This window comes from Rhamphochromis longiceps, linkage group LG5 (genome assembly GCF_057381845.1).
Source record: "Rhamphochromis longiceps isolate RC_006_pf linkage group LG5, R_longiceps_female_GT1.1, whole genome shotgun sequence".
Lineage (NCBI taxonomy): Eukaryota > Metazoa > Chordata > Actinopteri > Cichliformes > Cichlidae > Rhamphochromis > Rhamphochromis longiceps.
Genome location: NC_140561.1, coordinates 1420917 through 1490784, shown reverse-complemented (window position 1 = coordinate 1490784; position 69868 = coordinate 1420917). Strand labels below are relative to the sequence as shown.

Genomic DNA, 69868 nt, shown 5'->3' with positions numbered 1-69868 from the left:
CTGCTGTGTGTGTGTCTGCTGTGTGTCTCCTGTGTGTGTGTCTGCTGTGTGTGTGTCTCCCGTGTGTGTGTCTGCTGTGTGTGTGTCTGCTGTGTGTGTGTCTGCTGTGTGTCTGCTGTGTGTGTGTGTGTCTCCTGTGTGTGTGTCTCCTGTGTGTGTGTCTCCTGTGTGTGTGTCTGCTGTGTGTGTGTCTGCTGTGTGTCTCCTGTGTGTGTGTCTGCTGTGTGTGTGTCTGCTGTGTGTCTCCTGTGTGTGTGTCTGCTGTGTGTGCGTCTGCTGTGTGTCTCCTGTGTGTGTGTCTGCTGTGTGTGTCTCCTGTGTGTGTGTCTCCTGTGTGTGTGTCTCCTGTGTGTGTGTCTCCTGTGTGTGTGTCTGCTGTGTGTGTGTCTGCTGTGTGTCTCCTGTGTGTGTGTCTGCTGTGTGTGCGTCTGCTGTGTGTCTCCTGTGTGTGTGTCTCCTGTGTGCATCTGCTGTGTGTGCGTCTGCTGTGTGTGCGTCTCCTGTGTGTGCGTCTGCTGTGTGTGTGTCTGCTGTGTGTGTGTCTGCTGTGTGTGTGTCTGCTGTGTGTGTGTCTGCTGTGTGTCTCCTGTGTGTGTGTCTGCTGTGTGTGCGTCTGCTGTGTGTCTCCTGTGTGTGTGTCTCCTGTGTGTGCGTCTGCTGTGTGTCTCCTGTGTGTGTGTCTGCTGTGTGTGTGTCTCCTGTGTGTGTGTCTGCCGTGTGTGTGTCTGCCGTGTGTGCGTCTGCCGTGTGTGTGTCTGCTGTGTGTGTGTCTGCTGTGTGTGCGTCTCCTGTGTGTGTGTCTGCTGTGTGTCTCCTGTGTGTGCGTCTGCTGTGTGTCTCCTGTGTGTGTGTCTGCTGTGTGTGTGTCTCCTGTGTGTGTGTCTGCCGTGTGTGTGTCTGCCGTGTGTGCGTCTGCCGTGTGTGTGTCTGCTGTGTGTGTGTCTGCTGTGTGTGTGTCTCCTGTGTGCATCTGCTGTGTGTGCGTCTGCTGTGTGTGCGTCTGCTGTGTGTGCGTCTCCCGTGTGTGCGTCTGCTGTGTGTGCGTCTCCCGTGTGTCTCCTGTGTGTGCGTCTGCTGTGTGTCTCCTGTGTGTGCGTCTGCTGTGTGTCTCCTGTGTGTGCGTCTGCTGTGTGTGTGTCTCCTGTGTGTGCGTCTGCTGTGTGTGTGTCTCCTGTGTGTGCGTCTGCTGTGTGTGTGTCTGCTGTGTGTGTGTCTGCTGTGTGTGTGTCTCCTGTGTGTGCGTCTGCTGTGTGTCTCCTGTGTGTGCGTCTGCTGTGTGTGTGTCTCCTGTGTGTGCATCTGCTGTGTGTGCGTCTGCCGTGTGTGTGTCTGCTGTGTGTGTGTCTGCTGTGTGTGCGTCTCCTGTGTGTGCGTCTGCTGTGTGTGCGTCTCCTGTGTGTGCGTCTGCTGTGCGTCTCCCGTGTGTGCGTCTGCTGTGTGTGTGTCTCCCGTGTGTGCGTCTGCTGTGTGTGTGTCTCCCGTGTGTGCGTCTGCTGTGTGTGCGTCTCCCGTGTGTGTGTCTGCTGTGTGTGTGTCTGCTGTGTGTGTGTCTGCTGTGTGTCTCCTGTGTGTGTGTCTGCTGTGTGTGCGTCTGCTGTGTGTCTCCTGTGTGTGTGTCTGCTGTGTGTCTCCTGTGTGTGCGTCTGCTGTGTGTCTCCTGTGTGTGTGTCTCCTGTGTGTGTGTCTCCTGTGTGTGTGTCTCCTGTGTGTGCGTCTGCTGTGTGTGCGTCTGCTGTGTGTCTCCTGTGTGTGCGTCTGCTGTGTGTCTCCTGTGTGTGTGTCTCCTGTGTGCATCTGCTGTGTGTGCGTCTGCTGTGTGTGCGTCTGCTGTGTGTGCGTCTGCTGTGCGTCTCCCGTGTGTGCGTCTGCTGTGTGTGTGTCTCCCGTGTGTGCGTCTGCTGTGTGTGTGTCTCCCGTGTGTGCGTCTCCCGTGTGTGCGTCTGCCGTGTGTGTGTCTGCTGTGTGTGTGTCTGCTGTGTGTGTGTCTGCTGTGTGTCTCCTGTGTGTGTGTCTGCTGTGTGTGCGTCTGCTGTGTCTCCTGTGTGTGTGTCTGCTGTGTGTCTCCTGTGTGTGCGTCTGCTGTGTGTCTCCTGTGTGTGTGTCTCCTGTGTGTGTGTCTCCTGTGTGTGTGTCTCCTGTGTGTGCGTCTGCTGTGTGTGCGTCTGCTGTGTGTCTCCTGTGTGTGCGTCTGCTGTGTGTCTCCTGTGTGTGTGTCTCCTGTGTGCATCTGCTGTGTGTGCGTCTGCTGTGTGTGCGTCTGCTGTGTGTGCGTCTGCTGTGTGTGTGTCTGCTGTGTGTCTCCTGTGTGTGTGTCTGCTGTGTGTGCGTCTGCTGTGTGTCTCCTGTGTGTGTGTCTGCTGTGTGTCTCCTGTGTGTGCGTCTGCTGTGTGTCTCCTGTGTGTGTGTCTCCTGTGTGTGTGTCTGCTGTGTGTGTGTCTCCTGTGTGTGTGTCTGCTGTGTGTGTGTCTCCTGTGTGTGTGTCTGCCGTGTGTGCGTCTGCCGTGTGTGTGTCTCCTGTGTGCATCTGCTGTGTGTGCGTCTGCTGTGTGTGCGTCTCCCGTGTGTGCGTCTGCCGTGTGTGCGTCTGCCGTGTGTGCGTCTGCCGTGTGTGTGTCTGCTGTGTGTGTGTCTGCTGTGTGTCTCCTGTGTGTGCGTCTCCTGTGTGTGCGTCTGCTGTGTGTGTGTCTCCCGTGTGTGCATCTGCTGTGTGTGCGTCTGCTGTGTGTGCGTCTCCCGTGTGTGCGTCTGCCGTGTGTGCGTCTGCCGTGTGTGCGTCTGCCGTGTGTGTGTCTGCCGTGTGTGTGTCTGCTGTGTGTCTCCTGTGTGTGCGTCTCCCGTGTGTGCGTCTGCTGTGTGTGTGTCTCCCGTGTGTGTGTCTCCCGTGTGTGTGTCTGCTGTGTGTGTGTCTGCTGTGTGTGTGTCTGCTGTGTGTGTGTCTGCTGTGTGTCTGCTGTGTGTCTCCTGTGTGTGCGTCTCCTGTGTGTGCGTCTGCTGTGTGTGCGTCTGCTGTGTGTCTCCTGTGTGTGCGTCTGCTGTGTGTCTCCTGTGTGTGTGTCTCCTGTGTGCGTCTGCTGTGTGTGTGTCTGCTGTGTGTGTGTCTCCCGTGTGTGCGTCTGCTGTGTGTGTGTCTGCTGTGTGTCTGCTGTGTGTGTGTCTCCCGTGTGTGCGTCTCCTGTGTGTGTGTCTGCTGTGTGTGCGTCTGCTGTGTGTGCGTCTGCTGTGTGTGCGTCTGCTGTGTGTCTCCTGTGTGTGTGTGCGCGTCTGCTGTGTGTCTCCTGTGTGTGTGTGCGCGTCTGCTGTGTGTCTCCTGTGTGTGTGTGCGTCTGCTGTGTGTGCGTCTGCTGTGTGTCTGCCGTGTGTGCGTCTGCTGTGTGTGCGTCTCCCGTGTGTGTGTCTGCTGTGTGTGCGTCTCCCGTGTGTGTGTCTGCCGTGTGTGCGTCTCCCGTGTGTGTGTCTGCTGTGTGTGCGTCTCCCGTGTGTGTGTCTGCCGTGTGTGCGTCTCCCGTGTGTGCGTCTGCTGTGTGTGCGTCTCCCGTGTGTGTGTCTGCCGTGTGTGTGTCTCCTGTGTGTGTGTCTGCTGTGTGTGCGTCTCCCGTGTGTGTGTCTCCCGTGTGTCTGCTGTGTGTCTGCTGTGTGTGCGTCTGCTGTGTGTGTCTCCCGTGTGTGCGTCTGCTGTGTGTGCGTCTCCCGTGTGTGCGTCTCCCGTGCGTGTGTCTGCCGTGCGTGTGTCTGCCGTGCGTGTGTCTGCCGTGTGTGTGTCTGCCGTGTGTGTGTCTCCTGTGTGTGCGTCTGCTGTGTGTGTGTCTCCCGTGTGTGCGTCTGCTGTGTGTGTGTCTCCCGTGTGTGTGTCTGCCGTGTGTGTGTCTCCTGTGTGTGCGTCTGCTGTGTGTGTGTCTGCCGTGTGTGTGTCTCCTGTGTGTGTGTCTGCCGTGTGTGTGTCTCCTGTGTGTGTGTCTGCTGTGTGTGTGTCTCCCGTGTGTGCGTCTGCTGTGTGTGTGTCTCCCGTGTGTGTGTCTGCCGTGTGTGTGTCTGCCGTGTGTGCGTCTGCTGTGTGTGTGTCTGCCGTGTGTGTGTCTGCCGTGTGTGTGTCTCCTGTGTGTGTGTCTGCTGTGCGTGCGTCTGCTGTGTGTGTGTGTGTCTGCTGTGTGTGTGTGTGTCTGCTGTGTGTGCGTCTGCTGTGCGCGCGTCTGCTGTGTGTGCGTCTGTTGTGTGCGCGTCTGTTGTGTGTGCGTCTGTTGTGTGTGCGTCTGCTGTGTGTGCGTCTGTTGTGTGTGCGTCTGTTGTGTGTGTGTGTGCGTCTGCTGTGCGCGCGTCTGCTGTGTGTGCGTCTGCTGTGTGCGCGTCTGTTGTGTGCGCGTCTGCTGTGCGTGCGTCTGCCGTGTGTGCGTCTGCCGTGTGTGCGTCTGCCGTGTGTGCGTCTGCTGTGCGTGCGTCTGCTGTGCGTCTCCCGTGTGTGTGTCTCCCGTGTGTGTGTCTCCCGTGTGTGCGTCTCCCGTGTGTGCGTCTGCTGTGTGTGTGTCTGCTGTTCGTCTGCTGTGTGTGTGTCTGCTGTGTGCGTGTCTGCTGTGCGCGCGTCTGCTGTGTGCGTGTCGCTGTGTGTGTGTCTCCCGTGTGTGCGTCTGCTGTGTGTGTGTCTGCTGTTCGTCTGCTGTGTGTGTGTCTGCTGTGCGCGCGTCTGCTGTGTGCGTGTCGCTGTGTGTGTGTCTCCTGTGTGTGCGTCTGCTGTGTGTGTGTCTCCCGTGTGTGCGTCTCCCGTGTGTGCGTCTGCCGTGTGTGTGTCTGCTGTGCGTGTGTCTGCTGTGTGTCTCCTGTGTGTGCGTCTGCTGTGTGTGTGTGCGTCTGCTGTGTGTGCGTCTGCTGTGTGTGTGTGTCTGCTGTTCGTCTCCTGTGTGTGCGTCTCCTGTGTGTGCGCGTCTCCTGTGTGTGCGTCTCCTGTGTGCGCGTCTCCTGTGTGCGCGTCTGCTGTGTGTGTGTCTGCTGTTCGTCTCCTGTGTGTGCGTCTCCTGTGTGTGCGCGTCTCCTGTGTGTGCGTCTCCCGTGTGTGCGTCTCCCGTGTGTGCGTCTCCCCTGTGTCCTTGGGGACATGAGGACACAGCATGGGCGTCCTCCTGTCCCTGTGTAACGTCTCAGCCTGTGGTGATCAGAGGCTGGGCTCTGTGGCTGCTGAGCCCCAGTAAGTCTCACCGCCGCTGGTCTGGGATGCGCAGCCGAAGATGGAAACTCAGCTCGCTCGTCGTTTCCTTCGGCCTCGCTTTCATCGCTCGAGATTCGTCCGTGGACCAGAGGCGAGGGGACTCTGGGATTACCCTCATCCGACCGCTGGCTCTCCTCCTCTGGGGCACTCTCTACCACAGCCGTAGGCCAACTAGAACACACACAGGACCATCCAGATCCAGTTACACCCTCAGCAGCACCACATCAGCTCCTTCCCTACACTTGATGCACACGCTGTACTGAGCCGCGAACTGGTGGACTCATCTGAGAAGCCTTTAAACTTGCTCTGTTTGGGGATTATGTAACAGAACGAACACCTGGGTGTTAGTTTAGCAGACCATCAGTCCAGCACGTCTATGTTACAGCAGCAGCTGTTAGCTGCTTGATAAAACAGTTGCCCAGCAGCTGACTACACATGAATCCTGCAAGCCAAACCATGTTTGAGCCACTATAATCAGTAAAAAGATGGTTATTTATCTCTAGAAGAGTCCTAACTTCTTCTATAAGCATCCTTAGCTTCAGCATTCTTCACAACCTGAAGGCAGGGAGGGTGACCAAAGGTCTCCTGCAGTGTGGAGTACCAGCTTGCTCCCTGGGGGCCTCTGGGCTGAGGGACTGTCCCGTCGAGGAGCCTCCCTCCAGGGCTGGGCTCCCTTTCTCTCGAACCCTGGTCTTGAGTTCTGCCACTAGCTGGTCAAAGTTCTTGCTGCGGCCCACCACCTTCCTCCTCTGGTGGATGGAGTGAATCTGAGGGAAGGACAGATCAGATTGTGTGTTTGCTGTGGATCTGAGCAGGCCTGTGTGATGGGACTGACTGGATACTGTGGAGTTTCAGAATCGATTCAGTATAACAGTGCTTTTGAAAGATGACATCATCCCCCACCTATAGAGTCCACATTAAACTCCTCCCACAGTCGAGGACATTTTCATCTGAACACAGCACAAGTTGTCCCCCATTAATGAAGCGCCCGTACGAACCCCCCAGTGTTCCCAGCAGAAGCACCATTTCTCCCACAGAGCTGTTTTGGTGTACACATGTTTACTTCCTGTATGTGCAGTGGATCAACACTAAAGACTTGACAGCGTTTCACACACAGCTCAGAAGAATAACTGCAGTCGGTCACCTCTCTCATCAACAAGCTGCACGTCTGGCCTGCGATGGTCGACCGCTCTCCTTTTGCAAACTGCCATCTGAAGGGCGCAGTTCTGAAACGTCTCCATGCGTGATCAGTGGGATTCAGATTAGCGTGTCGTCTTCACACAAACAGAGGCGTGTCGGGGTCCTGGTCCTGCTGGTCCCGTGACCTCTGACCCAGCTGTCTCACACTGACCCTACACTGGTAGTCTTCAGATCTCATGATGCCTCGCACACCGTCAGGCCAGAGGCAGCAATGGTGTCTGACTGTAGCTACTGTGTCGTCTCCTTGGTAGGCCTCGCTCTGTTCTCTGATGGTCTCGTCGTGCACTGTGGTAAACGCCAAGGCGGCTTTTTCCTGTCCCAGCAGTGGGCGGTCCTGGCTCTCCTGCCTTTCGTTTCCTTCACATGTCGATGGACAGCTTGGAGTTGTTCCTGCACTGCAGTCTTTTATCAGCTGTTGTCTTCAGTGCAGGGAGCTCAGCCACAGCGTGTTGTGAACCTCCCTCCAGTGTGACTGACGTATGGCCACCACCTGTTTCAGGATGCTCCGTGGCAGGTTGGAGCCGTGTGTGAATCACTGTCAGAGCGTGTTGTGTTGATGCACTGCACGTGTCCTGTTCACTGCCCGTTCCAATCCTGCATTGTTACTCTATACTGCGACGTTTCAGCCACACCTATGGTGACGTGTAAGGAGCACAGGAGATGTTTCTGGAAATATTATGAAGAATAGGCTTTATTGGTGCTTCCAGAGCTCAACACGAGATGGAAAGACACCGAGTTTGGGACAGACTGGACCTCACACCAGTTTGAAAGTGGGAGAGCTGTGGTGAAGACCACGATGGGATTCTCCACTGTGGAAAACTGTCACATATTTGATATCACATTGTTGAGGAGATCGATCCAGTGGAAAACAAAAAGGACTCACGGCTGTGCAGGACAACTTCAATGACAGAATGACATGTGACACACAGGTTTACACAAACGTTCAGTGATAACAGCATGATGAGTGTGCGTGAGGGCTGAACATGGCGGACAGGCTCGAAGCCCACACGCTGCCCTGTCACTGGGTCACAGCCTGACAGCACGCCTCACCCTGTACTTACCCACACTGAGGCACTAACATGGGACAGCACGCGTGTGTGTGTGTGTGTGTGTTGCTTACATTGCATGTCAGGAGGCGGGTGCACACTTTCTTCCTGTCGGGGTCAAGGACGCCGCAGTGTTTGTCCAAGTCGCACTTCCTCTCTGAGGACACACAGAAGCCACGTGAGCCACAGTGTGACAGCACAAGCTCACGTCTGTTGTCCACACGTGTGGACACACGGTTTCATTCTATTTGAAAGCAAACGGCCGTCTGCAGCGCGGCCGGAGCGCGGCTGCAGATGGCCGCAGCTGCGCTCTCTGCACTCGGCAGGCTGATCCTTCATGATGCATCACAGCGCGTCACGCTGTGTGTCAGCAGACGCCGGCTGCAGACTCAAACAGAACAAAGACATCGCACAGACACATGAACGCAGCGTTCCAGAATAGCTCGGAGTGACGCTCGGCTTGTTTTAACAGTGCCGCCATCTTGGATTGCTACCTCGGGTCACATTGGTTGGCTCGGACTTTCCGAGTGGGAAACAAAAACCTTTAAAACTTGGCATCGACTTCCGACTTATTCGGGAACGCACCACACTTCTACTGACATCTACTTTCTCTATTGCCTGCACGTCTGAACTTGTACTCACTGGAAGCCACTTTGTTGTAGGGTCTGGGGATGCGGTGGCGTGTGGCAGCGGAGGTTTGAGTGGAATCCTTTCTCACTGTGGGGTGCCTGTCACTGGGTGAAGATCTACCAGGCGGAGTAGCTCCGTGTGGCCAAGGGGGATCTCTGAGAGACGGAGGTGGGGAGCTCATGGGAGGCTCGAGAGGTGGTGGCTGCTTGAATACCGAAGAGTCAAAGTGACTGCTGTGGGACTTCTCCAGTGGGGAGTGTCTTGGTGACGAGAGAAGAAGTTCACAGTTTGTCATTGTAGCCAATGAAAAACAACCATGTGTGAATAAGAGGGCTCTAATGTTTCAGTCCTGCGCTCTACATTAGCTGTGCTCGCTCAGATCACGTGTTCGTCTCTCTAACACAGCTCTGTGCTGATTGGTCGCAAACACAAGGTTTGGATAGAAAGGTGTGTGAGGCTTTTGTACTGAGCTGTGATTAATAACTTTAACATGATAATCCACCACGCTCCACCAAGTATGTCAGGAACTGAAGAAGATGCCCACTTTCATGCCGGCTTCTCTCCAAACACCAATCCTTTCCTACCAGCTGGAACGATGACACGGGTGCTGCCACGAGCAGGTTACGCGTAGCACACATCAGGACACGCCAAAGGGCTTCAACTCACCAAAACTCCAAAATAAAAAAGTCAAATGTGTATTTGAGAGAAAACTCGAGTGGCGATGAGCTGAGACAGATTCTACCACAGACAAGTCCCACCTCATTTCTGGGTGCAACCCTGTCTGTGGTCCCCAGACTCCAGCAAGCACCGAGTTCAAAAACAGCCAACAGCCTTTCATCCCCAAGAAAAGGTTTAGCTTGGCTGTTATGACAGGTGTTATTCTACAGTCAGCATCCATGGAGGATCCATGGTGCTAGCTTCCATCTAGACATGATGCACCAGAACATACGGTTCTGCTGTTACCTGATCAAAGATTATGACTATGGCTCACTGGAGCTTCAGCTAGCTACAGAGCTAGGGTAATAATGCAAACACATTAGCACAGTGACAAAGAGCATCAGGTTTAAAGGTTAGTCATTAATGTGCTGCTGTGTGGTTTGGATGACTCGCTACAAAGAGAGGCCAACACTCGCTGTTTGTCATTTCAATTAGATATAAGAACACATTACAACATTTGTACAGAGGATTTAGACGAACAAAATCATTGCACGTCCAATCCAAGCTAGCCACTACACTCTGAACAGCTGACATCATCTATTATTGCTTTAATCAAGCTCGGACATTTTGACTGGACTGTGTTCTTACCGCACTCCGTCCTTGGAAGTTTTCGAGTATCTGTACTGTGGTGGTGTGACGGGTGAAGGTGGAGCCGCCCGGAGCTGCCCGACTCCCTGGTTTCGACCCTCCCACGAAGCAGCGTTGGTCCCATGAGGAGGAGAGGGGCCGTGATGGCTTCTCTGTTGGGGTTGCGGTGCCGGGGTGGGAGAGCGTAAGCGGGCGTACAGCTTGGCCACAGGCCCGTGTCTCCGCTCGCAGTGCTTTTCAAAGGCCTGTGGCTTCACGACCTGCCCGCAATGGCTGCAAACCACCAGGTAGAAGTCGTCATGGCCAGGGTAGAGGCCAAAGATGGACATGTCTTGAAGAAGAGTGGAGAACACAGAAAGACGTACGCTCACTTAGAGGAACCTACGGTTTCAAACATCCTAAATCTGCACGTGCTTCTTGTGACTGACATGCTCGTAGCCTGCTGTGCTGCTGGATCTGCTTCTACTGTGTAGCCTGTTCCATGGAGAAGCTGTAAGTCGGGGCTTACTTACCCGACTAAGTATTTGCAGACTCAGTTGAATGTGATGACATTTTCAGGCTTTGTTTCACTCACTAACAAGGTATGGGTGTGCGATATATCGAATATACTCAACGTATCGCGGGTTTTTCCACGTGCAATGGTTAAAGTGGCTTTATGGGAACCATTGAGTACAGGTTGCCATGGAAATATTAAGCTGTCTGCATGTAACCCATGCTGCAGATGCATGTCGTTCGGATTTCACGAGGAGGATGTCGAACAAAATGCAGTCTTTGCAAAACATGCCGTGAAACTATCGCTGCAAAATGTAGCAGCAGCACAAATGTATCCACCAGCTGAAAAGGTGTTTGAACGTCTGCCCGTGAACGTCTGCACGTGAACGTCTGCCCGCACACCGAACAGTAAACCAGCTCCAACACACCGTCGTCACAGACGCGTGTTACAATGCACAGCATTACAAAGCATGTGGCTTGTGTAGTGTTATAAGCTGTTAATATAACTACAAAAGAAAAATAGAAATTTAAGCCTATTTCCAACAAAAGCTGTGTTCATGATAAGCGACCTGAAACTCAGCGTGAGCTCTGTGAAGACTCTTCATTGTTAAACTTTGACGAAACATTCTGAGTCTGGCCAAAGTTTTTTAACCAAACCTGCACAGCAGATTCAAACTAAGAACAGTGGGGGCTTCAGATCAGCCTTGTCTGGCTCTTATGGCCGTGTGATCCTCACACGCACTGTCAGGTACCCCCGAGTTGTGGTGTCATGTTCTCATAAACAGCATCCAGCATGTGTATGTGCAAAGGTGTGTTTGTTAGAAAAGCTGAGATCCATAAGTATGAGGCATGTTTCCAACCTGCACACTTACCCTCTTTACTGAGTGACATTGCCTCTGCAGCCTTTTTGCCATTCTTATTGCAGTCATCCACATCAGGCCCTGAAACACATGTTCAAGACAGCCACTGTCAGCTGTGATGTTGGTATCACCATTAGTAATGCTCATCTTACATCACACATAGCCCATATTAATAAGCTGTGTTATGTAATTGACTCAGATCTCGTTTCTTCAGGAAGTACTCGTAGTCCAAGTATACGATCAGCAGGCAGTAGCTAATGGCACTGGGTGGTGGGGAGACTATCTGACAGTTAATGGGCAGAGCAGCACTGGAGAAACGCCAAACAGTGACTCTCAGCTAGCAAGAACACTGTGGGCAGAAGCCACATATATGAGGAATCGTGTGGCGAGTCCACGAGTATCATTGTTTAGGAAGCGAAGGAAGCGAAGTGGGAACGACACGCAAAATGTTTCCTTCTATCACAGGATGGGCCAGCGGTGCAGAAGCGTCAGACTCCTCCTCCGTCACCGGCGTCTGCTCTGAATCCGGCTGCTGCTAGCGTTAGCATGCTGATGCTAACTACCTCGTCGCCACCGGCTAGTCGGGCTCGCATGGTAGCTTGTATGCTCGCTTTCCACGGCCAGCCGTCCACACTAGCTTCCTTCCGCTCAGATGTCAGCCAGCCCTGCCGGTTTTCTCCACACGAATGGTCTCCCCTAAACGCTGCAGACTGTTTTATGACCACACAGGTGGAAATCATGCTACAATGACTGTGTCCTTACAATTATAATTTTTGTAACCTAGTGAAGACCAACATGTTACCCACCCAGCACTAGGACCCGGTAGGGTCTTTGTTTGGGTAACATGTTTAGCTCCGTCCTGCGTTTCCGCGAAAATAAACACTGCTGCTTCCGTTAAATGGCTCCGTACCGATCAGTGTTTGTGTCAGGGTGTTTCCTTACCATCCGCCGGCGTCATGCCCGCCCAATCGGCCCAGGCAGTCCAGCTTTGACCCACGAAATCATCGAGGCTAGGAACCCGCCGATCCAGAGCAGCCATTACTTTTACTGCGCGTTCACGAACCGCCATCATCACTGCGCGGCAAGCAGCTTACGTCATCTCGCGTTCTCGACAGGAAAGGAACTTCCTGCGTGCGCGTGCTGGGGACACCCACACAAACAGAAGGCTTGGCTCTAAGAGCTGTCCCACTTTTGTACCGTGGAAATGACAGAATGTTATCAACACAGCACACGCGTGGACGTAGTATGGTTGAATGCGCAGTGAAAACAGAATGACATGTAAGAAACATCACAGCTTCCACAGATCCGCTGCCGCCTGTCTTTACACCTTGTCGCGTGTGGTGAGGCACATGATCAATAGTTGGTCCACGACCCTGTTAAGGGACAGAGGCCACCCACTTTGTCCCCTCTGCATAGACTGGTACTCCTCTATCATGTACCAGACAGCCTGGTTAGAGTGCCACAGCTGCACACCTGCACAGGTACATTATCCTCTGAGCTTCCTCCATTCATCCTTCTTCCACCTGCTCCTGTCTGACACTTACCTCCACCAGACTATTTTATCTTCTCCTCCATTTCACTTCCTGTCCACACCATGATGGAACAGTTGGAACTTTGCTTGCTCTCCTGCATATATCTGCCTTCTTTCCTTCTGTCTCCATCATATCAGCCAGCTCTCTCCCTGTAACAGTCCCTCACTGCCACACGCCTGCCTTTCCTTCTCTCTTGTTGCCTCTTCTTTTGTCTTCATGTAAGAGTAGCACATTTGTACCGGCACCCTGGTGCCCACCAGCACCTGAGGCGATCATTGTTAACCAATCTAAAGCCCAGCACAAACAGCAGGACCTAGTTCGGCGTTCTGTATCGTACACTCACACGGGATAATGTTTGCCAGGAGGTGGCACAGATCAGTGAAAGGATGTGGTCTTGGTGAGGAGAAGAAGAGAATGAGTCCAGGCAGCGTTTCCAGTAATCCACATGGATATTGCACCAGTGAAAAGGGAGCATTGGAGGGTGAGCAGGCAGGCGAGTGCGGAGTTAAGCAGCGTCCTGTGGAGGCGGCTGAGTATGACAGGCACTCCTATAACCAGCAAAGGCACACACAGGAACCTGGAAGGGAATTTTACCAAAGGCGCAGCCTGGTTAGTTAGTTAGCTTTTAACACGCTGATCTTTCCTATTGGAAGTCAAACTGTGTAGTCAGGTGAGCGCAGTAGTCCACTCCAGCGTTGTCCATTGGAGACAGCGAGCCAAGGTAAAGCCACACCTTGCAGCTGATGTCTGTGAACGTGTTATTCATGTGTCCATTACTTGCAGACTGGACTGCTGCAGTTCTCTGTACTTTGGTTTGGACCAGGCCTCTCTTCATGATCTCCAGTTGGTCCAAATGCAGCTGCTCGCCTGCTGACGGGCACTAAGGAGCCTGTAACCCCAGCGCTGGCCTCCCTGTTCCTGTCTAATTTAACATCCTACTTTTTGGTTCTAAATCAGTTAACAGCGAGCTTCTACCTGTCTGAGTTGTGTATTTATGCTCCAGAAACAACTATAAGCTAACGTTAACGAATCCACAGACTAAAGTGTGGTGGTGACCAATGTTCCCTCTAATGTTTCATGTGTCTGAACACACAAACTCCCTGAGCGGCCCTTGGACCAGGGTGAGCGACAGCAGACGTGGTCACTGTGGTCACGCCAGCATCCAAGTTACATGTTTATTAAAATAACAAATTACAGCATTTACATTTATGTTAGACTACTTTTAATTAACTGCTTTATCCCACTTACAATGAAAACAAAAATCTTGTTCATGACCTGTGCAGCATGTTAACACTGTTGGAAGGAAAAATAACTTCAACTGCAATTTTGAAAACACAACTTTGTTTTTTTTTTTGTTATAAAGCTCTGACTATATTATGAGTCTGACTCTGTGGGAGAGGGTCTGTAACTCTGTCTGCAAATACAGGATATAAAGACCAATGTTGGGCAATTAATTATATAGTTACTTCTTCAAAAAAGTAACTGAGTTTTGCAAACAACAAAGTTCTGTCTGTCCTGCTCACATCTCCAGTGGTCGTACCAGGGGCGATTTTAGCCCATTTTTGGGGGTGCTTCAGTGATTCCCCAAAATGAATCAAAGCACCCCCAAAGATTTCTTACTTCTTTTTTTCTTTTTTTTTTCTTTTTTCTTTTTTTACAATATTTGCTGTTTGTGTGACACACTACTAAAAATATAAAAAGCATACAGTGCTGTACTTGTTTGAGACGTAACACTTTAACAACAAAAGTATAGATAACCCCCCTCCCTTCCAAAATGGTTTGTTCCAGCTCTCCCCTGCTCTGGCTCTAGCGCTCTGTCTGCCAGAGCGATGGTGGCTGAGACGCAGCGAGCGGAGGTGGAAGTGCCTGGCTTAAAAGAGTTAGGTAGGAGTCAGGCCTTGTTTATTTTTATTTATTTTATTTTATTTGTCACTGAATGATTGATTTATTTTGAACATGACTAAAATAACAACAAAATACACTTTAAACAACAGTGAGACAAAGAAAGGGTTGGTACAAACAGACTTAAAGGTAAACTCATTTGATCCTACCTCAACATACAACATACATGTATAATTACATACAATTCTATAAGTCTACAAACAGATGTCACGCATAAAAATCCTAATGATGAAGCTAAATATTGGGTTTAATTGTGCCTGTCTGTAGAACAAATGAAATGTTTTGAATAAAAAAGGGTCCACGCATATCTCAAATCAGGCACCAAAGTATGTATCTCATTTACAGTGACAGAGTTTTCCCTTCCTTCCTCTCCTTTTACATAAAGTATAATTACCATTATATAAGCAATCATATATCTGTGTCTATACATACATATACCTAAATAAGTATATACAAAGGAGGGGGAGAAAAAAACAAACAACCCCCCCCACCTGCCCAGACCAATGTGTAAAATCTTGGAGCAGATATGGTGCCACAAAAAGTGCCATTACTGGGTCTGTGGGAGCTGTTTTTTAAAAACATCAGACAAAGTTTTACATATTTTAGACCAGCAGGTGGCGATATTAGGACATGTCCAAAACATGTGACAACGAGGCAGAATTCTGGCCACATCGATCACAGCTTGAGTCCGCCCCTGGAAACATCTGTCGTAGGATCCAAAACGAAATTAAAATCGCCGCCAAGCATCAGTTTATGGGTGTCCATATTAGGTAAAGAGGATATAAATGATTTAATAAAACCTGCATCATCAACATTAGGGCATAAATATTTGCTAGTGTAACCTGATTGTTATAAAGTTTCCCTGTAACTATGATATAACGTCCACGAGGGTCTGATAGTACGTTTGACGCTACCTTTTTTGATACTAATGGCTGCACCTCTATTCTTAGCTGTGAATGAAACAGCTGCGCTCCATCCTCCACGTAGCTTCTGATGATCCTGTTTCTCAAACGGCTTTCCTGCAAGTATCCTATATCTGTCCCCAGCTTTTTAAGGTGTGCCAGAATGTTGCCCCGCTAACAGCACCATTGAGTCCTTTACAATGCCATGACACAAAATTTACTAGGTTTTAATAATTATCAATAACCATTATTTAACTTGTAAATAAAGATTTGCAACCCAATTAAACCCTTTTCCCCTCCTTTTGAATAAAATGGCCTCCAAACAAAATACAAACAAACCCAAACAGAACACTGAAACAGTCGCTGCCCCTCTCTGCTCCTCCCTGCACAGAGAGGGCTCCATACAACCAAAGTATTTAAGTCTCAGCTCAGAGACACGAACATCTGACTTACCACTAAGCTCCCAAAGATTTATATTATTCATATCCAGTTTCATTTTGATAAAGTTTGATAAAGCACACTCACAGTAATAATAATATCAATAATAATAAAATTAATAAAGGGAAAGAAAGTAGTTCAGGCTCTGCCATTGACCTTAACCCTTGTTATGATGGTTTACATACAAGGAGAGATTACATTGGTAAGAGAATAAACATCATCTTGTAACTTAAATCACCTTAATATTAATCCATTTAAATATTAGCTATGAATTTACCTGCGGACACATAATTCATTCTCCTTCTATAATCTTATTCATTCTCTCAAAACAGAACAAAGAAAGGAAGAAGATGTAAGAATATCCTGAGCAGCATAATAACATATTTGACCTGAATAAGAGTTTACCACCTCAGTCAGTGAGCGTGACCGTCCGGTAACGTCTTTCTCGATCAGCTGCCAGCGCCTCCTATCCAGTTTCACCTTCCGATGTGATCAGCTTGTTGGACGGGATACATTTCTCGTGTCTCTGGAGCCGTTTGCTGTAACCACCTGGCTGGATAATACAGCTGTGTTGGATGCCAGCGCTGCGGAGTTTCTGCTTCAGTTGATTGAAGGTTGCTCGCATCCGCCCAGCCTCAGGACTTGTGTCGGGGAAAATATAAACTGGAGACCCGTCGAAGTGTAAGTTTCCTTTATTACGAGACAGTCTCAGGATCTTCTCCTTGTCTGTGAAGTAGTGCAATCGGATAATATCGGGCCTCGGTCGTTCCCCGCTGCGTGGTTTGGGGATAAGGCTTCTTCTCGATCAATAACAACAGGGCGGTCAAAGTTATCTACTCCAGAAACTTTGCGCAAAATCGGTGACGTTATTCGCTTCTGCGCCTTCTGCAACACCAACTATTCTGATATTCTGTCTGCGACTTCCATCCTCTCAGGCCATGTGTCTCTTTAGCTGAAAAACGTGACACCAGGTAACCTGCAGTGTGGGAAACGTGTTTCCCGACGATGTTTGCTGCCCTACAATCCGCCCTGCTCTGCAGTGAAATCAGCACCGTCCTGTTGCTCCCATTGAAGTGTATACAGCCTGTTTAAACTCTAAAACTTAACACTGTCGCAGCCTGCTGTTGTTACCACTGTCCTGTTTGGAATGGGTACTGACTGACTGGATGCCCATTAACCTTATAACTGTTGTGTGTGTGTGTGTGTACAGATAGACAGCCAGGTGCATATAAGGAAGGTTTTTCAAAAAAAGGAGCCACATTCAGGTGAAAGTGTAAAATCAAATGACCTGTGAATCAGGAATAATGTTGGATCAGTGTTTCAATATTTATGTCCTTTATTAGATGTTCGTGTGGTTTGGTTATTTGCCTTTTGCTTGAAAGTACACTGAGAGGACTTTTCATTAGTGATCTTAATAGTAGTTTTTTCATATTAATGTAATTTTTCATCTAATTGAATCTATTTGTGTATGATTGTCAGTCCAAAGAGGGAACGTGAGGAAGAAGCAGGTAAGCAAACAGACAGGGAGCAGTGACAGGCAGAAACTGTGAACCTGACAAAGAGGAAAACCTGATTTTATTCACAGTCTGGAAGTTGTGTCCTCCCTGTATTAAAGCTGCTAAACAGAATCTGCTAAACAAACTGGGCTGAAACACTTTGAGCCTCTTTAACAACATCCCAACATAACATTATCATTGATCGGGGAGATTAAAATTAATGATATATTTTTATGTGGTTCAGCCACAGCTCTGCTAAAACCTCAGCCAGTAACAGGTCGGCCAACCTTTGGACCGTCCAGTTGTCTGTATGACTGCTGCAGTACATGCATCACATTTGAAACACTATCAGTGCCAAAGACAGTCCTGGTGGAGTGAGCAGCTGTAAAGAGAAGCAGATGCTCTGTTTCTAAAAGTGTTTTAAGCTTGTTTCAAAGATTCTGTACAGCAGCTTTAAATGTTTTCCAAAAGCACACACACACTTCTCAGTGTTTCTCACACTTGTTACAGTGTGGACCACCTGATAAAAGGTCAAGCTGTCCCAAGCACCACCATGAAAGCATGAAACTCATAAATCTTACAACACAAAATTAGCATCTGCAGTAAAGATGTTTTCATACATGCTACCACAGGCAGAGTTGGCTCCATTTTTTAAATGAATATTTTGTAATAATTTATTCTGTTTTTGGAGTATTTTTATGTGTCTGTATTATATTAAACACACATTAAAAGTGAATCTCTGTCCAAAAAATACAGTCAGTTTACTTCTTACTCACTGTGAGCATCATTCATTATTCTCCCAGTAATGAAGGTTAGCATATGTATTTATTTATTCCAATCCATTCTTCTTTGGCAGCATTTAAATAACCTTGATCAGATTTGATGGTTTTGTTACAGACTTTTCAAAAAAGTCACAAATGTACAAAGCAGTGATGTCATGTTTTGTGACGAGGACCCAGGCACAGAGAGACTTGATGAATTTAAGAATCTTATGATTTAATAAAGAAATTTGCAGACTTGCACAGAGATGGTAAAGTTATGATGACTGATGACGGAGATGAAGACAGCAGACGATGAGGACAGGGAGGAGCAGGGGTTTAAATGCACCGAGGAGACAGTCAGAGGGAACTCGGGACAACATTTAAGGACGCAGGGACTGACAGAGACGGGTTTATCTTGGCTGGCTGGGCAGCTCTCTGGGTGCTCAGCACCCCCAAATCTCTGATCCTAGAATCGCCCCTGGGTTGTACACGTTGTCATTAACGTGGCTTCACGCCACATCAGCCGCTTTGCTCGCTACAACACCGGTGTGGGCGCATGAGGACGCTGTCATAGCCTGTCAGCGACGTTGATTGGCTGCGTATATACGAATGTGAATGGCATCATTGGCTGGACTGTGGGATAAGGTGGCATGGTTCTGATCCCATACAGGAGCAGCCAGTCACTGACTCACACTGCAGGACAGAGTTGTTCAAGTATTCACGTTAATTGCAGGTTCGATTTTTGCAGCTTGGAGGGACCATGGTGGTGACAGAGTGGGAGGCCCACACTCTGCTAATATCAGATCTGCACAAACACTCGGACGTTTGAAATCATTACTAACGGCGCGTTTTTATGGCCTGGCTTTTAGCACGCGTTGACGCAAACATTTCGCTTTTAACAGCCTTAGTTGTTGTTTTTATTGACGTTCTATATTTTACTGCATCATTGTTGTGCATTTTATTATAGTGGCCTTTTACATTGACAAGCACGTTGTGCAGCATGGCCTGTTGTGCTGTATAAATACACTTGACCTTGAATGTGTGAGTGGCAGCACGGGTCCATCTGTACTGCAGGTGGTCCGGCTGGCAGCGCAGACGGCTTCTGCTGCGCTCCTGCAACACTCACAGGAGGCTAATAACACAGAGCCGGCAGACTACAACTGTAATAAGATTCTGGACCTTCTAGGGTCTACACTGGAAGTTCAAAGTGGTCTTCAGGGAATGGTATGACTCCTCCTGTGCATCTCCCCCGTTTCTGTCCCTGCCCTTTGTTTCCCCTGTCTCTGTGGTGACCTACTTTACAGAGACAGGATCCTCCTGGGAGCTCAGATTCTCCTGGACACACCTGAATCAATCTGACAATCAGCTGTCTGCCATTTAAGCTGGTCCTGACGTTCAGTTAGTCACCGCTGAGTTGTCTCCCTCCTCCTCCTCAGTGTAAGAAGCCCTGACTGTGGCACTGATGAGACCCTTACACGGCTCCATCCACCGGCTCACTCTGCTGTCAGAGGCGGCTGAGGTTTTTTAACATCTGTCCCACAATAGGGTTTTCTATGAGTCTGCTGTAGCCAGTGTCATCTTCTATGCTGTTGCATGCTGGGACAGCAGGTTAACAGCTGTGCATGAACTGATGCACAAGACCAGTAACGTAGTGGGGACGGAGCTGGACTCTCTTAGGGTGGTGTCTGAGAGGCGGATGTTGTCCAAGATAAAGACAATGCTGGACAACAGCTCTCACCCACTCCATGACGTGCTGGCCAGCACGCTCAGTGGGGGACTGAGATTACCCATGATGCACCACTGAACGAGACAGGAGATCATGCCTGCCGTGGACATGGCTGCACCACTCCTCCACTGAATGCACTGCAAACGCTGATCGTGACACCGCTACCTGCACATCCTCTGCAGAGGAAATAAAGTACAGTTTGATAAGAGGGGCACCTCAGTGCCAGCATACATACTTAGCACTGTAATATGCATGTGTAATATACGGGGATGTTTACTGTTCTTACTGAGACAGCAGGGTTTCCTCTGGGATTAGTAAAGAGTGGAGCTTCTGCAGCAGCACAGGCTGCTTGGAGGATCTTTTAATAGAACTTACAGGTGGCGTCAACACCTGAAATACAAACGTGGACACGAACAGACGACATCATGAAGCACCAGGAAGCCCTGAACTGAAGCACAGACCAGAGGAAGAGCAAAGATGTGCTAAAATGTGAGTAACCAAAGCAGGCAGAAGTACCTCCGCTTATATCCACCTGCTGACAAACACTACGAGCTCTGAGCCAACTGGAGGCCACAAAAAAGCTTTTTGTTTGTGAAAGAATCATTTGAAAGACAGGATGTTTCTAACCTTAGACACACTGCAAAAATGGAACAAAGCAGTGCTATACAGTGCTTTCATATGCACACTGTTACAGGCTAGCGCTGGTCGTTGCACACTGCGCCTAGGCCTGGTTTTTCCAGACGAGCAGGGCACGTGATCAGTGATGTCCCGGCTCCATTTGGTGCATCGCTGCTTCTGTGCCTGATTCAGTGGTCTAAGGAAGTGAATCATGGGTCAGATCTTTGGTGAACCAGTCTGTGACATACTGGGAGTCATGGAAGCAGCGAGGATGTACTGCCTGCTCCTAAATCAAAAACAAATACACTAATGTGTTATTGCTTCAGCAGTGCATGAGCAACTCTAGCCCTGGAGTTTCATTATAACACGAGTTATAATGCACCTGCACATAAGCACAGGGAGGCAGGGCCTCACAGCACAGGCACACTCCCAACCTATTAAAAGAGTGTGTGCTTCATTATTCTAGGTTTTATTCATTATGTTTACAAATGGCCAGAAGCAGAGAGCATGTTTATTGATCAAACAGACACAAAGAGCAGCTGAGGGAGAAATGCTGTCACACGGTACAGAGAAGCTGCCAGTTCAGCTCTGAGCTGATGAAGGAGCTTGTTTCAAGCTTCACATGGTGCCAAACAGGACTGTGCTGAGGAATCAGCCTTTTCACATGACAGCTCGATTGGACCAGAGTGAGCATCTGACAGGTACCATGTTTCTCCAACAACCTCCGTTTGATCTGAAGTTAGAGTCCATCCAGGTCTACCTGACTCACCGATACACAAAGCTGAATATCATCTGCACAGGAATGAAACCGCACGCTACGCCTTCGAACGCTCAGCACTGTTCCAGCTCGACTCCACCACCCACCAGTGTGTGTGGACTTCATGTTCTCACTGTGTTTGTGTGGGTTATTACCAGGTACTCCGCCTTCCCTCCACAGTCAGGTGGAGTTAGGCTGTCTCTGTGTGTTAACCCTGCATCATATTTGCAATCAGTCCATGGGCCTCTCGCCCTGTGGTAGCTCAGAGGCTCCACCCTCCACGACCCCGATAAGAAGAAGAAGAAGAGGAAGAATGAATGGATGTCTCTGAGTGAGCTGATGCTGCCACAGGAGAAAGGAACTGGTCCCAGCAGTGCAGCTCAGCGTGTGACTCCCATCGTCAGGAATAAATGAAACTGCCGCACTTAATTCATGCTGTAATCGCTCTAATAGGATATTATGGTGGACAGCATGGAACGCTGCACTGAGGTCGAGCAGGACAAGCACAGAGATGAGTCCACTGTCCGAGAAGATCGTCTGTAACCTTCACTGAAGCCGTTTCTGTGCTGAGCTCTGAAACCTGACTGAAACTCTTCAATAAGCAGAGGATCTGTTAGCTGTTTACTCTCTCCACACTGTTTGATATGAGAGGATGTTTGAATGAAATCAGTTCATTCGATGTGTGTGCCAGTGTTGCACTAATACGAGCTCACCCCAGTGATACGAATGAAGGAGACAGAACATATTTCAGTCACGGCTTTTTCTCCTTTGGCATCAACACAAATTCAGCATCAACAACACAAACAGTAATCAGTGCGCTGTAATTACACTGCTGCTGCACAGTGAGAAATCAGAGCCAAACATAAATAATGTTACTAGTGTTACATGGAGACATTTAAAGTACAGTGTAGTGTAATAGTACTGCAATGAGACAAACACAGTGTCCTGAAAAGCTCCTGGAGTCAGTGTGTAACCAGCCTGCAGTGATGCAAGGCTTCACAAACACAGCAGACTGTAGTGTGACTGTTTCAGGCAGCATGCAACAGGAGCTGCAGTGCTGAATCTCCAGAACAAATGTTGAGGGGCCCTGCTGGGAGCTGCCACCTGTGGATGTGAGCTGAGGGTCCTGACACGCTAAAGCTGGAGGGGGCTGCTACAGACCAGTGTTTCACTGGGGGGATTTCTCTACATCAGTGTGGGACATCAAGCTTTTCTTTAAGGGTGCGTGGCTGTGCTGGGGAACCCTAACTACATGATTAGGGTCCCGGGGCTCCGCCTTCCTGCATGGTGGTGGGGGGGGCAGGAACCTTGTGGAACGGAGTCTCCTTGTAAATGAACCAGCAGTTACCTGCCCACAGGATCAGGTTCAGAAAGCCAAAAATCTGCAGAAACACATGAAAACACAAGTGATGACATTAAAATGTAAAACATGAGAAAAAGAAGACAGAAAAACATTTCTGCCACATTTCAAAAGAGCCGTGAGCTAAACTGTTACCTTAAATCAAAGATGACTGAGCTGGCCTCAGTAACTACAGCTTCAACACACTCATTCACACAATATTTAAAGAGAACGTGTCGTTGTTTGGAGTTAACTTCTGCTGCAGCCTAGTCCTACGCAGAGGTCCAACTGTACTTAAATGGTTTTAAACATAACACATGAAATACTTCTTTACAAGTGAAAAAGTCCAAAGCAGCTTGTTTGAAGACGTTTCTATCAGCAAAGCCAGCTGAACCTTTATATTGATATAGTAAACTGGTGCAGGGGAACACAAGCGGTTTCAGTTTTACTGATAGTGAACAGACTGAAGCTGACTTTACATTTAAACCTGAACAGCTGTGATCAGCTGACCCTGCTGCTGCTGCTCTGAGGTTTACTGATCTTACACAACTTCATTCAAACAAAGATGCAAACACGCTTCAGGAGTTCTCCTGGTTGGCTGAGCTAACAGCACAGCAGCTGATATGCAGCTGGATCATGAGCATCATGTCTCCATATTCTGTGCTACCCTTTATGTAACCCAACTATAGCAGCACAGCGTTACTGTGGTCAGCTTTATATCCCACAAAGTATTTCAATAACAGAAAGGCTGCTGGATGTTTCCCACTATGAAAGAAACAAGTCCATATAGAGATGTGACCTTTAGCAGGTGCATGGTTCCTGTTCTCAGCTATCACATTCACCTCGGCATCAAACGTCGCTTCGTTAGTTCAGTCACAAGCTGCCATGCTTTCCCACCCGCTGATGACATCAGCCTTTTACAGCTGGGGGCCAAACAAACAAACAAACATACATGAGGATTTTCCCGGTGTAGGACTGAGACACAACCTCTCTTCTTCCTGTTCTGTCCCATCTGTCTGAGCTTTTCCATCTCTGAGTGAACTTCACACAGTTTGTGCGTTTGCTGTTAATTGTTGAACATATTAAAGTTGATATGACCGGCCACGTAAAAACAAGTTGCTGCCTTTACACGCTCTCACCTTCTGCAGGGCTCGATGAAGCACCACAAACACCACTTATGAACCTTTGCATTCATTTGAAAAACAACAACCATGGACCCAGTTTGACCAGATTCCTCTCGCTGTACATGATTACACCACTGGGACTGCCTGTGTGTTACTGCTTAGGCTCACTGGGAAACTGGTGAACACTCCCTGTTCCACAAGCTCTTACAGTTGATATGTACGGTGGCCCCTAGAGACAAAACACGTGCAAACTCCAAAACACAACGGAAGTGCTCCAGGACGCTAGGGGCAGTGTTGAGCTTTTGTTACCTAGTAACTACACAAGCCAGGAAGTACCAATGACCAGATTTGGGCTGTATCCCAATTCAGGGTTTGCAGCCTTAAAGGCCACATTTTAAGGTCGATTACATCACAGCAACATGGCGAAGGGTGTCCCAATTCAAAGGCTGCTCGAAATGCGGCCCTCAAATGCATCCTTCATTTCCCTGAATTTTAAGGATGGGTCGGTGTAGACTTCATGGCCCAACATACAGTGGGGCAAAAAAGTATTTAGTCAGCCACCGATTGTGCAAGTTCCCCCACTTAAAATGATGACAGAGGTCAGTAATTTGCACCAGAGGTACACTTCAACTCTCCAGGAAAGCTCTCCAGCGAGTAGTGCGGTGCTCTGAACGGATAATTGGAGGTGAGCTTCCCTCCCTCCAAGACATCTACAGGAAGCGGTGCCTGAGGAAAGCGGGGAGGATCATCAAGGACTCCAGTCACCCCAGCATAAACTGTTCAGACTGCTTCCATCAGGAAGGAGGTTCTGCAGCATCCGGTCCCGTACCAGCAGACTGAGAGACAGCTTCTTCCACCAGGCCATCAGACTGCTGAACACGTCATAGACACCTCAGCTTCACTACTGGAACTTTAACATTATGCACTCCACACTGTACAGTAACGCCACTGTTTTGCACATATTCAACTCTGTATATTTTTTTATTATTATTATTATTATTATTATTATTATTATTATTATTATTATTATTATTATTATTTTATTTTTTTACTATTTAATTTGTAAAAATGTGTATACACACACACACACACACACACACACACACACACACACACACACACAGGAAAATATTTAGTATACACATCCAGAAATGCATATACTATTATATATTGTACATATATTTATTAGGTTCAGGTTGGCCATTCTTGTATTTTGCTCGTTTGTGTTGTTGTGTTTGCACATCTCTGTTGCTTGTGAAGCTCGCACACAAGAATTTCACTCGCATGTGCTGTACCAATGTACCTGCACATGTGATGTGACAATAAAAGTGATTTGATTTGATTTGATTTACAAGAACATGCTTTTTACATGTTTGCCGTAAACGTAGCCCTATCACTGATATCATCGATGTAAGCCTTTGTAAGCAACACTTACCACAGAGGCGTTGAGCCTGCCCATGGAAGGAAACTCTCCTGCTTTACAGCTGGTACACAACTGCACCAGGCGGTTGGGGTCAGTGGCATATTTAACGTCGGTCAGGCCTTTGCCCCAGGCCGAGGAGGACACGAGCCAGAGGAAGGCAAAGGCAGCGGTCAGCAGCAGGTCCTATCAAACACAAATGCTCACCAATGTATGCATGTATAGTTTTCAATGACACACTGATGTGGAGTTACATTTGCAGATTATAGGATGTGAACATTTTTACTTAAGCAGCATAGAGGAGGACAAAGCTTTCTCCGATGCTTACACCCATCAGCCATTAAACCCACTCCAAGATGAAGCCAGTAACACTGGTCGTCTTGTTACCATGCAGTAAACCTTCCGTCTGTAGCACCCACATGCTCACTGCTCTACAAAACGTGTACTCACTATGACGGGACCACGGCTGGTCTGCAGGTAGACGCTCCGGTAGCCCAGGTAGACTATGAGTGTGGCGGTGCAATAAAGGAAGGCAAACACACCAACACACACAAAGAACTGTGCTGAAGAGGAGAAGTCGCCCTGCAGATAGGTCTCAGTGCACGAGCCGTTACATGATGGTGGTAGACAATACGGTTTCATTGCCAACCTGAGGAAATTAGAGAGAAAGAAGGCACATTCACCCGCTGCTCCCAACACATCTGGTTTTATTATTTGACTTCAGAGAACACAGCTGCTCACCTGAGTTACTCTTCTATCCAAGGAATGCAAGAGGAAAGAAAGGATTCATCAAAAGAGACTCCGAGTAAGCCTTCAGCTCCACTCCATTACACAGTTTACAGGGACTGGAGTATGGAAACTGACAGCTTTCTTACAAGAAATTTGTCATCTGTGCAACATCTGTAAGTGTGGCCCCCTTGTTCTTTTTAAATGAGGAAACAAATGGAAACTCTCCTGATGTGATATGCTACATTGTGCCAATAGTCCTCCACTGTGTCTGCTTGGGATGAACAGGCTAAGAAATGAAAGCTCTTTATTGAAATGAATAATTAAACAGCATAGAGAATGCAGCATGTTTAGGTGGAAGCTAGTGAGCCAACTTCCTGCTAACTTCTAACTCTGTTAAATGTAATAAATCCTGTTTCCATGGATGTTAAACTTCATAGTTACACCTGGTAAAGCAGCAGCGCTGATCATTTTATTACAGATGGAAGAATTTAGACAGTTTTTTTTAAATAAATTTTATTTTCAGTCACAGCAGCATGTTAACAACAAAACATTGAACATACAGTAGTTTGCTGTTCAGTATTTACAATACCCCAAAAGATAACAGAAATAGAGAAGGAAAAAACAAACAAACCAAAGAAACCCCTACAAAACAACAAAAAACAAACAACAACAAACAAATAGAAAAATAAAATGTATAAGGGACATTCAGTGTACAGTTAACTATGATAGTGATATAGAGATATGGCATCCGGTCATGATAAGGTGGTCATTTTAAATGTTTCCATGTACATCAGGAATGGCTGCCATGCCTTAAGAAATTTGGTGGTTGAACCTGCCAATGTATATCTCATCTTTTCTAAATGTAAAAACCTCATGAGCTCCGCAAGCCACTGTTCATGTGTGGGAGGAGCTTCCTGCTTCCATCTTAAAAGTATAAGGCGCCTTGCGATAAGTGAAGCAAAGGCAATAGAATTCGAAGTGATGTCTTGAGGTATCACCCCAAAGATAGCCGTTAGAGCAGAAGGATCATATTTAACGTTATACATCTCTGACAGAGTGTTAAATATAGACACCCAATAATTATGAAGATTGGGGCATGTCCAAAAGGTATGAAGGAGCGAACCTGTTTCTGCTTTACATCTGTTACACAGAGGGTCAGCTCCTGGATAGAACTTGGCTAACTTTTCCTTGGAGATATGTAATCGGTGTAGGACCTTGAATTGAAGGAGCCCATGCCTGGCACATATCGAAGAGTGTACCCTCTGGAGAAAAGATTGCCAGAGCTCATCTGTTATAGTCATCCCAAGGTCTTTCTCCCACTGTGCTTTAAGGATGGAGAGAGAAGGAGATTGAAGATCTAATAGTATAGCATAGATTTCTTTAATCGCCCCTCTCTTATGAACGTTTATATTAATAATTTTATCCAAAGAAGTTTCCTCAGGTAGTTCTGGAAATGAAGGAAATCTACTCTTTACAAAGTGACGAATTTGTAAATAGCGGAAAAAATGTTGCCGAGGAACATTAAACTGCTTCAGGAGCTGCGTGAATGAGGCAAAAATCCCATCTACAAAAAGGTCTTTGATATTTCTAAGGCCATTACTTTCCCATATTTTAAAGGCAGAGTCCATCATGGAGGGTGGGAACATATGGTTTGAGCAGATAGGTGCTTTAATTGACATTAAGTGTAACCCCAACCTTTTCCTACATTGCACCCAGATTCTGAGCGAGTCATACAACAAAGGGTTACGTTTATAGGTGTATAGTTCTAATGGGAGAGCTGAACTCAACAAAGCTGATAGGCAAATTTTGCCACAATTGGATGACTCAATTTGGAGCCAAGCTGGAGTCTCTGTAGTAACATTACTCATCCAGTACAGCATATTACGAATATTTGCTGCCCAATAATAAGACTGAAAGTTTGGCAAGGCTAATCCACCCATTGGCCTAGTCCTCTGCATGAAATCTTTACGAATTCGTGGACTTTTGCCATTCCAAATAAATGCAGAGATATGCTTATTCAGTGTTATAAAATACTTATTGGGTAAGTAGCATGGGATACATTGAAATAAATAAAGGAACTTGGGTAGTATGTTCATTTTGATAGAATTGATGCGGCCAATTAATGACAGTGGTAAATTGTTCCATCTCTGAAGATCTGTCTCAGTATTTTTAAGCAGCGCGACAAAGTTTCTTTCATAAAGATCTTTGTATGAGTGGGTAACCTTAACCCCCAGATAGGTCACATACCCTGATTTAACATTAAATTGAAAATCTGAAAATGAAATCTTTCTGGCTATAGAGTTGACACAGAGAAGTTCACTTTTATGCAGGTTCAACTTGTAACCTGAAATATTACCAAAACATTCAAAAATGGCAAGAGCACGGGGAAGAGAGCATAAAGGCTCTGACATATACAGCAGGAGGTCGTCAGCATATAAGGATATTTTGTGCTCCTGGTCACGTCTGAAGATGCCCTTAATGCAACTGTCAGCTCGCAGTTTAATCGCCAGTGGTTCAATTGATAATGCAAAAAGAAGAGGGGATAGGGGACAACCTTGTCTCGTACCACGGAGAAGTGGGAAATAAGAAGAGAATAACGAATTTGTTCTAACACGTGACATAGGTGAGGAGTAAAGTAACTGAATCCATGAAATGAAATTAGGGCCAAATCCAAATTTATGTAGAGTATAAAACAGATAATCCCACTCCACCCGGTCAAATGCCTTCTCAGCATCGAGTAATAAGGCAATTTCAGGGGTTGTAGTTGACTTGGTGTGTAATATGTTTAAAAACCTGCGCAGGTTGAAAAAACCATGCCTACCCTTCACGAAACCTGTCTGATCTGGAGAGATTAACAATGGTAGGTATTGCTCTAGCCTGAGAGCAAGTGTTTTTGACAGTATTTTTAAATCTACATTTAAGAGTGATATAGGACGATATGATGAACACTCTAATGGATCCTTATTTGGCTTCAATAGGAGTGAGATGGTCGCTTGTCGAAGCGTTAGGGGAAGACATTTTGAAACCAATGACTCAATGAGCATGTCTCGTAATAAAGGTGATAAACTTTAAAGGTCTTGAAAAATTCAACCGGATACCCATCCGGACCCGGGGGTTTGCCATTCTGCATTGAGCTAATCGCCAATTTAATTTCTTCCACTGTAATTTGCTCCTCCAATTGGCCTCTGAATGCCGAGGTTAAAGTCGGAACTGTCATTCCATCAAAAAAAGCCTCAAACAGTCCAGGCGTGTTTAAAGATTCAGAATCATAGAGACTGGAATAGAATATTTTGAAACTCTCTTTTTTTTTTTGTGGTGTAGTGGTGACATGTCCAGATTTAGTCCTAATTTTAGGGATTATACGAGTTGCTTCTGATTTACGAAGCTGATGTGCTAAAATTTTAGATGCTTTTTCTCCGTGTTCATACCATCTTCCTCTAGATTTAAGAATCATAGACTGACTGCTGGGTTGAGATTAAATTAAATTCAGTTTGTAACGTTAGTCTTTGTTTATACAAATCTGGAGAGGGGGTTGTAGAGTGTTGCTCATCCAACTGCGAAATAAGGTGTATCAATTCAGAAAGACGTTTCTGTTTCTGTTTTCTAGTACAGTGGGGCAAAAAAGTATTTAGTCAGCCACCGATTGTGCAAGTTCCCCCACTTAAAATGATGACAGAGGTCAGTAATTTGCACCAGAGGTACACTTCAACTGTGAGAGACAGAATGTGAAAAAAAAAAATCCATGAATTCACATGGTAGGATTTGTAAAGAATTTATTCGTAAATCAAGGTGGAAAATAAGTATTTGGTCACCTCAAACATGGAAAATCTCTGGCTCTCACAGACCTGTAACGTCTTCTGTAAGAAGCTTTTCTGTCCCCCACTCGTTACCTGTATGAATGGCACCTGTTTGAACTCATCATCTGTATAAAAGACACCTGTCCACAGCCTCAAACAGTCAGACTCCAAACTCCGCCATGGCCAAGACCAAAGAGCTTTCGAAGGACACCAGGAAAAGTATTGTAGACCTGCACCAGACTGGGAAGAGTGAATCTACAATAGGCAAGCAGCTTGGTGTGAAAAAATCAACTGTGGGAGCAATCATCAGAAAATGGAAGACATACAAAACCACTGATAATCTCCCTCGATCTGGGGCTCCACGCAAGATCTCATCCCGTGGGGTCAAAATGATCATGAGAACGGTGAGCAAAGATCCCAGAACCACACGGGGGGACCTGGTGAATGACCTGCAGAGAGCTGGGACCAAAGTAACAAAGGTCACCATCAGTAACACACTACAACGGCAGGGAATCAAATCCCGCAGTGCCAGACGTGTTCCGCTGCTGAAGCCAGTGCATGTCCAGGCCCGTCTGAAGTTTGCCAGAGAGCACATGGATGATACAGCAGAGGATTGGGAGAATGTCATGTGGTCAGATGAAACCAAAGTAGAACTTTTTGGTATAAACTCAACTCGTCGTGTTTGGAGGAAGAAGAATACTGAGTTGCATCCCAAGAACACCATACCTACTGTGAAGCATGGGGGTGGAAACATCATGCTATGGGGCTGTTTTTCTGCCAAGGGGACAGGACGACTGATCCGTGTTAAGGACAGAATGAATGGGGCCATGTATCGTGAGATTTGGAGCCAAAACCTCCTTCCATCAGTGAGAACTTTGAAGATGAAACGAGGCTGGGTCTTCCAACATGACAATGATCCAAAACACACCGCCCGGGCAACAAAGGAGTGGCTCCGTAAGAAGCATTTGAAAGTCCTGGAGTGGCCTAGCCAGTCTCCAGACCTCAACCCCATAGAAAATCTGTGGCGGGAGTTGAAAGTCCGTGTTGCTCGGCGACAGCCCCAAAACATCACTGCTCTCGAGAAGATCTGCATGGAGGAATGGGCCAAAATACCAGCTACTGTGTGTGCAAACCTGGTAAAGACCTATAGTAAACGTTTGACCTCTGTTATTGCCAACAAAGGTTCTGTTACAAAGTATTGAGTTGTATTTTTGTTATTGACCAAATACTTATTTTCCACCCTGATTTACCAATAAATTCTTTACAAATCCTACCATGTGGATTCATGGATTTTTTTTTTCACATTCTGTCTCTCACAGTTGAAGTGTACCTCTGGTGCAAATTACTGACCTCTGTCATCATTTTAGGTGGGGAACTTGCACAATCGGTGGCTGACTAAATACTTTTTTGCCCCACTGTATATGAACAGTATGATATAATATGGCCCCGTAAGAATGCTTTTAAGCTTTCCCAAACCGTACTATAGGCTATACCAGGCGTAATATTGGTTCTTATAAAGATATCAATTTGTTTGGAAAGATATTCCACAAACTCCTTATCTGACAAAGAAAGAGGATTGAGTCTCCAGGAGTACACAAAGGGTTCATCCAGGAAGCCGAGTTCCAAAACAAGTGGACTGTGATCAGATATTACTATGCTATTGTATTTACAAGTCTTGATATTGGGAAGCAATTTTTTGTCAACAAAAAAGTAGTCTATACGAGAATACGTTTGATGCACTGCAGAAAAAAAGGAATATTGTTTAGTGGAGGGGTAGAGGAATCGCCACGCATCAACAGCCCCATAGGTTTGTAAATATGACTGTAACACTAATGAGGATTTAGGGAGTGGAAGTCTTTTATCTGAGGAGCGATCTAGTACTGGATCCATAACAGTATTCATGTCCCCTCCAAGGATCAATTGGTGTGTATTGATCTGTGGAAGGGAATTAAGAAAGTCATTGAAAAAAGTTGAGTCATTCCAATTCGGAGCATATACGTTTGCTAAAATAAGTGAAGTATTAAACAGGGACCCTGTCACAACTACATAGCGAGCATTTGGGTCAGCTATTGTGTGAGAGACTATAAACGGAGTATTCTTATTAATCAAAATTGCTGCACCTTTGGCTTTACCATTGAATTTGGAATGAAAAATTTGTCCAACCCAATTTCGTCTTAATCTGGCATGATCTGTATGCTTAAGGTGTGTTTCTTGAAGAAACGCTACATGTACTTTAAGATAAAGAAGATGAGAGAGCACCTTATTTTGTTTCACTAGGTGGTTCAATCCCTTCACATTCCAACTAATAAAGTTAACATGGCAGCCATTACTCACAGCAGTTGAAGTATCATCAACAGAAGTCATCACCATATAAGTACATGATGAAAAAGGCGGTTCCAAACGCAAATACCAATCCTATCATGGGTGTACACTGAAATGTTGTTGTTAACAATAATCTGAGCAAATAATATACAACAAAAAAGAGAAAAAGTAGATAAGTCCCTCCCACCCACCTCCCCGTGTTCAGTGTTGTCCCCAAACGACGCACACCAATTTCCCACAGCTCCCCTGCTTCTATTAAGAGTCCCAATCACCTTATTCATAACCACAGCCCCACATGAGCAGAAGCATCTGAACTATGAATCACACATGTAGTCCAAAACATATTCAAATTAGAAAGTCACAAAGTCCAACACAATAGAGTAAAATAATTAAGAGAAGGAAAGAGAAAAACTCCCACGTCAAATTTACCCGTAGCCGAAAAACGGACCTGTTTCACTTCTCATCAAAGCTGACCCCGGAGTCCCTTTTAAGTGACAAGTACTGGAATATAGTTAACCTCCCAGGAAACAAGGGCAAACTCACCAACATCTGAGATTTCTAAATGAACATTGAACAAGAAACTAAGCTAAACCAAAGATCGTCCGTTTATTGATTGACAAAAATATAGTCACGATGGTATGAAAGTCCCGGTGGTTCTTATGAAATGTCATTTGGGAGATGACTCAAACTTGGAGTCAATGAAATCTTTCACTGCTTTAGGAGAGTCGAATACCTGTTTCTCCATTAAACGAGATCCAAAGCCGGGCAGGATAAAGAAGACCGTAGCGAACTCCGTCTTTTTTCCGTAGTAGTCCCTTCACCTCGCTGAAAGCAGCCCGGCGTCTGGCCAGGTCGGCGCTGTAGTCAGGAAAGATGAAGATCTGCTTCCCTTGAAACTCCAGCCGGCCTTTCTGTCTGGCGCTGTATCCGCTTCTTCTCCTGGTAGTAATGAATGCGAACAATGAACGGCCGCGGTCGCCCTCCCTCCGTGGGCAGTGCAACCGCCGCCCGGTGAGCTCTGTCCAGGATCGGAGCCTGCTCCAAACCGCCGGGACCACCCAGTACAACGTGCAACAGATCAGCAACAAATTTAGTGGGATTCCCTTGTTCGGCTCCCTCCAGCACTCCTAATATACGCAAGTTGCATCGTCTTCCCCAATTCTCCAAGTCGTCCGTTTTCAGCAGCAACTTCTTGTATTGGTTACTCAGATCTGCGAAACATGTCTCCATAACTTCTAGCCGCTTGTCCAGATTATTCAAGCCTTCCTCGTGTTCGCCCAACTTCTCAGTACATTCGTCAAGAGTGGTTTGGATGGGCGAAATGGCTCGTTTAATTTCGTCCCGTAGGTTGTCATTTTCCTCTTGAATCACTTCTTTGACAATGTCGCGGAAAGCTAGCAGTGTCGCTGGGTCAACGGTAGTTTTGCTAGCGGTCTCTGAGCAGCTAGCCTGCGCTCCTTTAGCAGACTGCTTAAGAGGCATTTCACTTCGAGATAAGGCAAAAAGACGGAAAGAACACCAGCTAAAACAATGCTGACTTTCTTAATAGAGCTTAAGAAATCTCTGAATTGGGCCACAATAGGTGAACCATAAAGTAATTTAACAGATAAATGGGACCTAGTGGTTTGCACGTCTACTCCATAACGCGCCCCCTAGTGGACCCCCCGAATTTAGACAGTTTTAACTCTCAGCATTCGTTTGGCTTTGGGACCTGAAGAGGCGGAGTTTAGGACCCAGATCACTCTGCGAGGCTCCTGACTACGGTAGCCGTAATGCTCCAGCAATCCATCAGGCTGTGCGGCTTCGTAGCTTAGCAAAGTTGCACTTTCTGAGCGCCGTGTAGCACATAAAATCGGTTCGAGGTCAGTGAGCACAACCAGGATTCATACATAAGGCGCACTGACAATTTTTGAGAAGATTAAAGGATTTTAAGTGCGGAAAATATGAAATACAGCGGTTCCTCGTTTATTGCAGGAGTTACGTTCTAAAAAGAACCCGCGATAGGTGAAATCCACGAAGTAGCCAACTTTATTTTTTACAATTATTATAGATGTTTAAAGGCTGTAAAACCCGTCACTGCACACGTTATACTCTTTTCTCAGACAGGCAGGAACATTTTCACACTCTTCTCTCTTGTTTAAACTCTCACAGTTCAAACCTTCGTAGAAGTCCAGTGTTAAAGAATGAAACCAACGGCACCTGCTGGAGCCTTCGACGGTGCGAAACGATTCGTCAACATTGTTGTTTGTTGAGGAGAAAACGTACAAACATACAGTGCAGCACTTCAGAGTCACACTGCTAGGATCGAAGATTTACGTTTGACAAGCTGACCGCATCCTGTCCTGTACAGGAGACACGGCACACGATTGATTGACAATGGTCTACAGCCAATCAGGACGCAGAACACAATAAGCTGTAAAAAAAAACCCCAAAAAACAGCATGCAGGAAAAAAAGGCGAAACAGCGAAAGGTGAACCACGTTATAGCGAGGGAGCGCTGTACAGAAGACAAGAACATATGGTGATAGATATCGTTACGGCACATGCTTCAAATTAGCCCATGGTATGGACTTTAGGCCACATCGCCCTGCCCTACTATAAACCTATAAAAATACAGTTACAAGTTGAAAACGTATGTGCCCTTTCCCGAAGCAGCCCCCAGTGCCTCACTGAAGTCTTTGTTGGCCTGACTCTGACCTGCAGGCCTCATGGTTCACATCCCTGGTTATGATCATCTGAAAATCCCCCACAGAGTTAAAAACACAGGAAAATAATGGTTTCATTCCCTGCTGAATGGGCAGCCTGGGAGGTAACAGAGGCGGAGTCATCTCCAACTCAACGGTGCTGCACCCACTCTGACAGGCTGATGTAAATGACAGAGTGGTCCACCCTACCTGCTGGGACAAAATGGCCCCCAGGCTCTGTTCAAGGTGTCCGTCTGCAGAATGAATGGGAGGGAAGCAGGGCTTCCCCACAGAGGGCCTTCTTTGCCTGTGGCACTGCTCCGTCCACTAGATCAGATCTGGGCCACCCTTTTGGTCAGGTCTGCAAAGTTCAGCACAAACTGGTGGTAGTAACCAGCTAGCCCGAAAGAACCGCGGCACCTTGGGATGCTGGCAGGATATGATGGCTGCCGTTTTATCCATCTGCAGGTGCTCATGCGTGGCCACGTGGCACTGCAGTGGCTGGGGCTCTGAAAAAGTCGAACACACGTGACGAACCAAGCTGTACGGAGCGGAGAAGGACGCTTTTCCCTTCTGGAGACACGGCAATCTGCCAGCAGAAAAACAGTGCAGTGCCCAACCTGGGGCATAGGACACTGATCCTTCATGTACCCTGCAGTAGTCAACACTTCCTTCACTACAAGGACTATGTAGTGAAGGAAGGTGATGTGCGACTCGTCTATTACTTCCATCTTCAGCATTTCAGCCATTTCTTTCTGCACCATCTTTCTTTTGTGTTCAGGGTCATGAACGCACCGTCACAAGGTGCGTAACAAAAGGCTCTATGAGGTGCAGCCACGCAGAGGGGAGAACACAGCTGTGTGAGACGGTCAATGGAGGGAGGGGAGCCTCTCTCCATCCTTTAAGGAGGTTGATGTGATACACCTGTGTGGCTCCTCCCCTGGCTGACAGGGTCACAGCAGTGATCTGTGGCAGTGGACCCACCAGTGGTATGTGCAGAAAGCCCCGTGACAAATAGAGTCACAAACAATATTGCCATGGAAACGCTAGCAATTGTCCACCGGTGCAAGGCCTAAGCCGTCCACTCCCGCCTGGTGGACATCTAGCTGGGTAAGCTGAGCACCACCAGCTGGGCACTGAAGGACAGCAGCAGGCTCAGCGCCCACTGAGTGCCCACTGAGTGCCCACTGAGTGCCCACTGAGTGCCTGGGGTACAGGCTGCAAGGCCAGATACAGATGGGTGGACCAAGTGTTGCATCCTTCACAGAGCTGCTGCATGAAGCAGAGATGACGGAGCAGCCCAGGAGGTAATAACCCAGGGAGTCAACCATGTGCCTGATTACAAATTCAGCAGGTGATCAAACAATTATTTGCCCCATGACGACTCTAACATCTGTTCTTGTGTCACAACAGCATTTCCATTTGTTCCCATTTCATTCTGATCACACTGGTATAGAATCACAGTCCTAATGTTACATGTGCATGTCTGTGTCCAACAGAACTACTAGAATAAAAGTAGCACACACTCTTCTGGCTTCTACATCCTAACTGCAACATGCACTTTATTATTATGTGACTGTGTTATTGAGAGAAGTGATACCTCAAAAGGGTTACGAATGCGTACGATGACCTACAAACATAAACAAAGATATAAACACGATTTATGAATCCAACATTTTTCCTCTTTGAAACACCTTTCTGTGCATACAAGCATGTAAACCTACACAGAGCATCCCTGTCACTTACAGAACCTCCATGCATGTGCACCAATCCCCCTGATATGCACAGACCACATTACATGCACGTCTCCCCTCTGTTATAAAACATACATTTAACAATTAAAAGCATTACACAGTAGAGTATGGAACTTCATATATGGTTTAAATAAACTGCTGCTACAAAAACTGATCAACATTGTGAAGTTTTCAGGATCAGTCAATAACCTCCTAAGACCCAAACTCTTCCACAGCATTTCTCTTTGTGCTGATTGGGACCTGATGAAGGTAAGAGCACAGGATTACCTGATTTTTGTTTCTGAGAAAAATGAAATGCACATGTGAGGACGTTCATTTTAATAGAACAGTGGCAGTATAACGTCTCGTACGTGGATATCAGGCCTTTGTAGAGCAAAACTCTGTATTTTGGTCTAGACAACCCAAAATATGATGTCCACATGTGGACGCCAGGTCCTAGGAGGTTAAGGTCATTAAGGTCATTGGTAAAAAGTCCCAGGGCTTAAATGTGGGCCTCTCCACCAGTCGCTCTTAGAACTGAAGAAGCTTCTCAGATGAGAGCTGACCCGTCCTGAAGAAACTTAAAGAAGTCCACATGTTAGCCTGCTACTACCAGAGAATGGCTAACATCACAGTGTTATTCCACATCACCTGGATTAGATCTATATTCAAACTATGCAGAGATTAGCATGTACTGACTCCAGAGGATGACCTGCAGTGATGTACAACCATCTGCAGCTGTGCACTGACTGACTTGTTCCAGCAGGTTATATTGTTTGTTTTATTTAAAACACAAATGAGCAGGAATAGAGAGGAAACTGTTTTACAGTTGGTGGACATTTATGGGTCTTTGTGAAGCTGGTACCACGAACCCCAATGTGATCTGGCGTATCAGGACACGTGTTTAAGGTTTTGTAAGTGAGCAGCAGGGTGGTTGGAGTAGTTTTGGACATTAGTGTGGACACAAAGGTTAGAAAATGATCCAATTCATCAAGCTGAACTGTAATGACCATTTATTCAGCTTTGGACGGACACATTAGTAAAACAGCTGTACCTGTGGTCCCTCTGTGTAAGTCCTCAAACACATCTGTAAAGCAGAGTTTATGCTTGTGGATCATATCGTACCATTCATTACACTAATGAGGTAAAGGTGTGGACTGGACCTATCAGGACACTGCATCAGAAACTAGACTGGGAGAGTGCCAGTGCTCTTCAGTACCTGAACGGGTAGGCAAAAAACGCCTCTACAGGTTGGTCTCCGTCGGGACAGCTGACTGTGAGGTGGGTTGTCCCAGTGTAACCTCCGATGGTGGCAAAGGCAAAGATTGAAAAGACCTGTTGAAGGCAGAAAAACAGGCATAAAGATGTGTCAGGCGAAGCAGGCACACACAGGGGGAGGCATTCATCTGAAAAACAGGAACTTCAATCTGGTTCAATAAGGATGCATGGGAGGAGACATCAAGCAAAGTCAACATTTATTCATAAAACGTATTTTCATAGCACTACATGTGTTGTTAAGGACCAGCTGTGGTCCCTGAGGACACAGGGATGGATGCACATCTTCTTCCCAGTTTAACACGACCCTCTGAAACCATCTCATCATTTTCTCACAGCCTTCTGCATCTCCTCCTACTCCTTCCTGGCTGAAGTATGCTACAATATTATTACTTTTATTGTATAATATATTTGCTAAACAATATTTCTATAGTAACAATTTCCTGTTAATGAGAGTGCTGGAGGAATATTTAGGAGAAAGTAGCAGTACTGCACTATGAAAACATCACCATTAAACTGTGTTACTGTCAAACAGCATTACATGGTAAATGGTAAATGGCCTGCATTTGTATAGCGCTTTTCTAGTCCATAGGACCCCAAAGCGCTTTACACTACATTCAGTCATTCACCCATTCACACACACATTCACACACTGGTGATGGCAGCTACATTGTAGCCACAGCTGCCCTGGGGCGCACTGACAGAGGCGAGGCTGCCGGACACAGGCGCCACCGGGCCCTCTGACATGGATCAATATCACCACCATGGATGTTTAAGGCTCACTGCACTAACCTCCTGTTAGTCTGTATGTAAATACATCCTGTTCTCTGACAGTTTGTAATGAGCTCCACACAAACAAAAGATGCATTTCTGCAATAAAACCCAGGAGCAGCGTATGACCCGACACACACTGCAGCAGCAGTGAGTGCTCTGTCACATCGTGGCATCAAGAATACCGGACACTTTGACTTGTTTTAATTCTAACCTGACTAGTTGGCAGAATGTAACAGAAAACACAAGATATTACTAAAATACATCATTCTTCCTACTATTTCTAATGTTACTTTTCACTATGTTACAGAGATCTGGGCCTTTTTGTTCATGAACCCTACAAGCTAAACTTTATCAACATTGTTCAAATTTCTACATGAAGCACTACATGTTTAGTTTCATACTAGGGCTGGGCCATATCACACCATTCACGGTAATACCAGTATAACGTCAGGCAACAATAAGAAAATGAAATATGGCGATAGAATATGGGTAAAACGCGCACATAGAGGAAAAAGCATGGCGGTGACGGAGAATGAGAAGGGCGAAAGCGGATCGTTTAGTGAAACAGATGAACCAGAACTGGTTTGTAAAAATGCTGCAGTGGTGTGGAACTGGTTTAGCTTTCGTCCGTCAGATACACAACAAAGCACATTTTTTGTAGAACATGCAAGCGGCCGTCGTTATTACCGTGTTTGTCGGACTAAGGTGCTCGTCAATCTGGGAGTAATCTGGGTCCCAGACTCTGTCTGCTTCAGGTCCCAAAGTCAAACGATCACTGCAGCATCACTGAGAGTTAAAAACTGTCTAAATTCATCTTTAATAAAACGATCAGCATTGCTGCTTTACCAGGTGTAACTATGAAGTTTAACTTCCAGGCATCCATGAAAACAGAATTTATTACATTTAAGGAGTTAGAAGTTAGCAGGAAGCTAGCGGAAGTTAGCTCGCTAGTTACCTAAGCATGATATAGCATGTTCTGACTGAGAGATTTCTGAAAAAAATCAAACGTACAGCTCTGCTATCACTTCCAACATAAATGAAGACAGGAAACTAAACAGCAGTGACGTTTGTACGGTTACTGAAGTTGGGCTAGCTGGTATATAATGATGTGCTACGTGATCGCTAGCGACACAGCTATGTTAGCATAACATAAAGAGTGAAGCTGGAGGACGAACACTAACACTTTTCCACTTATAAAAGTTAACGTGAAGGTTCTTCATGGTTAGAGACAAATGCAATCGCATGGCAGGATGCTGTAAACGGACCAAACTTCAGTCAGGAGAACAACTGAGATAATCCATCCACAATACGAGGTTAGTCATTCATATACTGCAACAACATGGGAATAGAGCAGCTGCTAGAGAATTCAACATTAATGAATCAATGGTACAGAAGTGGAGGAAGCAAGAAGAATGAGTTTAATAAAGTTTGATTTATCTGACTGCTTTGTTTCGCTTAATGTGCCTTATAATCCCGTGCACCTTATGGTCCGAAAAATACGTACTGCACACTGCAGTTTAATGTTGCAAAGCACCTCTTTTTAACTTCAGTGGATATTATACATGGTTATGCTCAGGATATGTCAGCCCATTTCTACTGGAAATGCCTTTTGGTTAAACTTTCAGCAAGGAATTTGCATTTGCACTGTTACATGTTTAAAAAGCTTTAATGTACATAAAAACCAGCTGCTTGTTTAAGTGAAATAAATGGAAGGTTGTCTTTTTGCGCTGGTAAAGTTGTGGAGTTGTATTTTGTCTCGCACCAATTATATCGTCGGTTATATCGTTATCGCAAATGTTCAAATATATATCGTGATAAATATTTTTGGCCATATCGCCCTGCTCTAGTTCATACCCTACATCAAGATATGTTCAAAAGCAGCTTTGCACTGAAATAATAGTGATCCCACAGGCAGGCTCACTGACTCTTACTCGTGCTACATCACCTGTAACACCTTATGATATAAACACTCGTCCTCCTTCCAGTACATCCTTCCTGCAATGACACGATTTTCTTTATCTGCCAAATCACTGAGATCCACTTCAGCACAACAGCTGCAAAGAAGAGCTGCAACACAGGAGCAGAGCCTTGAAACGAACGGCTCTCTGTGCTGCAGTATAGACACCGAGTTAAACTCCCCAACCACAGACGCAGGAACTTCGCAGCCATTAGGCTGGCTGAGGATTTTCAGGAATGAGTTTCATCTTTCAGGTGTATCAGGTTCTCCACTACATTTCTCAGCTCATCTCAGCCTTGCTTGACCCACCCCAAATAAAGCCTCGGGGGCAGACCCCTGTCCACACTTCGCTTTAAACAAAATCCTACATTCGTATGTAGTATATCGAGGAGATAGATGTCAAAGGTCACCTAAAATCAGACCCCGCAGGTCACGCTAGCAAAAACAGCCCGAACACTGGCTCTCTGACAAACTCACGTTCATGTTTACAAGGTGTGGCATAGACAGCAGTCTGACATTCAGTGGTGTCACTGTAACATCTTCCATGCAGAGGAATGCAGCTCCAAGGCCCACAATGCCATGAAACAGCACTCAGCCCGCTGTGTAGGAAGCAGAGATGTTCCAGGACTCATTCTTACTCCACTAACCACCACAAACTAAAACACTCAGATATTCAGCTAAATTAGAGAACAGTGTACATTACTGTTACAGCACCATGTGACCTGCTCTACCACCTGAGCTACAGCCACCACTTCCCAGTTTGGTCCCAGCTGCTGTCTTGACTTGAGTGTAGAACAAGGCTCAAACAAACAGAAGCAAAAACAAATGAAAACCCTCAAAGCTAAGTCGGACAGCGTGGCGTGAAGGCACAGTTCTGTTTCACCCCTGCACCCCTCCATCCCTGTCACCTGTCCAAATTGACTCCTGTGGCCGTCAACTTCTTCTGAATGACAATTTCAGCAGGTCGTAAACGAACCTTTGGACTATCAGAACAAGCTAAGCTAGTGGATGTTAGACTACGTTCACTCTGCAGGTCTTGATGCTCAATTCCGATTTTTTGATCAAATCCGATGTTTTTGTCTGCTTGTTCACACTACAAATAAAATGCGACAGCAAACGCGCTCTAGTGTGAACGCTCAGAGCGCCCGCATGCGCAAAAGCAGACGTCACACACAGCGCGCTCTGCTTAGACCCAGAGCAACAGTATGTTTGACTGATGGCCTTAATATAAAGACTTCGGACTTCACGTTTCCCAATTTTTGCTTTAAGTTATTTTGTTATTTACATAATAATGTGAATAACCTAATAATGATCCTTATTGCTGTTTTAGAGGAGCGCTGCTTCAAAGGATAGCTGCAGATTTCTGTCAGAATCTGCAGATTATACAGGACAAAGAAAATGTTCACGTTTCTCCAACGTTGTGTTCCCAGCAGTCTCACCGGATGGCCAGGATGCGTTCGCGATGTCTTATCGGGCGCTTCTCCGGAGCTGATAATTGGCGTCTGTCTTGTGTCAGTGACGTAAAAGACTTGACCGTTCACACAGCAGTCGCTTTCTAAAACATCGGATATGTATCGGATTCAGGACCACATACGAAAGTGACCCAGATCGGATTTGAAGATATCGGATTTGTGCCGTTCACACTGTCACACCATGATGGGATAGATGGGTCGCAGAGGGTCAAAAACATTTTCGGATTTGAAAAATTGGGATTTGATGCGCTTTCGCCTGCAGTGTGAACGCAGCCTTAGACTAATTCATGTCCTCCAACAGGCTCTTTATGCTTTTCATCGCTCTACTTTCTCACTGCCAAAAAGTGACTAGTTGAAAGTAGGGCTGGGCGATATATTGACTTTTTAAATATATCAATATATTTTTATAAGAGATGTGACAATATCCTTTATATCGATATAGTCTATGTTACGTTATAATTATAGTTGTGGAGCTGCAAGTTTGCCTCTCTTTTGTCTCTGCACTGCGTTACTCCGCCTCTCCTTCACTGAACAGAACCTCCCCCCTCGCAGGCAGGACGGACACGGCAGCTGCCTCAGAGGAGCTGCTCGGTAAAAAGAAAACAGTTGGACATTTAGTGCTGCAGCGTGACGTTAACGCCGTAACTGCATTAACGGGGCAAATCTCTGTTAAGGAGTTACCGCGGATCGCCCCGTGCGTGGGGCTGCACGGCGTCAACGTGTTAACGAGCTAACCGCGCTAACGCCTAAAATCCTTTCATTTTCTCAAAAATCGACAGAGCGCCTTATGTATGAATCCTGGTTGTGCTCACTGACCGCGAACCGATTTTATGCGGCACACTGCGCTCAGAAACCTTTCAGGTTTAGACATTAGCTTTGCTGAGCTACGGAGCCGCAGCGCTTGATGCATTGTTGGAGCATTACGCTGAGGAGCCTCGCGGAGCGATACGTACTCTGCTTCAGCGTAATGTTACCGTACTGAGTGCATAAGGGCCATAAACGGCTCCTGTTCAGCGGTGGTTACAGAGAGGATCACGCAGTAGACCCTGGGAACAGAGCAGCTGCTTGTTATTCTGCTCGGCCTCTGGTAGTTTACATTTTGACTGCACAGCTTTTTGTTATGCACAAAAACAGCACTGTTTCATTTATGGAGCATGATTATTTAATAAATGCTGATCATTCTGAGTAATGTTTTCTTGTACATCTGCGCTGTATGTTAATAAAAGTGTGACATCTGGGACACAGTGTGACTAAGAACTCTGTTCTTACTTTATGGCTTTAAAAAACATGAGTATATCGCCATCCAGCTAAAGATGAATGAATGAATGAATGAATGAATGAATGAATGAATTTTGGGTCATATCACCCAGTTGAATGTAATCTAAAGCAGAGAACGAGGTCAGTGGGCCCTGCCATTATCTTTACAGGCTAACTGACGCATCGCTAACCGGACTGACCCTCGGCCAAACCCCTGCAGCCCAAAAACTCGGCGCTCAACTGTTTCCCACCAGACCACCGAACCCACGGCTTTGAAATGTCCTCGGTGAAGGAGAATCATCTGTGACGGCCTCGCAACTAACAGTGGACTCACTGGCTCCACTATAAAGGACCCAGAGCCTGTAGTGATGAGCCGGCTGTTGCTAACAGTGTGGTGAACACGCTGAGGGGCGGGCTTATTAGTTGTGTAATCTCATTGGTACAGGGTTATTTGATGCCCCATGCTGGTACATTTTGGCGTCCTAAACGTTATGCAGCCATTCTTCACCGTTGTTGAGAAACGCCATCGATGTGTTCATCTAGGTTCATCTTTTGTTAACACTATTAGAAGGACATTGCGGCTACAAGTGGCCCGTCTCTGAAAGGCGGAGTGGACTCTGCGTTAGCAGTAGGGTGAGGAGTTGAGTCATTTGGGGGGACTGAGATAGAGCTGCTACTCCTCCACATGGAAAGGACACGGCTAAGGCTGACAGCAGCCGTCCCATGGTACATGGAAGCAAAGACTGAAAGTGGCCGTGGGATGTACGAGAACACGTTCATTTCAAGGCTTCTGTAACACTTTTCAGACTGAAAGCATGTTTGAGATATTTTATAAAAAGCTTTGTTCACAAGCCAACACAAATATAGATGGTCAGTAAGGGTCTGAGCCACAGGCCTGAGGCTGGGTCTATCTATTAATGAAAGGCCTGGTTTTCAGCAGTGAAAGCCTGCATGGAAGCACAGGGCAAAGCTCCAGCCACACAGACACACATGCTCATAAACATGAACACACACCACCTCCTCATCCAGGGGACCAAACAGCGTCAGCACTCTTGTTGTTTGCTGTCAGAAAGACTCCAAGGACAGAGGAACAGTGATTTACATTTATCAAGGAGGATGCGGCAACACCGCCAAGTTCTTCCACGACAAATGAAGAGCGTCTCAAACGCTGCATGTGAACGTCTCCCACACCACAGAACACGTCAAATACCCGTCTTAGCTCGGGTGGAGTACGGCCGACAGGTCGGACAGCCACTTCGGTGCCACTGAAGTCTTGTTAATGCTCGCTCGCGAACACTAATCTTCTTCACTAACGGGGACCTGGATCTGATGCTGGTGAGGGGAACCTGGCAGAGAGCCGGTGAGTCCAGCTGTTTTATTCAGCTTTTACCTTCGGACTGTGAATATCTTAACATGCTGAGGAAGACTGCGCGTGGTGGTGGAGTGGCGGCTGTTTTAGGAAGAAGCTGCCCTGCAAGCATCCCCGCCCCACACTCGGTGCAGCTGTGTACAGACCTCCGTAATATCCCAAGGACTTTGTTCAAGACTTTTCACACTTTTTAGCTGGTCTCGTACTTTGATAAACCTGAATTGTTGGAGATTTTAATATTGATGCGTGTTGCCCCTCCAGTCTGCTGGCCAGAGATCAGTCTGATAAGACTGTCTGTGTCGGGGCCTAAACAGGCTCATACATATTGTGCTGTCTCTACAGTTACCGGTCCTAAACATGAAAATATGTTGCCATCCATCCATCCATCCATTCGCTTCCGCTGATCCTTTTCAGGGTCGCGGGGGGCGCTGGAGCCTATCCCAGCTGTCATAGGGCGAGGGGCGGGGTACACCCTGGACAGGTCGCCAGTCTGTCGCAGGGCCAACACACAGGGACAGACAACCATTCACACTCACATTCACTCGCACATTCACACCTAGTGACAATTTGGATTTTCCAATTAACCTATCCCCACAAGCTGCATGTCTTTGGACGGTGGGAGGAAGCCGGAGTACCCGGAGAGAACCCACGCAAACACGAGGAGAACATGCAAACTCCACACAGAAAGACCCAGACCGAACTCAGGACCTTCTTGCTGTGCAGCAACAGTGCTAACCACTGTGCCACCGTGCTGAAAATATGTTGCATTTGATATATTTTTATCTCACACCTCTTATTCCAACACATCGTTGTAGTGTGTTTAACCCATCTGCAACAACAATTTTCTATTGCTTTTAAAAACGTTGTAAGATCTCCCCTCGGCTTTGGTACATCTCATTTTTATAATAAATGCAAAACTGTCCTTGATGAGGTTGCTGCTTTACAAACTATGAGTGTGAAACCACAACCGGACCCGTGGATAAATGACACCACTCGTTCAGCCAGACGAGAGAGCAGGACGGCTGCAAGCGGAAAGACGACGTCGTTTCCCATCCTGAGCGACCGTCTGTAACAGCAGAAGAGTCCATGTTTTTCTGATGTTGTTGAGCTCCAACAATCCTCTGGGTCTTTTTTCAATGACTGACTCTGCTCTGAATATTTCCCAGTTCAGTTTGTTATCAATAAGATAAAACAGCTGCCCTCACACGACCTTTCTAAAATATTCACCAGCTGTTTTTGATCAGTTTGAGCCTGTGTGCCTTGATCAGATGGAGGAACGATGTAATGGCATGAAGACGTCATTTTAAGATATATATTCTCGATTCCTCGGTCCCCTCAGAGTCCAGGCCTATCTCAGAGCTTCCCTTCCTCTCAAAGATTTGGGAAAAGATTGTGTTTGTTCAGTTGCAATCTTTTGTAAATGGACACGATGTTCTTGAGAGGTTTCAGTCTGGTCTTCAGGCTCTTCACAGCACTGACACTGACATTCGAACGTATCGCGATATATATCGTGTACTGTGATACAGCCAAAGAAATATCGTGATATTAGATTTCTATTCTCATAGCAGCCTAGTTCTGCTGGAGGTTTCTTCCTGTTAAAAGGGAGTTTTTCCTTCCCACTGTCGCCAAAGTGCTGCTCATAGGGGGTCATATGATTGTTGGGTTTTTCTCTGTATCTATGAAGCGCCTTGAGGCGACTTTTGTTGTGATTTGGCGCTATATAAATAAAATTGAATTGAATATCGCCCAGCCCTGCTCTGAACCTCTCCTGAATGACTGAACTCCGCCTATCACAGAATACATCCACCTTTCCAACAAAGGCGTGGATCTTAGATGTCCAGTAGTGTTAACAATAAGATCCAGCTAGATTAACAGATTTATGTCGATCTATTCAGTGAATCGTAGCAGCCCTAATATTTACTTTATCTACTGAAGACATTCTTAGTTACTGTGCATACGCTTTCTGTCAACATGCCATGCTGTCTCATGGTGCTGCTCTTTATAAACAGGGTCCGCAGGTGCGCATGCGCTGTCAAAATAAAAAACGCGCACCAGATAAGAAGTTGCAACGCACGTTTGCGTACATAAGATTTTCTGGAGGAGGACAGACATTTGTTTAGAACTCTTAGAGATGTTGAAGAAGCTCCTTTAAGCAATTACTGTGATGTTCCTCCACCTCCAAAGAAATGCCAGGAGGAGTCCGAACCACAAAAGAAGCACGTATTCTCAGAAAAGTGGTTGCAGGAGGTGAGCTGGCTTCAAACAAATGATGAACGCACAGAGATGTGGTGCAGAATGTGCCGTGAAAATCCCACTCTAGTGGACAAAAACAGTGCCGTTTATATAGGAACTAAAAACAGCGCATGCACACCTGCGGACCACTTATGTGCAGCCCTGCTTATAACCTCTCTGTGATGCTGGGGGGTCGGCAGGGTCAGGTTTGGATGGACAGCATCACTCTGTAACTGATTCTAAAGAGTTTGAAAAGAAAAAGCCAAATAAATCGTGTCTTTAAGACAATGACCCACAGATGATGTAATTATTGTCCGATTCTACATATCAGGTGTAATTGTAGGTAGGGCTGTTCGATGTAACGATATATAGCGGACGACGATATAAAAACGTCGTTTCATTTCACGCTATCGTTTGTTTCGTGGTGTCGCAAAATAAACTGTTTACGGTGATATTTTTTCATGTTCTGATGTCGCTGTAGGGCCTACATTCATTTCTTAAAGGTCTCTCTGTCTTAGATTTAATACAACCACACTACGGACGACAAGCGCCTGTTTTTACATGTTGTCGTTAGCAACAACGACGGTAACACCATCACGTGGCTCCGCTGTCCGCTTGTTTGTTTTCCACATAAACCTTTCACAATAAAGCTCAAGATCCTGTTGAGACTTTTCAAAATAAACTGAATCATGTCAAAGATGCAGATTATTTACGGATGAGAAGCAACAAAGAGCCGCCAGGTGCTAAAAATAAAGCTCAGACTCAAACTTTGAAAGAAAACGGCGCCGTTACAACTTGTGTCTAAACATGTGTCGTTTCATGCATCGTTAAAACACTCGACTCAGCTACACGACGCACAGCTGGAAACACTTCACGCAGGTCGAGCTGCCCGAGATTCACAGACTTTACAGAAAATGTTACATGTTTGTGATTTATATCGTTACCGGACGATGGATGTCTGATATCAGGATATGAGACTTTGGTCATATCGCACAGCCCTAATAACAGATAGCACAAAAGTCCTCTGTGTTAACTTCAAAGAGTTCACACTGGTGTTGACTGTCTGCCTTAAATATGTAAAACAAATGCAACTACAAACCAACTACACAGCATCAGCTCTGAACACAGCACAAACAGCCAAATCTCTGCTAGCTGTAGCTCAGGAGGAAGGGCAGGTAAACCACTAACTGCAAGGCTGATGCTTTGATTCCCGGTGGCTCCAGTGCCAGCTCTGAATGCCAAAGCTTGCTGGGTGAGATACTTAACCTCAGGTTTTCCTCCAATGCACAAATTTACTATTCAAATGTTAGACAGCACATGTGCGAATGGGTGTACGAGGCTTTGTTTCTCTTCTTCCAGGCTGATTTTCATCTTTCAGATTAGAATGTCTGGCAAGCAAATAAAATATTGTCAATAATAAATACAAGACTGTATTTATGGGCTTTTGTGTCGAGCTGTTAGGAAACAAAGGGTTTATATATATATGATTCACAGGTCAGTGTTAAACAGCTGTAACAAAGAAACCCATTTATAAATGCTCAGCTATGAGACAGCTGCCGTCTGTCAACAAACCAGGGCGGCTCAACACTTTGGCACAGTGGATAATTCTGCTGGCTCTTTGTTTACGTTGTTGAAACAAACATTACTGTGCATTCCAATGGAACCCACTGACAGGAAAAATCAGCAGATCCGACCTTAGAGTCATTTAAACAAGTCCGCGCGTGGATTTGGTGGTGCTCAAAATACACAGAGCACCACCATATGTGCAGGCACACAGGGCTCAATCCTAATGTGTTTCTTTCCTTCATGATCAGTCTATTCGGAGTCAAAGGGCAGTTGCGCTCAAACACAAGTGAGATTTACAGCTTGATCCAACACAAGCCAAGCAGCTGCCACTCCACATCAAATTCACCCCACGGTTCAACAACAGCAGGTACCAGCCGCACTGGGAGTGCCACAGTGGGATTCCCCAGTCCAATCAGGTGTTATGGTGTGATAAAAGCGGACACCCTGTTCTAGGTTAACATGAGGAAACTGAGAAATAAAACTTACCAGTTTTATTACTGGTGCCAGGAACATGGACAAATGACTCCTAGGAGACATCGCAGCGAATATTCGACACTTCACGCTGATTGGGATGAATAATGTACAAAGACATGTTTGTGACAGTGCTTACCCATTCGAGGACACGAATAAATCCCAAAGGCTCCTTCAGCGGTCCAAGGTCCAGAGAAAACCCAGCCATCGCTTTCTGTGCACCAAAGACACGCAACCAGGTATAAACGAAAAGTACCTCTGCAAACGGCGAGACGTGTTGGTCACCTTGCAGCTAACTGACGCTGCCCTGGTTAAAGCAGCTGCATGCTAACGCTAGCTCACGTCAACTTAAGCACTTTAAAAGACTCACAAACCTGAACAGTGTCCATCGAAGTGTGTAAAAACTAGCAGTCAGTGTCCCGGTACTACTTTTGTCAGTTTGCATGGAAAGCTAACTTCAAGTTGCTCCGTCTGTTTTCTGCCGACGACATAGGAGCTAACAGCAGGGGGCAGTCTCAACTGTGCACGGACTAGTGATGCGCGAATCATGAACGAATCGTTCAGTACTCGAGATTCACTTTACTGACTCGTGAATCATGATTCACGAGTCCAACTGACTCACTGACGCATCCCTGTTGCTGTTAGCAAACTAATTCCATTAGTAGAAATATATCTAGCTTATAATTAAAATTGTGTGGAAAAAAACAACAGACAGTTTCTTAACAAAAACATTTCTGCTCTGAACATGAAGAACAAACCCTGAGTAGAAGCTCACATCAAGACAACAGCTCCTCAGTTCACAGTAGCATCGCTCTGCTAACATGCTAGCAGCACATTTAAGTTACTCACCCCCTCCCTCCTGGCTCACAGCTTCTTCTTCTTCTTCTTGGTTGGCAACCAATGTTAAGGCGCATTACCGCCCCCTGGCTCACAGCTCAGTGGACATTTAGATGAGAAAATATATATTTGACACATATGAGGAAAATACTAATAAAATAAAAATAAAAATAAATGTTCCCATTAGAAATCTTTTTTTGCTCTATAAAACTAGTTGTTTTTCTTTTTCAATCACTCATCTTAGCAGTAGGATTTACATGAAAAGAGAAACAAATTAAGTTTGAGTAAAAATGTATATTTTTTGCACTCTCTGGGCAACTGACTCTGTGACTCATATGACTCAAACACGATTCACTTCGGTGAGTGACTCATTCAAACTCGATTCAGTAAAAATAACCGAATTTACCATCACTAGCACGGACCCTACTGTCCGGTTTTTACTTTTAAATAAATAAAATAAAAAGCACATGTTTGAAATCAGAAAGCGATGTCTCATTTTTCTTTCAGTGTGATTATTAGTTAGCGTTTCTGATGTTGGAGGGAGCTTACGGTAATGCGAATTCTGCACAATGAAATGTAATTTTCGAATGTCCGATCTTTCCTTGCGACTTGAACACAGCACGCAGCCCCCCTCCTCGTATTTGTATTCCACCGTCGCCATTTTGCTTGAGTCAGAGAGCAGTTCTGGTTTTCTTCGAGCGGGTTCGGGTTTTTCTTGCTATATTCTACAAGTTTTCAAATATCTTTTTAAATTTTAAACTGGTAATTGAACACTACATACACTGTTTACATCATATGTATGCAGTTACATTGAAACGTTACAACACGGACGTGAATACCACGGTAATAAACGGCCGTGTGAACGCTTAGCTAACGATAAGGTCGCTAACCGTCCAAGGTTTCGGTAGGCCTCTGTTATGTACACGAGCTAAAAAGTGCTCATCTATTAATCATAATAATTTAAGAGTTCACATTTTTAAACTAGACACTAGTTAGCCAGGTTAGCTATAAAGGCAAGGCATTTTCCGACTGGGAGTCACGTAGTTCATTAGCTTTGAGACACTTTTTGTAATTCAACAGTAAGTATGTGAATGTTTTCTTGGCTGTCTTGGTCTTTAAATTGATCTTTTCCTCGAGTTTGAGATTCGTTATTGTTATCTGAGTGTTTCGGTTTAATTGCTGTTTGTGTCCTAATTAAGATGACGATGATAATTAAGGCCGGTTATCACTGGCAGGCTGAGGCTTGCGTGTGTAGAGTGAAGCCTCCCAAAAACGACACTTGTAGATTTTCCTGCATGAGACACTTGAAGTGTAAAAGTATGTGCGTGTGTCCGAGCGCACTTGTTTCATGTTGCTGTGTGGAGTGTTTGTCCTGTTTGTCTTTCAATAACCACCTTTCAGTTCCCCGGGGAGTGTTTCTGATGTATTTGTAGGTTTAAACCCGTCCTCTTGGCCCTCTTTGGGGATCCCTGGATCCGGATAATTTGCCCCCAGTTGATTGGCAGAAGAATTTTTTTTTCTCCAGCATTTGGTAACCAAGACATGAAAGTCCTGCACGGTTTTCCTCCCAACCTCCAGCATTCAAATGTCACAAAATGTGTAAATGCCAACAAGCCCAAGAAGAAGCTGAGGATTTTCCCGCCAACCACGCCACCTTCCTCAACTTTTTTCCCACATCGCTTAGAGTTTCTTCTATTTTTTCTTGTTCATGCTGTTTATGTCCCCCTACTTATTTATTTCAGTAGCCACCAAATAGTATCAATGATGGTTTACAAGCAATGCCCAAAGGACTTGATTGCATCAGCATCAGTATTGTTTAGCGGTTTGGCAGAGATCAGGATGTCTCAGAAATGGGAAGTCGTAGGAAGACTAATGTCTTTGGGAGACCCACCCCACTTTTCCTCTTATCTCATGGATCAAGTGTTCCTTCAGGATTTCCTTACTACTGTGGAGACTCCGTACCAGCTGTGCACTCAGGAGGCAGACCACTTCTCTACTACCTCAGGTAAATGAGCAGCAGTGCATCTCCCACGAGTACAGGTCAGCTTTACAGATTACTCTCACTGCACTATTGTTGCCTTTTCTACAAATTCGTCAAGTTGTTTAAGTTTTCTTGTTGTTTGACTTGGAATCTAGTTGGTGATGTACATATTCAGAACTTTTACAAACTGGTCAAATATCTTTGACCCTAAGTATCTTTATTTGGGTTTTTAGTGCTGCTAAACTTGGTGGTGGTCCTCGGTGACCTTAGCAGTGCTTAATTTAATTCATTTTTTTTGTACAAAGCGCCAAATCACTACAACAGTCACCTCAAGGCACTTTCTATTGTAAAGTAAAGAATACAATCATATGAGTGCTTTGGCAGAAGTGGGAAGGACAAACGTCCTTTAAACAGGAAGAAACCTCCAGCAGAACCAGGCTGAGGGAGGGGCTGACAACGACCCTCTGTGGAGGTGCTGGGTGCACGTCGGGGGTTGGTGCTTTATAAATGAAACGAACTGAATTAAAAATTGAGTGAAGAAGAAACAGTCATCGTGTCATGGGGAGCACCCAGCAGCACAACTAGGGGAGGATCCAGGGTCACCTGGTCCAGCCCGAACTATTTTGAATTCTGGATTTAACAGGAAGCCAAAACAGGAGAAATCTGCTCTCTCTTTCTAGTCCCTGTCAGGACTCTTGCTGCAGCATTTTGGATCAGCTGAAGGCTTTTCAGGGAGTTTTTAGGACATCCTGATAATAATGAATTACAGTCGTCCAGCCTGGAAGTAATAAATGCATGAACTAGTTTTTCAGCGTCACTCTGAGACAGGATATTTCTAACTTTAGAGATGTTGCACAAATGGAAGAAAGCAGTCTTACATATGTGTTGAATACATACACGGGGACATATTGTGGTTATTGTCGTGCACCAGGAGGATCCCAGGACCCACTGCAGCAGCGTAGGGCACCAGTGGTGGACCTGGAGGTCATGGCAAACCACAAGCCTCAGGCCACCCTCCTCAGTCCGTTTCTGATTGTTTGATCAGAGACCTTCACATCAGCGGCCTGCTGGAGGTCATTTTGTAGCTCTGGCTGTACTCAGACTACTGCTGCAGCTGTCGATTGTTTTAGTAATCGATTATTCAATCGAGTATTCGGATACAATTACAGTGCTGGCTGCGGTGAAGAAATGCCAGCATATCAGTATTCTGAGGTTCGCCCTGCGCTTTGATGCAACGTTTTTGAGCTGCTGAGAACAGGACGGTATGATGGTGTAGAATTAATTGAATAGTAATTGATTGTCCAGCCTAACGACCCTCAGGTCAGAGAGTTTCACTACTATTGATGCAGGACCAGCGCTGCTGTTTGGTCCTCACGGTGTGTGCGCTTCCACATTAAACTATGCCATTGTCATCACTGCTGCTGTTGTGTATCAGTGTGTGGAGCCTTTTCATCCACAGCTGCTCCTGAAACGCTCACACATTGCCTCATACACAGCTCTGTGCTAAACAAAGTATCCAAGTAATGTCTGTTTTTGTTTTGTTTGTTTACAAAAACCAAAGCATTTGTAGACATTTGGGCGACGCAGCATCCCTGTGTGGTTCCTGGTACACACTGACACTGAGTGTTTAAATATTCCCTTGTAGGGCTGTGCGATATGACCAAAGTCTCATATCCCGATATCAGACATCCATCGTCCGGTAACGATATAAATCACAAACATGTAACATTTTCTGTAAAGTCTGTGAATCTCGGGCAGCTCGACCTGCGTGAAGTGTTTCCAGCTGTGCGTCGTGTAGCTGAGTCGAGTGTTTTAACGATGCATGAAACGACACATGTTTAGACACAAGTTGTAACGGCGCCGTTTTCTTTCAAAGTTTGAGTCTGAGCTTTATTTTTAGCACCTGGCGTCTTTTTTACTTCTCATCCATAAACTCTCTGCATCTTTTATGTGATTCAGTTTATTTTGAAAAGTCTCAACAGGATCTTGAGCTTTATTGTGAAAGGTTTATGTGGAACATAAACAAGCGGACACACGATGCTGTTACTGTCGTTGTTGCTAACAACAACACATAAAAACAGGCGCTTGTCGTCCGTAGTGTGGTTGTATTAAATCTAAGACAGAGAGACCTTTAATAAAGCCGCTACAGTGACCATCAGAACATGAAAACAGCTGGAAACAGTTTATTTTGCAACAGCACCAAACAAACGATAGCGTAAATGAAACGATAGATGTCGTTCTATCAAACAGCCCTATTCCCTTGAAAAGCATCCAGAGTGTACCAGAGGTGCTGGCTTGGTTTGAGATGTGATGTCTGGTTTGCTCTGTGTTGTCAGGGAGGTTCCTGTCGGCCCATAAGAGATCCAGCTGCTGGGTTTAGAGGTCGTTCCTGTACTACAGCTTTACTATGACCAGCCATGGAGACGACTGCTACTTCTTTTACTATTCTACCTGCAGCAAAGTAAACAAGCCTGCTACATGCACACATTGGGCTAGAAAGTGTTGGTGACCAGAAAGAAGAGTCCAAGCTTACTGTTTGTCTGTGCAGGGAGACAGTTGTCCGTTCAGACACTGCGAGGCAGCTATGGGCAACGAGACCACCTGCAGCCTCTGGCAGGAAGGACGCTGCTTTCGTGCTGTCTGCAAGTTTCGCCACATGAAAATAACGGTAAGCAAAATGTAAATGGAGGAAAGCTGAAGTCCTCTCCTTCAGGCTTTGCCCAGTCAAGGCTGTGTGTGTCTTGAATGGCCATTAATGAAGAGTAAAAAAAGCCTCCCTGTAAACCAGGATCTCCACTCCTGACTCCTTCTGTCAGATTTGAAGTGCTGTTCAGAAACACGAGGCTGGTTAAAACGGTGGCACGTTCCCTCTCATTCAGATCTTAGCTACATAGTCCAGAGTGGTGTCATTAGGAGGAGCCATTCATGACAAGAGGGAGGCTCTGAGCCTCCTCTGAGAGTGAGGAGCGTTTCTCCTCATGCATGTTGTTTCACGACAGATGGACACCACAGAATGTTTACATGTTAATGTTCTTCATCAAAACAGAAAAATCGAAAGGAGATCTCGTGTTACTGGGAGAAGCAGCCGGCAGGCTGCCAGAAGCCACACTGTGCCTTCTACCATGAAAAGCCTCGCTACATAGAAGGTGTCTTTGTCCAGCCTGATAAAAGTGAGTTCAAACACACACATTTTACATCCACTACAGCAAGATGCTGGCCCAAAGTATTTATCACCATATACATTTGAAAATGTGCCATAACAATATAACTGACACGAGACAAAATGCTTTACAACTCCACAACTTTGTTAGTGCAAAAACCCATCAATGTATTTCCACTTAAACAAGCAGCTGTTTTTTTTTTTAAGTAAAAATATAAACATGTAACAGTGCAAACTCCTCGCTGACAGTTTAACCAAAAAGCATTTCCAGTGGAAACTGGCCGACACATCCTCAGCATAACCATGTATAACATCCACAAACTTAAAGAGAGGTCATACACACACAACACGGTAACATTATGTTGAAGCACAGCACGTATCACTCCGCGAGGCTCCGCCTACGATAGCCATAACGCTCCGACAATCCATCAAGCGGTGCGGCTTCGTAGCTTAGCAAAGTCGCACTGAAACATTTGACAGATTTTCGAGCGCCGTGCACATAAAATCGTTTCGAGGTCAGTAAACACAACCAGAGTTCATACATAAGGCACACGGGATTATAAGGGGCGCTGTCGACTTTCAGAAAAATCAAAGGATGATTTTAAGTGCGCCGTATTTTCCAAACAACACGGTAATAACGACGGCCCGCTAGCATGCGCTACCAAAAATAGTGCTTTGTTGTGTATCTGACAGACGAAAGCTAAACCAGTTCCACACCACTGAAGTTTAGGGCCGCCACAAACGATTATTGTGATAGCCGACTAATCAGATCATCATCCTTTGGACGTACAGGTACAGCTTATTGCACCAGCAGCATCTGCTCTCATATAACTATCATTATCTTACAGCTTTAAGTGTTTAAGGTGCTAACTAAAAATAAAGACAAGATGACAGTTTAACTTTTAATGAAATCTGCAGATTGTTTCAGTGAAGTTTAATAAACTCCTTGCTATCTAAAATATAACAGGACACCGGAGTATATTCTGGAGCATCTCACACTTCTGATGATCAGCTGTCTGCTTGACGTTTATTCAGTGTAAAAACTTTAATCTCAGCCAAACCGATTTACTCAGGAACAAATAAAATACTGAAAAACAATAACAAACAACAACATTGTTAAGTTATCTAAGTGACTTATATATCATGTTTAACCTGAGTAGTGAAAGACGGCGGGGGGTTTGAAAACGATCTGCCGGGAGTCCGGTGTTCTCACGGCGCTAGTGAGCCTCGCCCCCGGCTAGCTATCGAGCTAGTGGGTAACAGACGTCTCCGAAAACGTCGGAGCGCTTTTGAAAATATGTGGTGTCCTGATAAACTGAGCAGATATTTGAGGTGTACACAGCTACATTCTCACCTGAAAATATGTTAAACGTTTATTTTGTGACCCAGAAAGAATAATAAGAGTAACATTAAAACTAACTAGCTGCCGCCATTGTTGACAGCTGAGCAGGGCCGCAGCTGTGTCCCAAACGTCGGCTGCATCCTCCTGAGGCCGCATTTGAAGGCCGATTACGTCACAGCCAGACGACGAGGCTGTCCCAATTCGTCGACTCCTCTGAATGCAGCCGACAAATGCGTCCTTCATTTCCCCGAATTTGAAGGATGGGTCGGGTGTGTCCTTCGTGGCCCACCATATCCCAGAATTCATAGCATGGCCCAGCCAAATTTCAGCTGCCAACAATGGCGGCCGCTACTAAGTTTTAAAATTACTCATACTAATCTTTCTGGGTCACAAAATAAACTTTTAACATATTTTCAGGCGAGAAAGTAGCTGTGTAAACCTCAAATATCTGCTCGGTTTATCAAGATATCGCATATTTGCAAAAGTGCTTCGACGTGTTCGGAGACGTCTGCTACCCACCAGCTCGATAGCGAGCAGGGGGTTCAATGGTCACACAGCCGGCGAGAACAGCGGACTCCCGGCTTCGTCGTTTTCAGACCCCCGCTCTTTCACTACTCAGGTTAAACATGATATAAGTCACTCGGAGAACTTAAAAATGTAATTGTTTGCCTTTTTTCTCTGTTTTATTTGTTCCTGAGTCAATCGTTTGGCTGAGATCAAAGTTATTAGATTATTAGATAAAATAAAACTTTATTAATCCCCCGGGTGGGTTCCTCCTTGGTTTTCACACAGCTGACTAAACGTCAAACAGAAAACTGATTAAACAGTGTGTGAGACAGTCGAGAGTTTACTCCAGTGTCCGGTTAGATTTTAGACAGCAAGGAGCAGACGGCGAGTTTATTAAACTCCTCCGAGACAGCGGCGACGCTAATCTGAAGGCTGGACCGTCACATTTCACAGCCTCGCACTTCCGGCCTTCTCGGTCTTTGAAGGACCCGGCCCACGTAGACCGCGAAGGCCGGGTCCTCAGGAGGATGCAGCCGACGTTTTGGGACACAGCTCACGCTATGAATTCTGGGACACAGCTGCTTCTTCTTCTTCGGGGTTTAACGGCAGCTGGCATCCTTGTACATGCAGTGCTGCCATCTTCTGTTTCAGTCCGTTATTACACTCTTAAATCCTGCTACTTATTCCTGCGTCGTTTGTGATCTTACAAAGCTTCAAACGACGCGTCGACTATTAAATCAGTCGTGATGATTTTGATAGTCGACTACTCGTAGCAGCCCTACTGAAGTTGCAGCGTTTTTACAAACCAGTTCTGGTTCATCCGTTTCACTCAACGATCCGCTTTCGCCCTTCTCATTCTCTGTCGCCGCCATGCTTTTACTGCCATGTGCGTATGAAAACAAAAGCACTGCACATGTGTGTTCTCGTAGCGTGTATGATATGGCCCAGCCCTACTAATGACCATGGCTGTTACCGTCCCAGACGCAAGGAAGGAGGAGGAACAGCACCACGAGGAACAGACTGTCCCGGCAGCCACAGTGAACCCTCAGCTCAGAAGTGTCAAGACTGATACGCAGGAGCCGGTGCCGAGCCCCACCCATCCACCAGTCGTGATTAATCCAGCAGACGATGATGAGGATGAGGACGGTGAGCTGAACCTGACTTTAGAAAACATGTATTTCTGCAATGAAGTTAATGTTTTTTTGATTCTCATCACGGATGTCTTTCAGACCAGTTCTCAGAAGAGGGAGAGGAGGGAAAGGGTGGCCCTTCGCCTAGAAAGCTGCCCAAATCAGGTGCAGCAGCAGAGAGACACAAGCTCACACCTGACATCGTATCTGGGTTTGTGAGTTAAGCATCTTAGCCTCCCACATCTCCTAAAACCTTTTGTCTTCACAGACGATTCCCTGAACTTTGGAGTGAGCACGTTGGAGGAGATCCGGCTAAGGAAAGCCCTTAAGGCCAGCATGAAGAGGGCCGGCTACCCCCTCCAGACTACCGAAACATCCACCAGTGTGGAGAAAGAAAACATCCAGACGTTATTTCGACCAGATGTATTTGACTCACGAGATGGTAAAAAGTGTAACAGCTGTGTTTTCCCAGTCTTCTGTGTAACGTTGGTGGCGCTCCTGTTTGCTGCTGCTGAGGCAGATCTACCTTAAACTTGAACTGTTCTGTGTTTTAACTCTCATCTCTCTGGTGTTTGTAGAGCCTGGGGGAGCCAGAGTTAGTGTGACTAAAAGACTTGGGAGAAAGATTAACAGCACTGGTAAACTTGCTCTCTTGCTGCAGTTGTCAGATACTATTGTGAGTAATAATGTAGAGATTAAAAGCTCATTGCTTGTCCTTGACATAGATCTAAGAAGTGCAGAAGATGTCCCCCTGAAAAGGAGTCTGGCTAAGCGTTTGGGTAGGGTGGTGGATGTGGACCAACCATTTCTGCCCCCTCACAAAGGTCAGTGCTGTAAGAGCTGCAGCTGTGGCCTCTGACTCGTTATGCTGCCATTCACACTGAAGCCTCGCCTGTCTTCTGTTTCTTCAGCTCTCAAACCTGTAAAGGAAAGACTTGGATTGCTTTGTGATCCCGTTGCAGCCAGTCAACCAGGTAAGCAGGCTGATATGAGCTACACTCACATCGATTGTGGAATAATATAAATCACAGCCATGTGCTAGAACGTGTTGTCATGGTTGCAGCTGAGAGCAGTGCGGTGTCACAGAAGGTTCCTGAGCTTATCCACATAAAGACTCTGGAGCAGATCAAACAGGAGAAGGCGGTCAGGTCCCAGCGCGACAACCAGAAAAGCACCAGAGCCACAGAAGCCACCGAGAGCAAAGCCAGCAGTGGAACAAAGCGAGCCATCGCCATGAACGACGCCTCCCTCTGCAATGTCAAAACATTTTCTGAGATTCTTCACGACAAGAAGAAAAGACAAGAGGAGGAGCTGGAACAGAAGCCCCGCCCTGAGGTCAATCACACAGCAGAGCGAGATCAGGGCAAGAGCCAGGAGGAGGCCCACACAGCTGGGCCTGAGGTCGCAAACGCGGGCCGGATTAGAGTAAAGACCCTGGAAGAAATCCGCATGGAGAAGGCAGCAAGGAGTCAGCTCGAGCAGGCAGTGGACGCTGAAAACAGGAAGAGGTCTAACGCTGAGGAGAGCGGTGCCAAGAAGCCCCGCCTGCTGCGCATTAAGAAGCTGGCCCCCCAAAGTAAGGCTGCTTTTTTGCATATTACATCTGTGCTATTACAGGAAGTGCATGCACATCTGTTACACTGTCTTTCTGATGGCCTTTGGTTTTGACTGGTCGGCAACACTTGGGGGGACATTTATATGAACTGTTGGTAAGACTGTGTAACACAGGCCGTGACAAAGGCCATAATTCCCCTGGGTGGGTGAATACATGTTCCATTGTTCATTCCTTCTATTGTGCGCGACTCCTTTGCTGTAAAATGGCTGGAAATGAGGCGAGATTAAGCCGCTCCATAACGGCGTTTTTATGCTTACGCGTGCCCCTGACGCATAGCGCCACATGCTGCAAACGAAGTATCATTTTCTCACACAACACACACGACCGAGCCATCACATCGTGTGCCCAAGCAAACCACACGTTCTCTAAAAGCCGATAGATCTCACAGAGTCCAAAGGGTCTGCAGGTTTCGTCACATCCCCACCAAAGTTCACTGAACCAGCCACAGAAGACCACACACGTGTCCACAACTGATAAACATAACATCATAAATCAGACCTACCTTTGCTGTCGCGCCCATCTGAGACTGCAGCTGGTTTCTTCTTCACAATGCCTGTTTTCAGTTACAGACGTCTGATTGGACGAGGCTCATAGATTGTTTACACAGAGATTGTAGACCATATAGGAAAGTGTTGCTGGATTGTTTTGTTTTCTCCTAACATGGTTTTGAAACACTAACATGAACCTTATGTTGAACTTAGCTAGCAGCATCGCCGCAGAGAAGAAGCCACACAGAAGTGCATCTCCTGAACCCCAGGTACTGTCTGCTTTCTGTTTTTCTTCAGTGTTGGTTTCTTTGTCATCGGGCTGTTGGCAGTGCTAATTTTCTCTCTTTGTAGACCAGTAACAATATCAAGGTGAAGACCTTTGAGGAGATCATGCGGGAGAAACGCCTTCGAAAGCAGGAAATGTTGGAACAAGGCAAAGTGGGAGAACCTGAAACGGAGCCTTCTCACAATCAGAATGCCAGCAGTACCGTCAAAAGGAAGGCTCCTTCATCACCGCGCTCCTCCTCCTCGCCTTCCTCCAAAACTCCATGTGCCGGTTCCACCGAAAGAGTTCCTGCTCACAAGCTGATTACTCTCAGGTCAACGGCTGCACCGCCTGGAAACGGTGTGGCCGCTCCTGAAACAACAGCTGCTGTTGTTACTGTGCAGAGCTCTTCACCACAGCAGGCTGGGACAAAGTCCAGCTCCAGGGTCGCTCCAGACAAGAAGACGCAGGTGTCCTCTGCACTGTCACCACTGGAGCAGCCTCGTGTGACAGGAGCCTCTACTGCCGAGGAAGCGATGGACACGAATCGGGAGTCCCCAGAGCACACTGCAGATACCAAAGGTACTGTATCACTCGTGCTGTCACTCATCTTTCTAAGCCAAGTGCACTCAAAGCACTTGATCTATGCACAGGTGCTTCCTCTCACACATTCACACTCCGGTGGATGCATCAGAGAGCACCATGGGGTGAGCACCATGGGGTGAGCACCATGGGGTGAGCACCATGGGGTGAGCACCATGGGGTGAGCATCTTGCCCAAGGATACTTGGCTTGCAGCCTGGAGCAGGGATCGTTTTAATGGAGAGGGGCAGAATATCAACCAGGAATCCAGAAAAGAAAACGCATTACATAAAAGCTATACATTGGTATGGTGTAGCTAAACTGTACCATAATGGATTAACTCACACCCACAAAGTCCCCCTGAGTACTCCAGGAGAGTAGAGAAGCGCTGTGTAAGAATCAGTCCGTAACGTGTACACCATGCAGAGCAGGCTCGTGGTCACACCAACAGCAAGTCCTCTGTCATCAGTTTGACTCGCGGTGTTTGAAGGAGCAGCTCCGTTCTGTGGAGGTCTGCCAGGGAGCAGTGTGACTCCACTGCATGGAGTGGGCCGTGCATGGTAACATCTTGGACAGCAGCCTGCTTCCCTCTGCCAGAACACCTACGATCAGCCAGTGTTTGGTCCTTTATCTGTGGGAGGAACTGAAACTTCGAGTGGCCGAGCAAGAAAAACCCCTCCTGAGAATTTCTTAAACGCGGTGACCACCTAAAAGAAATGTCTTAGAGTTGTACCTGCCAACAAGGATTAAACACAAATTAGAAGCTGTTCATTTCTTTGTAAGTGAGCAAACATGCAAATTTAGCAGGGGGTCAAAAAGTCCTGTCCCTGCACTGTAAGCTGACCTTAAACGGACCCAACCAGGAGGTGCATGCTTAGTTTGAGCCAAATAGTTTCCCAGTGCTTGTAGTTTGTAGCGACACACTGGGGTTCGCTCTGATAGTTCTTGGAGTGTGAAAAGAAACAAAAGCATGTGACGTCTAACCAGAGTGACCAAACTATGGTGTGAGGCAGGAAAGTCTCTGCAGACTAAAGCATTACTTTGTACTTACAGAGAGACCGAAACTGAATGTGAAACCGTCTGTGATGAAGCCTGCAGTGCTGGTTAAGCCTGGCCAGAGGAGGCGGGGAGCACAACAGTCTGCTGTAGTTGCTGTTAAACCTCTAAACAGCCCCTCTGCACCGAAAGAGGAGCCACGAACCAGTGACAGACATGTAAGGGTGCATGTGTCCAGTGTGATGCACTTCATGTTTAATTTCTATTGTGATAATCCTGTACAGACGAATGCAGATGAAGGAGGAGGGACTAATTACTCGTGTGCTGTGAATTTGTTTTGCCTCGTCAGACTCTCCCATCCACCGGCGTGGATGCTGCATGGAGTCACTTCACCCAGCTGGAGTCTGCCTCCAGCTCTAGCCCAACAGGAGAGGAGCTTCAGACCGTCCCTGTCTTCACACAGAGTCTAGGCCCAGAGAGCAGTCTGCCCATCAGTGGTGCGACCACCAGAGAGTCCTGCACGGTGCCCCAAAGGTAAACGAGAGTCCAGACAGAAAAACAGATCAGCGTTAGTGTGCTGCTGCCCCCAGCTCAGTGCTCATTGGTTCCATTCAGTCTGGCTTTGGGGAAAGAACAATAAAAGTAGCAAGTGACAGCAGAAAATAAGTATTTATGTTCGGTATGCACTTCATTACAAACACAGTCATTACTGTGGTAGAGACCGAACACAGTGCTGGAAACATTCCTCAGAGATGTTGGTCCACACTGATGTGGTGCTTTGCATTGTTGACTGCACATCAAATGTGCTATGTTGGATTGGGATCTAGTAACTATGGACGCCGTTTGACTACAGTACACTTACTATCAGGTTTGGGAAACCAGTCTGAGCTTGTTTGAGCTTTATGGTTGCTGCTGGGACCACCGTCACCTTCACCCTCCACACCTGCTCCAGCTCTTCTCTGAGCCCTTGGTACTTCTCCAGCTTCTCATGTTGCTGTCATTCGCTGCATCCATCCCTACGGCCGTCTTCCTCTGTTTGTCTACCACCACCATGTCCGTCTGTATCTGGAAGTCCCACAGGATCTTAGCTCGGTCATTCTCCGCCCTTGGGGGCGTCTCCCATGTTGACCTCAGGACTTCCAGCTAGGGCTGTTCGATGTAACGATATATATCTGATGACGATATAAAAACATCGTTTCATTTACGCTATCGTTTGTTTGGTGCTGTTGCAAAATAAACTGTTTCCAGCTGTTTTCATGTTCTGATGGTCACTGTAGCGGCTTTATTAAAGGTCTCTCTGTCTTAGATTTAATACAACCACACTACGGACGACAAGCACCTGTTTTTATGTGTTGTTGTTAGCAACAACGACAGTAAAACCATCGTGTCTCCGCTTGTTTATGTTCCACATAAACCTTTCACAATAAAGCTCAAGATCCTGTTGAGACTTTTCAAAATAAACTGAATCACATAAAAGATGCAGAGAGTTTACGGATGAGAAGTAAAAAAGACGCCAGGTGCTAAAAATAAAGCTCAGACTCAAACTTTGAAAGAAAACGGCGCCGTTACAACTTGTGTCTAAACATGTGTCGTTTCATGCATCGTTAAAACACTCGACTCAGCTACACGACGCACAGCTGGAAACACTTCACGCAGGTCGAGCTGCCCGAGATTCACAGACTTTACAGAAAATGTTACATGTTTGTGATTTATATCGTTACCGGACGATGGATGTCTGATATCGGGATATGAGACTTTGGTCATATCGCACAGCCCTACTTCCAGCCCACACTCGGCACAGATGTTCCTGTACACTATGCCGGCCACTTGGTTATGGCGTTCCATGTATGCCCTGCCTGCTAGCGTCTTGCACCCTGCTGTTATGTGCTGGATTGTCTCAGGGGCATCTTTCCACAGCCTGGGGTCTTGCCTGGTGTGGTAGACCTCAGCCTCCATGGATCTGTGCTCAGAGCTTGTTCCTGTGCTGCCTTTCAGCCACTTCCTCTGTCTGCCGGTGGTACATAGCGTGCAGAGTCCTGTCCTTCCATCACTGTTCTTCTCCTCGCTCCTCTTCTTTCTTGGGTTTCTGCTCAGTGAGGTATTCACTAAGCGTGCGGTGTGGTAGCCGTCTCCTGATGTACTCATGGATGTTTGTCTCATCCTGGGTAAAAATGATCCTATTTTTCAGATTGGCTGCTCTCGTACTCAGTGCACCTTCAGTTGTAGTAGGAGCTTGGTACCTAATCTTGGGTTTTTGTCCAGTTGCTGCAAGCTCCATGGCAACCCCGTGAGCCACGGGTGTCACCTGTTGTTTTTGTAGTGGTTCCCTGAGATTTATTTGTGTCTCTGCTTTTGGTGAAGAGGTTCCTCTCTGAGAGCATGTCAGTTTTTCTCTGTTTGCGTGAAATGAAGTAACAAGGCTTTCTGTCGTTCAGCCCAGTACAGAAGACACCCTCTCAGCCCAGATCAAGGAGGCTCAGCACTGCAGCATCCCGGGCTGCCTCCACCTCGAGCGCCGCTGCCTCCACCTCTGCCATGGATGACTTCGAGGAGCTGATCAATGAGTTTACTGACGACCACCTTGATGATGATGTGGACCCCAGTATCGGAGAGGACGACCTGCTGCAAGAGCTTTCTGAAATGATTGACAGCTGAGAGGACGCAGTCAGCAGTCGGCCCTGTGTCTCTCTGGGCGGTGGGACTTAGCTCCATGGTAGATGTTGGGCTATTTAGATGTATTTCGTTCTTAAAATAACTTTTTAACCTATGAGTCCATATGTTGCTCTTTACATTTTCATCATCTTCTCTCAAAGACAGTCTTCTATAATTTGCTCTTCAGGTGAATATTTGATGATGGAGGAATTACTCTGCAGGGCCTCAGTCCTCTTCATCATGTGTGTTTATGATCCCACTCCAACAAAAGCTGTTGTGTTAGAGATGTGCTTACCACGATCCCAGGTTTGTGTGGATGCTGTTCATTTAGAGAGAAGTTGTATCTGTATACTGTGTATGCAACAGAACTATGTGTTTGTTGTTCTGTGAGTGGACGAGCCTGTTCACACATCGTGACAGTGATGGAATAGATCCGTTTGATTTCAGCGAGGACTGTCACAGAACCTACGATGATCACCGTTTAAAGTAATTTATTGGAAAGGCGTGTGTGCAGTCATTCACATGTGATCGAGTCTATCCCGTGACTGTACTCACTTTATATGTTTTATTAATGTGTGTTTCTTTCATCACTTACGTTTAGTAATGGACGTCCTTTTAACCTAGAGCAGGTGGTGTCAGTGTGTAAGAACTCTTTGTTATTTATGAACAGCTCAGGGACTGTTTCACATGTTTCTATGTTCTTTATACAATGAAAAAAAGGGGGAGGGGCTTTGATTTTAGCAGTACTGCCTAGAGATGATTTTTTTTTGTTTGGTCTGTTAGTAGATCAGCTTACTTTGTCTCTGTCCTGACCCTCACACAGGCTGACTATTCAGAGTGACTTGTACATTTATTGTGTAAATAAAAATTATTTTAAATTAATTTGAATTCTTGTTTATTATTTACTTTTCATTTACACACACACACACACGTATGTATATGTATACATACGTACATACGAGTCTGACTTTGACACTTAAAAAAGGCGTCAAAGTCAGACTCTGGTTGATCATTGGCCAGCTTCAGAAGGCAGACCAGAAATTTTAATAAAGATTTTACAAACAACCTACAGAATAAATATGATGGCATTGATAAATTCATATGGATACCAGCATGTTATGGTGTTATTGGCAATGAGGTGGCAGATAGAATTGTAAAGCAGGCTGTTAAGAGAGATCAAGAGGTTTTAAATATCAGTGCTAGCAAAGCTAAAATGAAGAGCATTGTAAAAGAGAAAATGATAGCAAAAGTGGTGGAAGGAGGAGAGGACAGGGAGATGGTTTTATTCTATTCAAAGAGAAACAGGGAGGACCAGGAGAGAGGAGACAATCATATCTCAATTCAGATTTGTAGAAAAAAAGATTAAGCTAGATAGAAAGGATTTATTGCAAAGGAACTCCAGATGTGAAAGTTTTATGGCTTTATTTCAGTTCCTAAGACTAATTTGTATGCAGAGACATGACGATATAGTAGTATTTTTTTGATCATTCATTTTTGATTATTTGGTATGAGCGAATTCTGGTCCACCCTCCAAGCCAGTTGGTGGCGGTAGTGCACCGCATTGTTGTTTGCCAACCGCCAAAAACACGTCGAAGAAGAAGAAGGCGAAGCGGAAGTGACGCCACCAGGCAGCAGGTGGCGTCACACAGCTCGCAGAAGCCGGTGTATCTTAGCTTCCGTCGGAGAGGATGTAAACAGAAGGACACCGAGCCTTGAGAGAAAGCGGTTGAAAACATGACCAAGCTGGAGCTCCTCAACGTGTTTCTGAACGACAGGCTCACGGCGGCGGCCGAAGACATTTTTCGCGCCGTAAAAGACACGGTGGTGGAGTACCAGAGTGAAATCCTGCGCTCCAAGGAGGAGAACGAGCGACTCAAACGGCTCCTGAATGTGGCCGTCCAGCGGCTACTGCTGCAGTCAGGTGAAGAGCATCGGCTCACGGCGCTCACTGGTAAAAACCAGCGCAAGTGTCCCAGCGGTAGCTCCCACATAGAGCTATGTGGGAGCTACCGCTGCTACCCACAGGTGTGCTAGCACAGACACACGAAGTCAGTTTGCTCTTTGGGGTTTGGAAACAACACTGTTGGTAGTTTAACCTGTAAAAATCAGCTAAACCCAGGCTGATGACTACAAACATGACGTCAGAGAGTTTCCTGAGGAGCCAGTTTCAAACAGCCAGACACGTGATCGCTAACCGTCGCTGTTTTCGCTAGTCAGTACCAGACGTACTAGTCGTTTAACCTGGTTGTTAAGATTTTAACTGATGCCCAGTGCCGGTGTCGTAGGGAGGGTAGGTATCCCCGACAGAACTGGTTTCCCCTGCGTCGGGAGCGCGCACTGGGTAGGGAGAGCGGGTCCAGTTGACTCCGCCTCCTTTCTAACCACCTTGACGTGGAAACAGTGACGTTTGACTTTAGTGAAAGATGAGTGTCGGTACAGTAGCGACCAGTGTGTGGACGGGATTATTTCAACAAACCGAGGACGTTGTGTGTAACGAGACCATAGTCACGTCTGTGTGAACTCGACTCACGTCAATTAATAATACTGCGTTCACAATTTTTACTCTGGTTGTTGCAGATCGCAAAAGGTTTGTGTGCTGGAAACCAAAACACCCACGTTCAGTTTGTCCCTGTGAAACACGTTTCTGTAGATAGACCTCCAGACACCAGGGAGACACACTCTAACTGCACAATCTGTGTGTGTCCAGTCAACATGTGTAGGGTGTATCTGTTAGACACCCTTACACTGACCCTTACACTGACCCTTACACTGACCCTTACACTGACCCCAACTGTATATCAGTCGAAAGAAATTTCTGTTTATAGCAGCATCCATCACCTCAGAGTGTAAGAGTGTGTGTCTTTGCACTACGCTATATTATTCATCAGCATTAATCCCAGTACTGTGCTTTGCTGTGATAAATGACTTGAGGCTGTGAAACACTCAGGGTCACACATCCATTAGTTTATTAGAGCCAGCTCGGCTTGGATAGCTTCCCCCCTTTAAAACAAGACAGTGTTTATATTTACTTATTAAAGTTCAATAAGGGCAGATCACTTGGAAGAACTGAACATGATTCACTGAGATAGAGAAATGAATGATTAGACTCTGATCACGATCATGGCAGATAGGATGTAGGACAGGATGCAGTGGTAGTGAAGATGAAGAATGAGGCTGACGAGGAGGGTTGTCTGAATGGCAGAGAGCACAGATTTAAAGCATGCAAAGCGGAGGCTGATTGGCTCAAAGAATGCGGGCGAGAAGATGATTGGACTAGAGCAAGAGTATCGAGCGTGGGTAGTGATGCAAAGAACAGGAGAAGCAGAGCGAAGCAGGTAGATGAGTGTTTCCAGGTGCTCCTCAGTGATGCCGAAGGTGACACATTTGGTGTGATGATCTGAAACGTGACGCGTGTTTAAAGAAAATGAGGAAGGAGGCAAATACAGCATTAAAGTGCTTTTACTTACAGTCAGTGTTCAACGTGTTTCCAGCTTCAGCCATCTTCACATGTGCAGATTTGTGCGTCCACTACAGCACCACTGTGAATCGTAGTGTTCACTGACCGTGCATAAATCCACCCAGCATGACTGTGATGTCTGTCACCTTTCAGAACCCCACTCTCAGGCCCAGGAAGACGGTCAGCTCTGTGCGTCTGAGTGTGGAAGGAGTGCAGGGCTGCTGTCACACGTCAAAGATGAACAAAGAAACGCTCAAAGTCACTGCTCGCACCAGGTAAGCAACTCTGAGGAAGGAAACTGCAGGAGCGTTGAGCCGCTGAGGTTAAATGCTCCACCTGCCCAAACCGCCTCGCTGCCTCCGCTTACATCCCCAGAGGTGAAGACGGAGACGGACGGGGAGGACAGCAGGAAGCAGCAGTGCTGTAACAGCCTGCCAGCGGCCGCTAACGCAGCTCAGAGTGATTCTCGTGCCACCGCTGCAAAGACACACAGGACTGTGAGAAATGAGCAGCAGGTGAAGGGGCTGCTGCGCTCAAACGGAAAGCAAAGTGCTCACATACTGCAGATTAAAAATGTAAAGTCTCTGAAGGCGTCGTCATCGCGGCCCCATCATCCGAGCCAGAGCATCCAGAGGTGGCACAGCTGCAATGAGTGCGGGAAGGGCTTCAACTTTGCCTGCCAGCTGGAGGTCCACATGCGCTGGCACACCAAAGAGAAGCCATACAGCTGTGCGGTGTGCCGGAAGAGCTTCACCACCGTGAGCATGTTGAAGAGGCACCACCGCATCCACACCGGAGAGAAGCCTTTCCGCTGCCACGTCTGCGGGAAATGCTTCAACCAGTCAGCTCATCTTAACACCCACTTCAGGCTTCACACCAGAGAGAGGGCCGGCTGGAGCCGAGCGCCACACTGCAAGTTGTCCCAGTAGGAACCCGCTTCATGTGTAAACACCAAGAACTGTTTCTTCTAGTGGTGTACAGTGGTGGTGTGTGCTTGTGTCTTGTTGTGCAATAAACATGACAACTGCAGATGCGGTGACGTGTGCTGGTGTTAATGAGTGTAGTTGTAGCTACGCAGACAGGCGAGGCTGGACATTAAAGATGGGAGAGTAAACCATGTCTCCTTTGTCTTCTCTTTCAATGCTGCACTTTTGTATCTTTGTATTATTGTGAGAATTAGCCGTGCTGTTTCTAAGGCCACAGACCGTTCCTGAACATGGTTCATAATGCTTTGTTTCCTTCTCTGCACTGTCTGTGGAAGGCTCAGTGTGGCAATCTGAGAACATGACATCCTACTCAGTCCACGAGGGCCGGTGTCCCTGCAGGCTTTGTGTCCTCCAACCAACACAGCTGATTTAAATGGCTACAGTAGCTCCTCAACGGCTGTGTCCCAATTCAGGGTCTGCACGCTTGAAGTACGCGCACTACGTACGGTGCGTACTAGGAAGTACGAGAAGTGCGGAAGTGAGAGGCTTGTGAAATGGGACGGTCTAGCCTCCGTCGCGCTGTTCAGGTTGCCTAGCAACCTTAATACTAACCGTGAGAAATGTTATATTCAGCTTTGTTTGACAGAAATGAAGGAGAAAAATGTTTTGTTGTTCATTCATTTTTGTCATGACATCACTTTGATTAGTTGAGTATGGTGCAGTGGACACATGTGTGACTGCTGTGATTAAAGCATCTTTCTTTCAGCTTAACGAGTGAACCGTCAGCTCGTTCAAACACACGTTAAAGTGCGTTTGGCTCGACACCACCGAACAGAGGCAGCAATATAACACAGCTCACATTAACAGTGCAGTGAATCCTGCTTGTGCCGTGATGTTCAGGACTGCAAACCGAGCAGCATCACTGACTTTCAGCTTGTTGTGTTTGTGGATATATGACTGACTTTAATTATCCATAAATCATCACATTCTCTGTCAGATTAAGGTCGACTATTGAACGGCGTATATTTAAAAGGCTTTGAAACCAAGTTAGTACAAACGTCACTAATGTCACATGACTTTGCTGACATGTGACCAACAGTCATGTTTAATGTTCTTCATTATTAAACATTCGCACATAAATAAGTGACGTTGTTAAATTATAATATTATTTTATGCCATGTTATGCCCCTAACTAAAGATTGTGAATTATTATGTAGTCTTAGTTTGCATTATGCTCGTGAATTAGAAGAAGCTGATAACTATTGCATTAATTAAACTGATTTGCATTACATTAGACTGCTGATTTATTGTGGATGAATGATATTGTTTTATGATGTTATAAGAAATACTGTTCGCAGAAAGTCATCGCCTTATTTGTCTGATTAGAAGAGAACAGAACATGCTGGAGTTTTCTGCCCCATCTCAGCAGGAGCAGATAAACTGGGAGCCAAGGTCGTAGCTTAGGCGCCGTGTGAGAGAAAGCATGTGAATGTTTAGGCTTTTATGATAAGGTGGAGGCACCAGAGAGAGTTTGATCAATGCTCCACCATTT

General features: G+C 46.3%; 4 protein-coding genes across 13 annotated transcripts in view; 2 read left to right on the top strand and 2 right to left on the bottom strand.

Annotated features, from left to right (window-relative positions):
• atxn7l2a (ataxin 7-like 2a) overlaps window positions 1-11827 on the bottom strand; it is a 15748-nt gene extending 3921 nt beyond the window's left edge. The window contains exons 1-7 of one of the 3 annotated variants that reach the window (XM_085405444.1): window positions 11670-11827; window positions 10740-10808; window positions 9376-9706; window positions 8083-8330; window positions 7515-7597; window positions 5750-5961; window positions 5185-5365 (exon numbers count right to left, since the gene is read on the bottom strand). In XM_085405444.1, the coding sequence (XP_085261570.1) occupies window positions 5185-5365; window positions 5750-5961; window positions 7515-7597; window positions 8083-8330; window positions 9376-9706; window positions 10740-10808; window positions 11670-11799 (1254 nt within the window). In that variant the 5' untranslated portion in view covers window positions 11800-11827. The remainder of the gene's footprint in view (window positions 1-5184; window positions 5366-5749; window positions 5962-7514; window positions 7598-8082; window positions 8331-9375; window positions 9707-10739; window positions 10809-11669) is intronic. The other 2 variants (XM_085405443.1, XM_085405445.1) reach the window with 2 other exon arrangements.
• A 6145-nt stretch (window positions 11828-17972) lies between these two features.
• sypl2a (synaptophysin-like 2a) lies at window positions 17973-49259 on the bottom strand. 6 transcript variants are annotated; one of them, XR_014911664.1, is made up of 7 exons: window positions 49155-49230; window positions 48519-48593; window positions 37226-37341; window positions 25193-25391; window positions 24758-24928; window positions 19771-22241; window positions 17973-19660 (listed from the first exon to the last, which is right to left on the bottom strand). XR_014911664.1 is itself a non-coding variant. In XM_085405440.1 (6 exons), the coding sequence occupies exons 2-6, from the start codon at window positions 48585-48587 to the stop codon at window positions 22116-22118; spliced, it is 681 nt and encodes a 226-aa protein (XP_085261566.1). In that variant the 5' UTR covers window positions 48588-48593; window positions 49229-49259; the 3' UTR covers window positions 17973-22115. The 6 variants fall into 6 exon arrangements, 5 of the variants coding, with proteins under 5 accessions (XP_085261566.1, XP_085261563.1, XP_085261565.1 ...); XM_085405440.1 differs by having other exon boundaries at window positions 17973-22241; window positions 49229-49259; XM_085405437.1 differs by having other exon boundaries at window positions 17973-22241.
• Window positions 49260-49869: 610 nt separating this feature from the next.
• zc3h11a (zinc finger CCCH-type containing 11A) lies at window positions 49870-64815 on the top strand. Of its 2 annotated transcripts, none has more exons than XM_085405435.1 (17): window positions 49870-50295; window positions 51149-51221; window positions 53534-53658; window positions 53746-53865; window positions 54244-54367; window positions 57188-57352; window positions 57436-57501; window positions 57605-57778; window positions 57915-57974; window positions 58062-58160; window positions 58248-58310; window positions 58400-58912; window positions 59653-59708; window positions 59791-60286; window positions 61339-61499; window positions 61631-61815; window positions 63717-64815. In XM_085405435.1, the coding sequence occupies exons 3-17, from the start codon at window positions 53605-53607 to the stop codon at window positions 63934-63936; spliced, it is 2556 nt and encodes an 851-aa protein (XP_085261561.1). In that variant the 5' UTR covers window positions 49870-50295; window positions 51149-51221; window positions 53534-53604; the 3' UTR covers window positions 63937-64815. The 2 variants fall into 2 exon arrangements, with proteins under 2 accessions (XP_085261561.1, XP_085261562.1); XM_085405436.1 differs by having other exon boundaries at window positions 49886-49978.
• A 743-nt stretch (window positions 64816-65558) lies between these two features.
• Window positions 65559-68419, top strand: LOC146669020 (uncharacterized). Of its 2 annotated transcripts, none has more exons than XM_085405422.1 (2): window positions 65559-65854; window positions 67544-68419. In XM_085405422.1, the coding sequence occupies exons 1-2, from the start codon at window positions 65668-65670 to the stop codon at window positions 68317-68319; spliced, it is 963 nt and encodes a 320-aa protein (XP_085261548.1). In that variant the 5' UTR covers window positions 65559-65667; the 3' UTR covers window positions 68320-68419. The 2 variants fall into 2 exon arrangements, with proteins under 2 accessions (XP_085261548.1, XP_085261547.1); XM_085405421.1 differs by having other exon boundaries at window positions 65559-65884.
• Window positions 68420-69868: the final 1449 nt, after the last annotated feature.

What these genes read in the sequence shown, in the direction of transcription:
- sypl2a (XM_085405437.1), bottom strand. Translation starts at nt 49,202, where the DNA reads ATGTTAGCAGAGCGATGCTACTGTGAACTGAGGAGCTGTTGTCTTGAT. An exon ending in TTATTCGTGTCCTCGAATGG is followed by an intron (nt 37,342 to 48,518) that starts GTAAGCACTGTC and finishes TGCCTTCAACAG; the next exon opens with GTCTTTTCAATCTTTGCCTT. An exon ending in CCAGCCGTGGTCCCGTCATA is followed by an intron (nt 24,929 to 25,192) that starts GTGAGTACACGT and finishes TGTGTTTGATAG; the next exon opens with GACCTGCTGCTGACCGCTGC.
- zc3h11a (XM_085405435.1), top strand. Translation starts at nt 53,605, where the DNA reads ATGACCAGCCATGGAGACGACTGCTACTTCTTTTACTATTCTACCTGC. An exon ending in TAAGAAGCTGGCCCCCCAAA is followed by an intron (nt 58,913 to 59,652) that starts GTAAGGCTGCTT and finishes TGTTGAACTTAG; the next exon opens with CTAGCAGCATCGCCGCAGAG. An exon ending in CACGAACCAGTGACAGACAT is followed by an intron (nt 61,500 to 61,630) that starts GTAAGGGTGCAT and finishes TTGCCTCGTCAG; the next exon opens with ACTCTCCCATCCACCGGCGT.
- LOC146669020 (XM_085405421.1), top strand. Translation starts at nt 65,668, where the DNA reads ATGACCAAGCTGGAGCTCCTCAACGTGTTTCTGAACGACAGGCTCACG. An exon ending in TCGGCTCACGGCGCTCACTG is followed by an intron (nt 65,885 to 67,543) that starts GTAAAAACCAGC and finishes GTCACCTTTCAG; the next exon opens with AACCCCACTCTCAGGCCCAG.